We start from the raw sequence: 70,724 nt of genomic DNA, 5'->3' as shown, positions 1-70,724 counted from the left end.
CTTTATCTAGAATTACTGCAACATAAGCAATTAGATGTGTAATCATAAACGATAATGTAGATCATCTTGATTATGTAATATTGTTGCATGTTTTATGTTCTAGATTACACTAGTTTGATGGTATCTTTTCAACTAGTAATTAGTAAATGGTGTGAGTTTTGAAGCTTACAAAGATAGATAACTATTACATAGTGTACATCTAATTTAGACTAGTATTAAATATGTAGTACTATTTACTATAATTTTTGACTTCTAAATGTATGTGTATTTTATTGATATCCTATTTACTTATATAAATACTCCATTTATATATGATATTATCAGATTTAAGCTTTCGCTTGTTTGATGTTTAATGACATAAATGTTAACATTATTAATGCCAAACTCATATGTTATTTTTTATTAAAGGCAAGCTTACATATTATTCAGTTTAAAGATAAATTGTTCATTTGCATGTTATATTACAAGATAATAAGCTTCTACTCAATGTTAACAAAGGTAAAAGTCATGAACACTACACAATTCATTTAAGATTTAAAATTTATTTACGATCTATTCATTTGGGAGTTTACATAGATTCTTATAGAGTTATTTTATAACTAAAAGTCCATTCTAAATTCTAGTTGCACAATTTTATAGAGTTATATAGCTACTACAAATCTATAGCATATATGAAAATCTTCAAAATGTTCATGTTCTATCTACTATAGATAAAATTTGTACAAAACTAGACTTGAAGAAAATCTTGAACCTAATTTTTCAGAAGTTCAACTGCTCCATTTGTTTGTATAAACTGATCTTCAATATTACATTGCGAGAATATGTACGATGCTATGATATTATAAGTTTTTACTTGCTTGCTATTTAATGATATCAATGTTGGTAGTGCCGATATTAAATTAATATGTTACTTTGTATTCTAATAGTTGTATTAAATATACTTCATTTAAAATTACCATGGCATGAGTAGCTTTTATGATTTATTACTGGTGCTACTTGGTAGAATACTTACATAATGATTGTTGATTGGTTTAGATCATCATGCAACAGTGGAGCACAACTAGAATTTTCTAAAGTTATACGACTACTATGAATCTATAGCATACCTAAAAAACTTTAAAATGCTTATTTTCTGCCTGATAGATAATTTTTTTACAAAATTGAACTTGAAGATCTTCGCTATTTATGGTATTGTTGTTAATATACTGATATTAAATTAACATATTACTATGTACTCTAATGATTGCATCAAATATACTTTATCTAGAATTACTATAGCATGAGTAATCATAAAGGATAATCTAGATTATCTTGATTATGTAATGTTGTTGCATGTTTTATGTTCTAGATTACACTAGCTTGATGATCTCTCTTTAACTAGTAATTAGTAAATGATTTGAGTTTTGAAGCTTCAAAGATAGATAACTATTACATATAGTGTACATTTAATTTAGACCAGTATTAAATATGTAGCACTATTTACTATAATTTTTAGCTTCTAAATGTATGTGTATTTTATCGATATTCTATTTACTTATATAAATACTCCATTTATAAATGATATTATCATATTGTAAGCTTTGGGTTGTTTGATCTTTAATGACGTAAACGTTAACAATATTAATGCTAAACTCATATGTTATTTTTTATTAAAGGCGAGCTTACATATTATCCAGTTTAAAGATAAATTATTAATCTGCATATTATATTACAAGATAATAAGTTTCTACTCATTTGTTATTTAATGATATCAATGTTAACAAAGGTAAAAGTCATGAACACTACACAATTCGTTTAAGATTTAAAATTTATTTATGATCTATTCATTTCGGAGTTTACATAGATTCTTGTAGCATTATTTTATAACTAAAAGTCCATTCTAAATTCTAGTCACACAATTTTATAGAGTTATATAGCTACTACAAATCTATAGCATATCTGAAAACCTTCAAAATGTTCATGTCCTATCTATTAGATAAATTTTGTACAAAACTAGACTTGAAGAATATCTTGAACCTAATCTTTCAGAACTTCAACTGCTCTATTTGTTTGTATAAACTGATCTTCAATATTACATTGCCAGAATATATATGATGCTACGATATTATAAGTTTTTACTTGCTTGCTATTTAATGATATCGACGTTTGTAGTGCTGATATTAAATTAATATGTTACTTTGTATTCTAATAGTTGTATGAAATATACTTCATTTAAAATTACTATGGCATGAGTAGCTTTTATGATTTATTACTAGTGCTACTTGGTAGAATACTTACATAATGAATGTTGATTGGTCTAGATCATCACGCAACAATGGAGCACAAAAACTCAACAGAGGGAGAGAGTACAAAGCTGAAGTTTGAGATTCAAATGCTTATTCGTGAGTTTTCAATCAGGCATGTCATGGCATTGACCAATGAGGAAATTAGATCTACTATAGCTAGTAAACATTTACTAGATGAAATGCAAAAGTAAATAATTGAAAGGTTTCACATTGCTTGGCAAAAGCGTGGACGAAAAATAGGACCTGAGATCCATGAGACAGTAAATGGATTCTTTCCTAGAATACTTGGGGATATCACAAAACAATTGCAAATACTGCTTAAGGCAAAATGCTTTATCTTGCCTATTGATGGACATGATAAATTAAACCTGTGGACAATTGAGGGACAATTCTTTGGAAAGAATCACATGTTGCTACCCACAGGAAAAATATCCGAGAGAGAGGATCAATAGGAAAAGCAACTACCAATGCTCTTGTTCATTATACTAAGATGGCTAGTGGATCTGAGGTAAACACTAATGTTGTAGACATACAAGGAAGGGCACAAATTGAACTATGCACTCAATTTGCTGAATTGTGGTCTTCTACTATGCATTTTCCACTAGTAGCATTAACAGTTCATGAATATTTAGGTGGTGGAATAGAAGGAAGGGTATATCGAGTGCAAGTTCAAGATGTTCCAACTTTTAGACCAACGTTATCCTATGCTGGCAAAAGACTTCTAAAGGATAATGCAAGAGCACATTCGTCACTAAATACAAAGTTAGTAATGAGTGTGACACATAGAGCTATGTGTCGAGCAATAGGCTATGTGCATGACAAGGAGCTTTGGCTAATTAGTCCATTTTTCAATGGTGGCACTATCCATGACATGCTCATGTATCTTCCTCTATCTTCTGGATCATACATCAATTGGATAAAGAAGCAAAATCCTTTAGAACAACCACGTTTCTCATGGCATTCTACAATCACTAAGATACAAGTAAGATTGTTATGCCAGAATGCTTTACAAATTGCAGATGTGATCACAAGTGCAATGGGTTCAGTGCACGAGCAAAATTTCACACATACTGACCTGAATCCTTGCAACTATGTTTTAGATTTTACCAGTGATGATAATTCAATAAGAGTAGGAGTCATTGATTGGGAAAAGAGTTAGCACTGAACTAAGAGTAAACCTGAGCTAGATCCAATATTTGTTTCCTCAAACAAGTATCCTTGGCTCGCACCAGAATTATATGCAAGTGTTGAAGCAGGGCCAAAATATAAGGGTGACTGGTCACAGAAGTTAGATTCCTTTGCTGTGGGGATGGCTGCTTGGACAAATAGCTATGTTTATCATAGATTCTGCAGATGCATTACATGATAACTTATATACGAGAGGAATTGTTATCAAGCTCCTCATGGATTGTCACAATAGTCTATGTAACAAAGATCATGAGAAAAGAGCTACAATGAAAGAGATTCTGACAAAACTACATAAGCATCATGTTGATAAGAACATTGTAATGCAACCTATAGAAGAGATGAAATCATGTTTGTAAAAGTTTTTATTTTAGCATCATGTATATATACAGTTTCAACTACTTTTACAAAATGTTTCGAAAGTAGACATTTCAAACTCTCTAAACAAACTTATATTCACATTTAAGCATTCTATGTATAGAGTTTCAACTACTTTTACAAAAAGTTTCATAGGTAGGGGATTCAAATTCTCTAAGTTACATACATGTGTTCCAATCTTTTATAGCATGTTTTACAAAATTCCCTAAACATATTGCGTTCATTTAACCAATCCTAACAACGATAAGAATGTAACACCATGCCAGAATACAAATACAAGTATATCCATACTAGACAAAATATTACATGAAAGACGATTAGTAAGGGTACCAAACTATAGCTACAATGTAGGAGATTGTCTTTTTGATAGTATCTCTTATACGTTAATTTTTTTTTACACAAGCCAAGAAATACGAAACAAAACTGCTTCAAAATTTAAAGAAGAGCTTATCCAACAAACTGAACATGCACTGCAAATTGTGCAGGTACACTTGACACATGATTACTTGAACACCGTGCACAATATTGATACTATTGACCAATATTTAATAGGTATGGCTACAAACGACACTAATGGCGGGTTGTGGGGTGACTCAGTAATATTGTATTGGATCGCAAAAGTGCTTAATATAAACATTACTATTTGGTCTAGCTCAACAACCCGCCCATTTTTGAAGTACACGTTCGAAAATTCTTATACATGTAATCTTGTATACTATGATACATTTCAAAATAATGGTCACTATGAACCTATTGTGGGCATAGATGCTATACAAGAATACAATTACCTCGAAAGTATCCATAAAAATTCCAAGCTACCAAGTATTTATGACGATGGGACAAATCATGCACAAGATAAAAGAATCCGTACATCATGGAACAATGATGTCAATAATGATTTAATCTCTTTATTTTGACAAAACCAACAATTGTCCAAGTTACAAGTATGCTCAATATTTTTAAAAGAACACCCAAAATTAAGCATAACACCCTACTCTGCAATTAAACACTTGCAATATATACTTCAAAAAGAGAAAAAACTTGCAAACACAGAATCTTTAAAGCAAAAATATATCCAAGAAACATGTATTGAAAAACTTGAACCTTGGCTTGATATCATTTATGACTGTGACCAACATGCTATTATGAATTACCTAAATAAGATTTTAGACAGTCGGAATACATGGTTGCTTTTGCTGCAAACAGTTGTCGTTTGCTTTTCGATTAAAAAACCATTCATCAAAAGGAATAGCTTTCCTTGAACGTGAATTGCAAATGCAACTGACATGCAATGAAAAAGAAGATGCAAAAATTTGCACTGAATGCTAAAAGCAAACCCCAAAAGACAAAATACCAAAATACACATCACCATACTGTATCCAGATGCAAAAAGAGTTGCTAGAAATCTCACTCCTTGAAACACATTTGGCCAAATACACCAATTTTTGAACTACGGGCAATACTAAAAGGTAGTATTATTAATGTGCCTGCAAATACCAATATCATTCAAACTATACTTCCCCAACCAATAGAACATACAACGACAATAGGTGTGGCAATAAAGCATAAACTTGAATACAAATCAATTTATACAAGTGGGTACATTCAACCATATAATGTCATGAAAGCTTTACACATTCTTACACAAACACCACTTTATAGAAAGTACAAAGTTAAGATCTCAAATTTATGGATATCACAATTTCATCTAAGTTATGAAATGAACAAGCCAAATCAAACACATGACAACCATCAAGATAGTGATGATAATATTGAAATCTCTAATGAAGTACTCGATTTCATGGACTCAGGTGAATTTTTTGATACCACATCTAATATTATAACAATAGCACCTTCACAAGAATACCATCCACTTGGATTTTTCAAAGATGAGGATTGTGAAGAACTAAATTTTCCAAAATTATTCTATGGCAACGAGAGAAGGAAAACAATAAAAGAAAGACTCAGCTACCAAAAAATAGGACAATGGGAATTAACAAACCAAGACCGGCGATTCGCTATGCATATTACTAATATATTTTTCAAGGTGATCAAAGTTATGATCCAACAAATTGCATCATCATCATGGATCCGGCTTCGAAAAGGAAAACTCAAAAATAGAATCATTTATGCAAAAGAGGTTAAAACAAAAGCAAACCTCAATCAAATATTACGTTCAGACATAGGCTACCATGACTTGCAATGATTGCGTACATCACCAGACTACCTTGAACAATGGTGAAAGAACCTATTTGCTATGATACGTCAACTTGGTCCACCTACATTTTTTGTGTCGTTTACTAGCGGAGAACGCCTTTGGGAACCTCTTCAACAAGCTTTGCAAATACTAGCAAAAGACAATGATAACTAAGATACTAGTAAAGATAACATATATAAACTAATTAGACAAGATCCCATTACATGTGCACGTTACTCCTCACACATAACTTCTTCACTTAGAGAACTTCTAGAACATACAAAACATATATACGGTGAGGTTGAAGATTTTTTCTTTCACATGAGAAGGTATACTACCTACAAACATCTGGACAAAGAATTTCAAGTACTATGAACTCTCACAAGTTATGCGGCAAACTGACACCGAGTTTGTGAATATCCTAAACAAATTTCGAAAAAACAAACAAACACAAGAAGAAATCAATACAATAAACGAAACATGTTTCTGCAAACCTCCAAATGACTTGACAATACCACACTTATTCTACACACAAAAGGCTACAAACCAACACAATAACATTGTTTTCCAAAAACCCAAGGTGAAAAGAGAACAAATAAGAGTGTGAGGGCGTCTACTGTGACTAGGCTTAGTCTCTACCAAGGGCTTGATGAGGTAGGTCAACGTGTGATTGGACATCGGAGAGTGTCATCCTACCGTAAGTAGATAAGAGTAACTCTTTGAAGATTGCAGTTGCTCAGTTGATTATCTATTATGAGAGTGGAATTTTGAGAAGCTATCATAAGGTGCTAATAGAAGCTTTATTCTAAGAAGGTTGACAGAATTGTGAGATCTGAGAATGTGAGAGTTGATTCTTGGGTTTGGCGGTATTTCTTCTTTAGTTGTTCTAGGTATTGCTAGTGATTTGTGGATTTTTTTGGTTGTATCGGATGTTGGTGTTTATGATGGGCAAATTGTGGTGACTGATGTTGGTGACGGAGTTAATTTGGGTTCTAGTGGAGCTTTTTGGTGGTGGTTCTAGGAGTTCTGGTGACACTATTATTTGCAAGGTTGCTGAATTGGTTCGTGGTGATATTTATGGTGGTTGTGTGTTGGTGAAGGTGGGAAAGGTGTTGCTGATACAGATTCTAGATCTTTGAACGATGTTGGTCGTGGAGTTGATGCTGGAGTTTCTGTTGGAGAGATTTCATTGGGAAAGAAAGTTTATTGTGGAGAGGTATCGCCTGGCATTGGGGTTGAGAACGTTTCTTCTGAGGTTGATTATGGTTCTTTATACAGTGGTGATGACGATTCTGAGATTTTGGAGGAGACAATGTGGTGCATGCCTGGGAGGTCCTGTTGAAGTTTTCAATTGGATGATGGAAGCTTGGTGGTTAATCGTTTACGGGCTCTGGATTTTCGTATTCGGTAGTTGTTACCAGTGTATCCAATTTCTTGTATAAAGATGATGAAGGAAATAAAGAAAATGTTATTTTGGCTTCAGTTGTGTTTTATTTCTATTAATTGCGTCTTGGTCATATAGTGTTTAATGTTGTTTTATATTTTCTAATGTAATTCTTTGTGTAATATGTAATGTTAGTTCGTTGTAATTTAGCTGGTCAGCTTTTAAATGGGGTTTTATGATTACAGATCTGTCGTGATTGGACGGTCATGATTTAACCTCTGCTTATGTGGATGTAAGCCAGTTTTGCTACTGTAATTCTAGCAACCAAATGGGATTCAGATTTTTTGCAAGGTGGGGTGATTCTAAGCGTGGTTTCTCTGGAACAAGCTTTTGTGGTTGAGAGCTTACAAAGATAGCGATAATTCTAGCCGTACTCTTAGGAGGATGATGTAACTAGCCTTTCTTGTATGAGAGTAGTATTTGCAGGAGATAAATCTCTTTTTTTTAGTTCTTCCATTTCAAAAGTTGTTAGAGCAAAGAAGAAGATCTATTCCCTTTGTCACACGAATTTGCAACCTTAAAGCTGGATAGCTATATATGGTATTGTCATTTCCAAGCTTTTAGTATCTCTTTTGCCACATCTTTTCGCATTGGATTAAGCAACTCTTTGTTTCCTTCATTTGCCGAATTTCTCTGGTCTCTTACAATTAGAAATTAGGTATGCAAAATTTGAAAAAATCTAGTAGATGAGTGCTTTATTCTATATGTGGCACGTTTTGTAGCACTTTGTATTTTGAAGAAGATATGTTGTTGCTAAAGCTCAGACAACAAAATGAAATTACTGTGAACCATACAATTTATAACTTATACCCATTCTTTGACAGTATGGCATAATCTTTGTTGCAATATTTTGTGAGTTTTCTTTGATGATGGAACAAGTAATCAATTACACTTCTAGAAAAGTAAGCAGGTTTTTGGTGTGAAGCACTTCGATTGTGTCCCACACAGAGAATGCCCATAAGGTATTTCTGCCATTATAGTTGAGTGCATTGCTCACTATGAAGCAATTAGCTATTGTTCCTTAGGACTACTCTTTAAAAATGCCACATTTCTAGAATGTCAAGCTTGAAAGCAACATCCCATATATAGCATCCAATCTTAGACATTTTGCTAATGACATTAGAATCATAATTGGACCACTTGTCTACACTCCCAATGTAAAGGCCCAAGACTAATGTAGAAAAATACTTCTCTTAAAATTACAAATGACACACTAGATACTAGAAGTATTAGGAAGAATATAAGGCTTCCTCACTTCTCTCATTCTCCTAGTTGAATTAATCATCTCACATTGCAATACTCATGGCTCTACCATAGTAAAAAGATTTACATGACATTTATATATTAAAATACCTAATCCTCCATGAGTTTAAATGTTTGGATAGTTAATAGTTTTGGCTCTCCTAAACATATAATAATATAGATAAACATCATACAATGATTCAATTTCTCTTCACTAATAATTAGGAATACTAGCAAGTTTTACATACCTTATGCATGATGACAACTCTCAAAGAACAACTCTATCAAAAACCAAAGCTCAATTCAAATGTGTGATGATGATTTGTGTATTCATTACTATGCCTTTGTACAATATTTAGTGCATTTCTGATAAAGCATTTTTAAAGTACCACATAGGTATCTACATGTTTGAATCCAAACACAAGCTAGCCAGTACCTATAAGGGAAGCGCACAAGCAACACAAAAAAAGTAATCTTTTCGTAGATTGAGTCGAGTTGACTAAACATCCAAGCAAAAAACAAAGGTGATTGAGAAGCAAAAAGAACTAGAATGCAAAAAGAAGATTTATAAATGATCGGAGAGAAAGTGTGCTACCTCTCCGCATACATTACCTATGCATTTTCTTTATTGGTTTTGCAATATTCTTATTTGATGATTTTTTAATTTCCTCTTTTTCAAATTTTGCAAATATTCTTTTAGCATCTCGAGAGATTAATTTAACTTGACTATACTATCTAATTTGAGAGATGAATTTACCTTGAGTATACTATCTAATTTATTAGAGATGTTTAAATAATACTCTTTTTGATATACTTCCATATTATTTTGTAGCTATCCTATCAATTTCGATGACTATTTAACATTAGAAAGAATGAGTAGACATACACAAATTAAGCAAAAGGGAATTGCCATGTAAGTATAAAAAGACATTAAATAGATCACTCTTTTCCTTGCATAGAAATACGGAATAATTTGTTTAGCTTAAATATATCTAGTTTAAAGTGCACCAATGATTAACTTAATCACTATGGTTCTAAACCCTAATTTCATTTTGTTAAATAAAAATAATTATGTGATTAAAGTATATTACAAAATGAAGTATAATTATTGTACTTATAAGAGAATGCATGAGAATGAGTGCATTAATTCATAATGCTTGTTTTACAAAGTATGTACCTAATCCATGATGTAAACCTTCAAAGAACAAATCTATCACCAAATTGATGCTTCTTTCCATCAAAGCTCAATTTGAATTTGTGATTAGGAATTTTCTATCTATTATTATGGCTTTTTACAATATTTGGCTCATTATATATTGAATATTTTATATTTGTTTATTACCATGTAGATATTTATGTGTGCATTTTTGATAGAGCATTTATATTTTTTAATTGCCATGTAGGTATCTACTTGCAATTGTTCTATTGCGGAGCATGTCACAATAAGGCATGATAGAAATACATCCCTGAGTGTAAGCCAGAGGACATATGATAAGTCTTACAAGAAAATCCATTCCACATGCAATGGTTAAGGATCATTGATCTTTCCTTTAACATGGCCAATAGAAATGCAACATAACAAGATGTGTACTGGAACATTCTCAAATACACGCTATCGGCAACTCCATCAAGACTGCCATCATGACACTTCCACAACTTGAAGGACATGATCGCAAGGCTTAATGTGTGGGTTTTACCAAACTTGTTTTTGATGTTAAAAACTAATGAAGTCACTTGAACAAATTGGTTAGAAATCTATGAGATAGAGGTGATCATCTCCCCATCAACCCAAACTTTACCTGGAAGAATTGCCTAGTTGAGTGTGCAATTTTACTGCTACAGATTGCAAATTTCATGCTAGCATTACATCTTAACTCCATCGGGTATACTCAGTTGGGTTGAACATCATCTCATCTACTAATAAAAAATCCTTGGATCCCTACACATACACATCATGCTTTGGATTCATAAAGCTAACATAAATAGAATATTCAAGGAGATAATGGCTCACATACCAAGAATGGCTCTTCAGATGCACATGGCATGAATCAGTTATTACAATTCCACCTACATGACTTGGTCGAGATGAAACAGATCCATGTCTATAGAAAGTCATGCACTAGGCAAATCGGCAAGCACAAACAATAATATGGATTTTTGTTTGATACACAACTGAATCCCTCTGCCATGATCAACAAGAAGACTCAATGTTGCCTATACTACCAACTAGGGAATGAGCACATAAACATTGTCCCATATCACTCAAGCATGCTGCTACTGTGTGGTGCCCATGAGTGCATCATAAACTTTGGAAACTCACACTATCTTCTAAAGTACGCTAAGAAGAATGAGCTTAGTGTAGATGATGTCAAACAATTGGCCCTATTATAACCTGGATCTAGTCAAGCTATAAATAATTTCCAACTTTGGTTTGACAAAGCCTACATCACCAATAGAGGAAGCCCTAAATTTCTTGTAGATCTCCATCATTGAGTACAATGAGGCGGTGCACTATGCGGACTCCTTGCCACCTACACTCCAACAAAAGATTTGGACACCACATGGGTACACAATGATGCATCGATAGATTTATATTGTGCAAGCCTATCAAGCTTGAACCCTGTGGGGGTTAAAGGTCACTGTGCCTTCACCCTAGTTATGTACAATACTCAAACACATACATAAATGAATGAAAAAGAAGATTAGGGTGGTTTTGCACCCACCAAACTTGTGTGGCTCTCTCTCTCTCTCTTTCCCTCTTCCGTTCTTGCTTCTGTTGAGAGCACTCTCAACTGGTATCAGAGCCAGGTTGATCTAGCTGAGCGTGCGTGAATGTTGGAAGCTCAGCAGCTCTGTGGGAGGAAGGAGAAGCTTTGTGGGAAGCTTTGTGGGTGACTTTACTTGCATTCGAGTGTGCAGAGACCTTGGAGAAACCTTTGGAAAAGTCACTTTGGCTTTGCGAAGTGGTTTTGAGAGCCTATTAAGAGCTTTCAAAGAAAAAGTCGTTTTTTGAGCTTTTCCCTGTTCCGTTCGATGACAGAGACTCCGTATTGACTGTATTGACTTGTAGAGGCAACTATTGCTTGCTTTTGGTGTCCACATTACTTCAGGAGCTTGGAAACACCTTCATTCTTGAATCTGGGATCACTTTATTGGATTTTTGGCTCTCTATGTCAGTTTCTGCGTTTTTTTTGCCCGGGTGTTGGAACTCAAGTTTGGAGCAACCATTTGCAGATCTGTCAGTTCCGGTGGACTCAGGAGGTCCTAAAACTTCTATGTTGCTCATCATTCGCACTCCGGTGGAGTTTACAGATAGCTCTGTTTCCAAAAACGTTTTTCAGTCCGTGTGTTGGACCCACTGATTGAGACCACGGTTTCCAAAACCGTTTGTCCCATTGCGTTTCGAACGCCCAAAAACCCCTACCTGTCAGTTCTTGCACGATTCGGTGGAGGATTTTCAGAGTTATAGATCTCTGTGTATTCGATTTCGTCTCTCTATTATGCATTTTTCATTCTAAGGTTTTGAAACCTTAGATTTATGCCACATGGCAGTGGATAAGTGTTGACTCCCATTTCTCACTCATCGGTTGGGATTTTGGAGTTCTGGTAGAAGAGAGATATTTGCAGATTTTCTTGCTGAGTCCGATTATGCAATGGCGCCCATGTTTTGAAGCATCTCAGGTTCTATTCTCAGTAGCGCTCATTACCGTGGGACTATGATTTCTTGAGCATACCTTGTGCAGATCACTCTGGTTGCAGTTTGAGCAGTGTGCGCTCATTCGTGGTATGCATTGGGTTGCAATGGATGATTTATAGGCCATTTGGATGCATTGCGGTCCTTGTTGGATGCGCTGATAGGCCCAAATTGCCTTGTGGGATGCTATTTTTTATGGACGCTTTGCACATGGATGCTATTTTATGTTGAGGGACAGCTTTGACACATTGTTGGTGATGCACTGATAGTGCTATGCTCTCTTGGATGAGATATTATTGATGCATATGCCAGTGGACGGTGTTTATGCTTGAGTCATTTGGCACTTATTGGCATTTTCTTTTGGGCCAGATTTGCTCATATGGATGCATAGTATATGCACATGAGTCAGATGCATCTTTTGGTGCTTTGAGCTTTGAGTTTTTTGTGATATTTCAGTCTATTGTGGCATACACATTTGGGTGCACCTGGTATTTGGTGTGATTCTCTCTTGAGGCACTAGCATTTGGGATTTTGCTTTATTTTCATCATGGCATCCTCTTCCATGTCTGAAAATGAGTTTTTCAACATTAAAAAGTTTGATGGGACAAACTTTTCTTTGTGGAAAGAACAAATAAGGGATGTGCTTATTCAAAAGAAGCAGATTAAACCCTTGGCAGGGATTGAAGCTAAGCTTGCAAATATGTCTGAGGATGATTGGAATGAGTTGGATGCATTAGCAAAGTCTACTATTAGACTTCATCTTGCAGAGTCAGTTTATTTCACAGTAGTAAATGAGCAGACTACAGAAGATTTGTGGAAGAAACTGTGTGCCACTTATGAGAAGGAAACTGCCTCTAATAAAGTTTACCTCATGAAGAGGTTGTCTGAGCTGCAGATGAAGGAAGGGGTCTCCATTGCTTCTCATTTGAATGAATTCAATATTATTTTCAGCCAACTTCAGGCTCAGAAAATGAATTTTGATGCGGAGACTAAGGCAATATTTCTCTTATGTTCATTGCCATCCTCATGGGATACCTTCCGTACAGCTGTTAGTAACTCTGCACCTGGTGGAGTACTGAAATTTGATGATGTTGTGGGTAGCTTGTTGGCCGAGGAGATTAGACGGAAGTCTATGGATGGCAACAAGCAGGATGCAGCCTTAAATGTGCAAAGGGGCAGATCACAGTTCAAGGGGAAGTCCCAAGAAAGAGGAAAGTCACGTAGCAAATCTAGGGCATGGAACATTGAGTGTTACCATTGTGGCAAGAAGGGCCATATGAAAAAGGATTGCTACAAGCTGAAAAGAGAGCAAAAAGATAAGAAAAAGAATGCAAATTGGGGTGCAAATCAAAAGGAAGAGATTCCAAGGGAGGACAAAGGAAAAGTGAAGATCGAGGAGATCAATGCAGTCACACATGATAGTGACAATGATGTTCTCTTCATGTCTAGTTTATCTGCAGAGTTGCTTACCACTTCAGATGATGCATATTCCCAGTATTGGATTTTGGATTCTGGTGCTTCATTCCATGTTATTCCCCATAGGGAATGGTTCTCCACTTATGATAGTGGAAAGACAGGTTGTGTGCATCTTGGAAATGACTATGCATGTGACATAGTGGGAGCAGGTGACATAAAGTTTTCTTTTGCAAATGGGTCTGCATTTGTTTTGAAACATGTGAGACATGTGCCTAAGCTGACCAAGAGTCTTATTTTAGTGGGTCAGTTAGATGATGCTGGTTTTCACACCACTTTTGGCTTTTAGAGTTGGAAAATTCAGAAGGGCTCTATGCTTTTGGCTAGGGGTGCCAAGTGTGGGACTTTGTATCCCTTACATGTATCAGGGGTATTTGATCATGTTGCAATAACCGAGCAGCCAAGCACTTCTTTGTGGCATTGCAGGTTGGGGCACATGAGCCAGAATGGAATGAAACTCTTATGCCGTTTAGGTTATGTACCGCATTTGAGTTTCTCTGATTTTGAATTTTGTGAGCATTGTCTCTATGGGAAGCAGACTAAATCAGCCCATAAAAGAAAGGGAAAGAAAGAGTTTGAAATGCTTGATTTGGTGCATTCAGACGTATGTGGTCCCATGCGTACACGGTCATTAGGCGGGGCTGAATACTATGTGACATTCATTGATGATGCAACTAGGAAAGTGTGGGCTTATGCTATAGCTTGGAAGAGTGATGTGTTCCAGGTATTTCAGAAATGGCTGGCCTTGGTTGAGAATCAGTCAAGTAGAATGCTTAAATGCCTACGGACTGACAATGGTGGAGAGTATCTCTCTCATGACTTTCAGCATTTCTGTGATACACGTGGGATTAAGAGGGAGCTCACATCCCCTCGTACTCCAGAGCAAAATCCAGTTGCAGAAAAGATGAACTGTACCATTCAAGAAAGGTTGCAATGCATGCTTTCCAATGCAAGTCTTTCTGGTGGTTTTTGGGCTGAGGCAATGAAGACTGCAGTGCATGTGATCAATAGATCACCTAGTAAGAGTTTGGATGGTGGTATTCCTGAAGAGGCATGGAGTGGCAAGAAACCCTCTTACTCTCATTTGCGTATATTTGGGTGTGAGGCATATGCACATGTGCCAAAAGAGCTTCGAAAGAAGCTAGATCCTAAGTCTAGGAAATGCATCTTTCTAGGTTATGGTGAAAGTGGAGAGATGGGCTATCGTCTCTGGGATCCAGAAGCAAAGAAGATCATACGCAGCCATGATGTGGTCTTCAATGAGAAGAAGATGCATAAGGCACCCATGAGGGATGTGGAAATGAGGAGAATCACTTTCCAGGATGTGAATCCACCTGCATATGTTGATAGACAGCAAGCTGTCCATGCACCAAATGTGCAAGAAATGGTACCACCAAGTACTCCCACAGGTATACAATCAAGGGTAGATGATGGATCATCTGTTGGTGGAAATGATGAGCCAAATGTGGCTGATATGCAAATGGGACAGCAAGCTGAAATGCCCTTGAGAAGATCATCTAGAGTATCTAGACCACCTGATAGGTTTGTTCTAGGGGTAGACTATGTGATGCTTACTGATTGCAGGGAGCCTTCTTGCTACAGAGAGGCTATGATGCGTGAGGATCAACGCAAGTGGGAGTATGCTATGCAATCAGAGATGAGTTCACTTATGAAGAATAAGACTTGGGACTTGGTTTCTTTGCCACATGGAAAGAAACCATTGCCATGCAAATGGGTCTACAAAATGAAGGTCACAGGTGATGATGTGCCTAGGTACAAGGCCCGTTTGGTTGCTAAAGGGTTCAAGCAAGAGAAGGGTGTGGACTTTGATGAGATATTCTCTCCGGTTGTGAAGATGACCACACTTAGATGCATGCTTGGACTAGTGGCATCAGAACAGGGCAAAGAGCATTTAGTTTGCAAGCTGAAGAAGAGTCTCTATGGTCTTAAGGAAGCGCCTAGAGAATGGTATCAGAAGTTTGATGCTTTCATTCGGTCCCAGGGTTTTAGAAGGAGTGAAATTGATCACTACCTCTATACTAAAAGAGCTAAGGATAATAGCTTGATAATCTTGGCACTATATGTGGATGATATGCTATTGGCTAGCAAGAATACTTATGAGCTAGATGCATTAAAGGCCAAGTTGCATGAGGCCTTTGATATGAAGGATTTGGGACTTGCAGGTCATATTCTTGGTATGCGCATCACGTGTGATCGGAGTAGGAAACTCCTTTGGCTTTCACAAAAAGAGTATGTTACAAAAGTATTGCAGCGTTTCAATATGGAGGGGGGGAAGGCAGTGAGTACTCCATTGCCTCCATATGTGAAACTGAGTCATACAGATAGTCCCAAATCAGATGAGGAGAGGGCCATGATGGCCAAGGTTTCTTATGCATCAGTGGTTGGGAGTCTTATGTATGCTATGATAGCTACTAGACCAGACATTGCATTTGCAGTGGGCGTTGTTAGCCGGTATATGGCTAATCCAAGAAAGAGGCATTGGGAGGCAGTCAAGTGCATCATGAGGTACATGAAGGGTACCAAGGAGATGTGCATCTGCTTTGGTAAAGGAGACATGCGTGTACTTGGGTACACAGATTCAGACTATGCAAGGCATGTGGATAGTAGGAGATCCACTTCTGGTTATGTGTTCACCTTTGCAGGTGGTGCAGTGTCGTGGATGTCTCGCGCACAGAAGTGCATTGCTTTGTCTACCACAGAGGCTGAGTATGTTGCAGCCACAGAGGGTTGTGTTGAGAGTTCACGCTCAACATCATGTGATCATGTGTGCATAGCACCATCACCTGATCATATGTGCATAGCACTAACCTTATAGAGTGCTATAAAGGAAAGGGTTAGATCCCCTAACCCTAACCCTAAAAGGGTTTGTATATATTCTATTTTTTCAACTAATTCTAGTGTATAGTTAGTCATTTGTGGTGTGCTCTCTAGCTATGCCCTCTCTCCTCATCTCCACTCTTCTCCTCTCCCCTCTTCATATTTTATCATGGTATCAGAGCTTCCTTGTCTTCCGCTGAGACATTGAGTTTCTTGAGAGTGTGAGAGAGATTGTGAGATTGAGAGTTCTCTTGAGTGATTGTGAATCATTCCATTCACTTCCGTTGAGAGAAAATTTCTATTCATTTTGGAAGAAATTCCGTCCACTTCCGTTCATTGAGTGTCCATTCCTTTGAAAGATTTCATTTCTTGAGAAAGAGAGTATTCCTTGTTTGTGAGAGGGAGAGCTTCCAAAAGCTGAGAAAGACTATTTTGATTTTGAGGGAGAGACAAAAAGATTTATGAGAATCTCTCTATCCTACTTCGAGAAAGAGAGCTTTGGAGGGAGATTTACCCTCAAGCAGCTCGAAGGTATCTCCATTGAGCAGGCGAGGCTCCACATGCACCTACAGGTATGATTAAGGCCATCGAGCCTTCTACATACGGGCCTTACCTACAACGAGCTCAACACAGCTCTCGCGGGCGCCTCCAACGAGTTGCATCTAACAGCCCATAGTGCTCCTCCAGCAAGCGACTCAGCTCTTGGCAACTCCACTGGCCACGATGACTCATAGCTCCCACGGCTGCCTCCAGCGACACTCCACACAGAGCACGCCAGCCTCCACAACCACCAGCCGCTCCTATGCCAACGCCATCGTAGCTCCTTACGAGCCTATCCTCCGAGCCTCCTCGACGTGCTGGGCATCTCCAAGCATGCACACCTTCATCTTGGGACGAGGGATGTGCGCAAGCTTGACAGACCCACTAAAACGCTTATCCTTTTGAGGATCATAATTCTTGAGGCCGATTTGAAGTTCCACAGTTTCAGTAAACTTCCGCTTTTTCTCCTTGCCTTCCGTCGCAATCTGAGAAATGGCCTCCCTTAGCACATCGCTCTGAAGCTTACTCATGGCTGGCGTGTGGAGGATGAAGCCGAGCTGCGGAGCTTGGAAGCTATGGCGATGGCCGCTGCTGTGACGAACAAGAGCCTAAGCTCTCTGGCTGCACGCAGCTCCACGACGACGACGAAGAGTGCCAAGCCGTGGCAAATAGCGACGCCCACAAGTCCGGAGGGGGTGAGATCTGCGCCATTTGTAAGGCTTGCGGAACTTGTGGGTCGCAGCAATCTCGAGCTGATTGATCACCATCTCCATCCTCTTCAACAGAGCTCCAACGAAGGAGACGGAATCTTCATAGATTCCATCAGAATCTTCATAAGATTTCGATCTCCCTCCTTGAGACACGTGGCCTTATCACAAACCTTATCCACCCAGGGTCACCACACACACAGGTGTGGTCAAGGATCAGCCACGTGGCACCCTTATCCACAGTGCCACGTCATCACTGCCACGTCAGCATTACCACATCATCACTGCCACATCAGCACTGCCATATCATCAGGCCATGTCATCAGGCCACATCATCAGTGCCACGTCATCAGTGCCACATCACCCTACTGACATCATCTGTGCTACCTCAGCACTACCACCTCAGCAGTCCAGTCAGCACTGACCCTTGCAGGCACAGTCTCTTGCCAGGCACATTGTACACACACTGCATGTGCACACTCCTGCCACCTCAGCACAGAGCTTCACTGGCACACCTCTTGCTAAGCACAGTGCCACATCATCACTGCATGTGACTCACAGTGACACATCATCATTGAGCACCATTTGCACTCCTTTTGCCCCTCCACCTAGATCAAGTCATATCTCTTGATCCAGGAAGAACTTGAGGGTGCTCCAAAAAGGAAAGTCGCTCGATTTTTCGTGCTCTACGCGCTCGTTACATCACGCGCACATTTCGGCACAAGTTACACTCACATTTGAGCCTCGCCGACAAAACCACTTCCTTCACGCACATTTGCCTCTACATCGACGCATCTAACCCAGCACTTAAAAAGAACAAAGGAAAAGGAATTATTTGCTGCTCTTTCATCGATCGACAGTTGGTTTAGATCTAGATCAGAGTAGACTAGATCGCCATAGAGGGGACGCTTTGAATTCCCCAAGTTGCCAATCTAAGCCATGCCCGAAATTCCCGACTAGTACCTACTCGGAGTCCAGTCCATACACTCACATCCGATTTCACATCATTACATTACCTGAAACCTTACGTTCATCAGTTCAGTGAGCAGACTTTAGAGTTCAGAGGCATTGCAAATTGATTCAGTGGGCAGATAGCACTTGATTTCACACACACATGCCACCATTGTAAAGCCTATTTGGCTATCTCACGGCATCGTGCACATCATTTTTTCAGCCTTGTAAAGCCTCTTGGCTATTCCCGGCATCATTGCCACAAGCCTTGTAACACAGGTCAGATCTTATTTACTGCAGTTCTATCTTCACCGACGGTACAGAGATTTCACTTGGCATCTTCAGTGTATTTGCAGTTGATTCATACAGAGTTTTTTCAGGACACTTTTGAGTACATTGTTTGCACCATGTCGACTAGCAACCTCAATCTGGAGGCATCTGCTAAGTTAGACAACTCCAATTACGGTACATGGAAATACCGAATGGAGACCATTCTTGTGCTTTAAGACAAATGGGAGTATGTCGATGGATCCATACCTAGACCATTGGCCGATCCAGCCACCAGTAGCTCTACTCCATCTGTTATCATAGCACCAGCAACGGGATCTACATCGGGATCTACATCTACACAAACAGTTTCCACACCAGTAGCAGATCCTGCCATTGCCCGAGCTCAAGCAGAATGGGATAAGAAAGACAAGTATGCCTATCACCTGATCAAGCAGAATGTGCAAGATGTCATGCTAGGACAGCTCAACACAGTCAAGACATCAAAAGAAGCATGGGATATGTTCGCAGCTCTCTACGAGTCCAAGAACACATCCAGGATTCTCACCCTGAGAAACCAGATCAACCAGAGTTTCCGCAACAGCAGTGAAATTGGTCATGCTTATGTACTCCGCATCAAAGACTACAACAATCAACTTGCAGCAGCAGGAGAGACTATGAATCCCGCAGAAATGGTTCAAGTAATCCTGAATGGACTAGGAGAAGGATATGAGAATCTAGTCCAGAGTATTGCCATCCAATGGCAAATTCCAACACTGGAAGAACTTCAATCAGTTCTACTTGGTGAAGAACTCAGGACTCAGGCCATTCAAGCACGTAAAGGTCATTCTAATGATCAGGCATTCATAGCTTCAGACAGAAGCAGAGGCAAAGGTAGAAACAGAGGTAGATCATATCAAAAAAGTGGTCATCATCAACAAAATCAAAGTCAGAATCAGCATCAGCATCAGCAGCATCCTCAGCAACATCAAAATCAGTAAAGAGGAAATCATTCCAACCGAGGAAGATTCCAAGGACGAGGGAATGCATCCACCAATGTGTCAAACATTCAATGCAACTATTGTCACAAGTTTGGACACTATGAAAGAGATTGCCGCAAGAAGCAGTATGACCAAGGCGGTCAATCCAGCAATAATCGAGGGAATTCCCAAGGAAGAGGAAATCATCGTGGTGGACATTCTAGTCACAGTCATTTTGCAAATGAACATGGAAATATGTTTCTTGCAAGTGAGGAATTGCATCAGACTGATACAATGCACCTAGACACTGATTTCAATCCCAAAGAGGATTTCAGCTATCAAGTCGACCAAGTGGAATAGGATCCTTGGTACATCGACAGCGGTGCATCATCTCATATGACAAATCATCAGGAATGGTTCACAGAAATGAAGCCATTAGAAGGTCAAAAGAATGTCATCTACACAGCAGACAATACACCGAATCCGGTTCAAGGGACAGGTGTTATCCCTATGAACAATTTCACTGGTACAAAAGGATTAGTCAAAGATGTGCTCTATGTTCCGAAGCTCAGCAAGAACCTTTTGTTAGTAGGTCAAATGACGGAACACAACTACAAAGTCATCTTCGACGGTGATGAATGCACTATCAGAGACAAATCCAAAAGAGGTCAGCTAGTAGCAAAAGGTGTCAAGGAAGGACGCTTATACAGGATGCTAGCTACAGTACCAGATAAGCATGCCATGTCAGCTCAAATGCAACAAATGCCACTATCTGCAAAATGACACAAGAGATATGGTCATGTCAACTTCAAGTACTTGTTAGATCTAAGGAATCAGAATATGGCAATTGGGATTCCGAAGCTACAGTTTCTTGGAAAAGTTTGTGAAGCATGCTGCTTCGGCAAACAAAAGCGAACCAACTTTGTCAGAAGTACCTCTCGTGCACAAGGTATTCTTGATTTGATTCATACAAATGTATGGGGTTATGCTCAGACCCGCAGCATCAATGGTTCACTTTATTACTTGACCTTCATCGACGACTATAGCAGATATTGTTGGGTCTACTTTCTGAAAGAGAAATCTGAAGTGTTTGCCAGATTTCAAGAATTCAAAGCCATGGTAGAAAACCAAACAGGCAGAAAGATCAAGGTCATGAGATCAGACAGAGGAGGTGAATACATGTCTTCAGCATTCATGAACTTTTGCAAAAATCATGGCATTCGAAGACAATTCACATGTGCAGATACTCCTCAGCAAAATGCAAGAGCTGAAAGGAAGAATGGGACTTTAGCAGACAGTGCTAGAGCAATGCTTAGTGAAAAGCATCTTTCGAATCAGTATTGGGCAGAAGCAATAGCTACAGCTAACTACTTGCTTAATCGGCTTCCTACCGAACCGATACAAGGTATGACTCCTTATGAAGCATTCACTGGACACAAGCCACGCATTGGGCATCTCCGCATATTTGGTTGCATAGCATATGCCCACATACATGATGATCATCGCAGGAAATTGGATGCGAAGTCATGTAAATGCATCATGGTTGTCTACAGTGAAGAAAGCAAAGCATACAAATTGTATGATCCTATTAACCGCAAAGTCATTATCTCCAGAGATGTAATCTTCGATGAGGAATCAGAATGGAAAACCTCACCTACACAGGAGATAGAAGCATCGACTTCACAGTCATCTATAGAACAGGTTGATGAAGAAGAGCAAGAATTGCCAGCAACACCCCAAGCAGTGCCACAGCAGCTCAGACGGTCTACTAGGGAAAGCAGACCACCAGCCAGATTGACATATGCTCAGAAAGGCAAAGCAATTCAGGTGGAAACCATCAACTATGCTCTTATGACTACCATCATGGCTACAGAAGAGCCAGTGTACTTCGAAGATGCAGTAGATAAGCCAGAATGGCAAACTGCAATGAATGAAGAAATGGATGCTTTGTATAAAAATAACACTTGGGAATTATGCGACCTTCCACCAGGAAAGAAGGCCATAGCCAACAAATGGGTATACAATCTGCAGAGTTCGACATGAAAGATCTTGGACTTATGCACTATTGTCTTGGAATTGAGTTCTGGAGAGATTCAGATAGCACATTCATGAGTCAGCTCAAATATGTTGATAGTCTTCTGAAGAAGTTTCATATGGCAGATTGCAAGATTGCAGCCACTCCCATGGAACAGAGTTTGAAACTTACTAAAGATTCAGAAAAGCCTACAGTCAATGACAGATACTACAGGCAACTCATTGGATCTCTTATATATCTGACAATCACACGGCCAGATATTTGTTATGCAGTAAGCTCACTAGCACAGTTTATGGCAAATCCAAAACAGTCTCACTGGAATGCAGCCAAAAGAGTATTGAGATACATCAGAGGTACAAGACAATTTGGGATAGAATACAGAGGAAGTCATCCACGGTTGCATGGATACTGTGACAGTGACTATGCTGGAGATCATGAGACCAGGAGATCGACATAGGCATATGCATTTTTCCTTGGTCAAGGTGCTATATCATGGTTGTCAAACAAGCAGCCAACTGTTTCTTTGTCTTCGACTGAAGCAGAATATAGAGCACTCACTACAGGTGCATGTGAGGCTATATGGCTCAGAAGACTATTGTCAGAAACAGATTACTTTGATGAGTCAAAGCGAACAACAATATACTGTGATAATCAATCGGCTCAAGCATTAGCCAAAAATCCAGTATATCACTCCAGAACAAAGCACATTGATGTCAGAGAGCACTTCATCAGAGAAAGAGTGTTACTTGGTGACATCACACTACAGCATTGTGATAGCAAAGAAAATGTTGCAGACATCTTTACCAAACCACTCGGTAAAGAGCTATTCGAGAAACACCGACTAGCTCTTGGTTTGATGCAGAGGAAGGACATTCCCATTAAAGGGGTGTGATGGAATGTAATGCTCAGTCCTTCTTCGATTCCCCAGAATCATCATCTTGAGGGAAGGCCTACTTCATGATGTTGATCTTGAGGGAAGGTGTTGAGAGTTCACGCTCAACATCATGTGATCATATGTGCATAGCACCATCACGTGATCATATGTGCATAGCACTAACCTTATAGAGTGCTATAAAGGAAAGGGTTAGATCCCCTAACCCTAACCCTAAAAGGGTTTGTATATATTCTATTTTTTCAACTAATTCTAGTGTACAGGTAGTCATTTGTGGTGTGCTCTCTAGCTGTGCCCTCTCTCCTCATCTTCACTCTTCTCCTCTCCCCTCTTCATATTTTGTCAGGTTGCAAGGAGGCTATATGGCTTGATCGGCTAGTGGGAGATTTGGGGATTCATACAGGTGTACCGACATTGCATAGTGATTCCATGAGTGCTATTCAGCTAGCACAGAATCCGGTCTTTCATGCAAAGACCAAACACATTGAGGTTAGGTACCATTTCATTAGGGAGGTACTTGAGGACAAGCGCATAGAGCTTGTCAAGGTCCATACAGATGATAACCCTACAGATATGCTGACGAAGAGTCTACCTAGTCAGCGGTTTGAGTATTGTCATGTATTGATGGGCATTGGATAGTATGCTCACTGGTTGTTCTCCCTTAAAGGCACATTGTCCTTTAAGTGGGAGGTTGTGGGGGTTAAAGGTCACTGTGCCTTCACCCCAGTTATGTACAATACTCAAACACATATATAAATGAATGAAAAAGAAGATTAGGGTGGTTTTGCACCCACCAAACTTGTGTGGCTCTCTCTCTCTCTCTCTCTCTCCCTCTTCCGTTCTTGCTTCCGTTGAGAGCACTCTCAAACCCATCAATTTTAATACCTACCATATAAATTGTGATGCATCCGATAGATTTATATTATTAAAACCTATCAAGCTTGAATCTATCAGTTTTAATACGTACCATATGAATTACACCATAGAGAAGCAAGAGAAAGCAAGGTACTAGAATGTAGGCACATACGCTCTCCATAATTTTATTTATCAAACCACTATTGTAGTCTACTTCATAGAATATCATCAAGGATATCATACTTCAATTTTCTCCTTTGTCAATTACCCTTCAAGACTAATACTTCCCTCTTATCAAAATAAAACATGATACAATCCTACTTTGATTAATGCCAAATCTGTGGCATCACAAGATAGAGGATGACTTAGAGATGTATATCATTGAGTAGACAATAGTGCTAGTTACTAGTAAAACATATATACAACAAATCATGAACATGCTATTGCTAAAAATCCCTTTGCTTTATGAAGATATTATGACATCACCAAAAGTTAATCAGCTAGATGACACAGAACTATTGCATGACTATGCATGGCTATTAGGACTACTTTGTGAGTTCAAGGAGTTGGAAAATACCACCCTTGGGAGCGAAGGGAAACATATAATGATATCATTTCAAAAGGGAAAGGGATCCACATCATTTTGGGCACTCTAGGTATAGAGAAATCTTTCTTGATTAGATACATCACATATCATCTCGTAAAGTGTGATAATTTGGAATACTAACAGTGACCACAGGTGCAGCGGCAATGCACCTTAGCCGTATTGCTGCAATTGTTCACTAATTCAAGCTTGGCTACTTGCAATTGTAACCCTACTTCATTCCCAAGATAGATGAACGACATATTGCACTCACAAAAGTTGATGTTATCATCATCAATGAAATATCCATGATGGCAAGTAGTTATCATACAGCTATGTACAGTCACGTCGCAATCCATCCTCAACCTCTTTAAGAATAAAATTGTGCCATTGTTCAGAGACCTTTCATAACTTCTAGTAATATGCAAACACTATGTCAACTTTTGCAAGACATGCCACATCAAAATATCATCACATTGGCAGCACTGCATAATTTACATAATGAAACACTTTGTGTACATCATATGAGAATGCAAAACAATAGTGGAAGAGATATAGCAATACCTTGGAAGAATCATGATCAACGAAGGGCAAACAAAACAATATGTTAACAGCACAACAATATATGCTCCCACCACCTTGATGCCAAATAATACAACCTAAAAAATAATGCACAAGTTATTTCCTCCTATCAAAATATAGTTGGCCATGTTAACCACTAATGCAACTGATGGACCCTTGCTACAAGAGTGGCTGGAAGATGAGAAATTCCATGAAATCAATGAAATAAAAAATGGAGCTAGGATAATGAATTACAGAGAACATTGGCCTGACAAAAGGAGCATCCAAAGGTGCAACCGATGACTATTAATAACATGAAGCATTCTATAATTAATGGAATCATTACAACTATCCACACAATTATCAACATGACTTTGCAACCGATCATGTTGCGCAAGACAAGACATTGAAGGAAACCCATAAATGGTAAATGGTACAACAAGGCAAATTCCCCCATCACACTTGCTTACATTTTCACATGATAGAAGGCACAAGAATTCACTTTCTCAACCAAAGCCATGGTGTCATTAGTGAAGCATTCACACCTAGGCTAGCATATGTCTATAACTCAAATGAAAATGGCAAACAATGTTGGGGAGGAGCCAACCTCATACATCTTCGGATTTCCTACATATTCAATACTACATGAGTTCATGAATGATTGCAAGCAATAACTCACAAACAAGAAGCAGTGGCTCAATAATCTGATAGATTTGCAAATGGTATTAAAGCTACAAAATTTACAACCATAGCTATAAATATTTTTACCTAATTAGTGCCTGACTTGTTAAAAATATACTAAGATATCTAGATATAGAAATTGGTGATCACAATGTGTAAATGATCCAAAATGAAGCACAAGAATTACCAAACAATAAAGAAAATGGAATTTCTTGATTCTACATAGAACATCTACACTTTGGTTTCAACATTTCACAAGATCACCTTACAACTCCAAATTGTAAGATAGGAGAACATATCTTGAATAAATTTATGGACGACTATGGATATGAACATACATGCCAAAACACTCCATTAACAATAGAGAAAGCAACAAAAAAATTAGCACCAGATGTAGTAGATGAGCGATTCAGAGCACGCATGAACTTTTTTGCAAAACCAATTGAAGGTACACATCCCAAACCCATGTCAGTCCATTCCATAGACATCTTATAATTATACCAAAATTTAATATTTACTTTTTAAAACACAAAAAGAATCAACATATTGACATATTAGTTATTTGCTTGCTAGTCCAAAAAGAAGACCCTCTGAGACTCGTAAACAACTATGGATGCCCAACACCACTCCTTGCAACAACAAACAAAATCATGTGATCTATTGTATAACATGCATGCCAATGGAAAGAAATGCATTAGACTTAGCAATGATCTACCAATTTTAGATCAAAAGTCACAAAAGAGAACCTCCATTGATATTGAAATTAGAAGTTAACAAATATTCACCTTTTGAGGAGAATTTCACACTAGATGTATTAGTGAAAACAAACACTATAGATAAGGCAATTACAATGGAACAAAAATACGTATAAGAGTTTCATAGAACAAGCACAAAAGGATATAACAACCTCGAATGGCACCCTCCATATCCAAAAAAATACTACTATTTGAAATGCAACAACTTTATATAAACTATTGTCTATTAAAAAAATAATAATAATATGGTTTTGCCACTACTTAACATTTCTTTCATGTCTCTTTTATGTTGTCACATCCTTCTCTCTGATGGTTAGAATCCAAGATGCTCTTGCACTCCATTGAATTTTTTTAAAATGATCATTATTTGCAATCCATCCCTTATGTTCCGGCTTTGGATTGGATCTCACAAAACTAACTCAAGTTATATTGAAGTGTGCTACTAGTTTCCTTGGATCTAAGCACAGCACATTTCAAACTACAAAAATCAAGGAGCATCATGAGGCAATTTGTGTATTACATATAGTAAAAAAAACTATATATTGAGGCAACGTTCCAAATACTGCTTAAACAAATACCACAGGCACCCTGTGGGCACTTGTTTATTCATTTTGAGTACACAAAATTTACTAGTGTTGTCAAAGTTGTAGTAGAAGTGGCTGAAAGAGAACTTACATCTTTCACAAGGCCATAGGAAATACTAATAGATGACCTCATTTCATAAATCATGGTTGTATTTTATTCCACTTAAACCTCTTGCAAACACATTTTAGTCAATTCTGGCTTCACATGCCTAGGTTGCATTGAAGTGATTGACATGCTCCAACCAACTGAAATAGCTATGCTGATGCCAAAAAATTATATCCCCCTCTTTTATTAGTTGGCATGACTCTTTAAGCCCTAATTTAGCCCTCAAAAATTCCTCATGCACACTCTTGGCCTCAAAGCCTACATTGCAAAAATATTGTTGAAGCTCATAGACATAGGTCAAGGAGAACTCTGAACCTCACCAATGCTATGCATAACATTTACAATACTCCCACACTTAGCAAGTCCACATGGAACACACTCTTTCACTATATGCATCCTCTCATCCATCCAAATATAATAATAATGGTTATCAAGGCTTGCATTTCCAAATGGTGGTCAAAGAGTGTATGCATCTCAATCAAAAAGACTTGCTTCCCAATGGTGCCAAATAATGTTGCGGTCCTCTTAAACACACACACACACACACACACACACACACACACACTTTTTATTCACTTTTACACATTTACACACACACATACTCCCCATTATTCTTTATTAATTTTTAATTTTTAGTTTTTACTTCTGAATTTTACATTTTTCCTGATCCCCCCCCCCCAACATGCACGAATTCATAAAGTAGTAAATATTTATTATGCAGAGCTTTGTTCTCCCCCACCATTGGCTTACACTTTTCCCCTCTCCACTCCTTTAAACATTATATCTTAAAATTAAAAAATTATTGGCAATTGTTTAGAACCGCTTAATATTTCTCTACTTTGAGACTCCTTTAAGTGTGTTTTTGTAATTTTCTTTTATGCTAAAATGGTCTATGCACATCACTTTTTAATTCAAAACATCCATTATTAATGGCCAAAATTAAGGTATCTACCTTTGGTGCAAAAGATAAGTTTCTTTAATGCCTTCCCTTTAAATACCTTGCCGTACAACTCCCACAACTACCCATTTGTAGTAGATTTTTGTATAGCACATAATACATTCTTTTCTTAGTTAATGATTCACAGACTATGTAAAAAAGATTTTTGATTAAAAACTCCCCTGTATTGGTCTAAGTGTGGTGCTTAATAAAACTTCCCCTCCCCCCTCTAGGCATAGGGCATGTTTTATTATTGCACTAGAGGATTTAATAAGGTTTATTTGGACTATGGGACATTATGGAATTTATTATCCCCCTTAACTAAACCTCAACCTTGCCAAACCCCTATCCCCATTCCTAAACTATCACCTAACACAACCTGCTCCTTAACATACCCCTAATCAATTGGCCATCGTCCCATGATCTTGTTTCCCATGCTCATCATTCTTAACAGCTATAAGAGCCTATGCCACCTTATGTATAGAGCAATGCTAGAGCAAGAAACACACAATGGAACTACACCCTCAGCCGACTATTGTAACAATGGCCTCATTCTCCCTGTCATCTTTCTTCCTTATGGCTCATTATTCCGCTGCCTCTCCTCTACGTGATGCCGACTCCTCATCTTTTCCCTCACAAGTAGGTGACTCCCTAGCTCATCTATGTGATTTTTTGCCTTTAGCCATGTCGTTCTTGCCTTCAAGTTTCCTCTTCATCACTGTGTCTCCTTGGTTGACCCCTGTCAGGTCCCTTGCTTGTCTTCCCTTTCCTTCTGTGTGTTGTGACATTGGCCTTCTCTGTGGCTCTGGCTGAGTGTTGGACTGCTCCTACCATGGTGGAATTTTTCTCAGGTGGCTGTCTACTTGCTTGGTTAAGACCACACACTACCCGTGACTACTTGCATGCTCAAGATGAGCGACCTCTTCTTTCCCTCATTAACAATAGTGGCAACCTCTTCTTCCTCGAGTTGTGTGTCTCCAACTCCATTTAGGAAACTTGCATTAGCTGAAGGCCTTTGCATGGCATGGTCTTTCTCATTTCAAACCAGTATTATTTTATCTTTGTTTTTAGTTACATAGTTGTATGAGGGTGTGTCTCCTTGACTTCACCCGATTGATTGAGAAACTCATTGATTCTCACAAACACAAACTTTCTGATGGAACTGTCATGACTCACTACTCGTGAGTATGCGCCTTCCTTGCTTACTTATTCATTTATGAATTATTCCATTTAGATGGAGCTTTCTTGTTGAGGCCCATGAGCCTGAGCACTTGGCTTACTCGCGCTCTCCCTTTCTTTATTAACCTCCCTCTTTACTTTAATTGTGTGCTCAGGGTTCTTTATTTGTCCCTTTGTCCATGTATATGTGCATATATTAACTTAATGACTTCTTTTTAGTTTCATAGCATTAGATTTTTTTGGTAAAATTTTCTTTTCATTTTCATTTATATGTTTATTTGCTTATATCGTTATTTCTATCCTTAATTCCTTATTTCAATTCCTTTATTAATAGGTTATATGTATATATATACATATATATTCTTTTTGGGAAGAGGTAGCTCTCAAGTGACTTTAGGAGATAGAAGGCTTACTCCGATTGGGTGAAACAATGAGAGGCTCTATATATAACTAATTACAAGACTACGGCATAAATGTGTATGACAAAACTATTCAATTGGTGGTAATATGTAATGAGGGAAACACCCAGATAATCTCGCACCTAGTAATTGATGTAATTAGCATTGCCACCTCGATCTGCTTGTTCGTAGTGGGTGAAGAAAGACTCGCAGTTTCAAATTCCTAGATTCGGGAGTTATTCTATAGCTTAAATCATACGATAAAAGTGTTCTCTACTCCACCATTGACAGATTTATGTATTGGATTTCACTCCCCCCACGGTTGGGAAATAGTTGTAGATTCTCTCCTGGAACATCTGGGATTCGCTCACAATGATCAAGATAGAATCGATACTAGATCCCATTCCAACGAGAGTAAATGCGAGCAAGGCAAAAGGGATTGCTATAATTACTGCTTCGTCCCATAATGAGAGTTAGGGTGTATGCGAGGTTCATGAAGTCTCAAAGAAAGCTTTGAGTCTTCGAGTGGTTAACGTCTTGCAAATCAAGGGGCGGCTCAAGGAACAAGAGAGTAGATCTTGTTCTCTCCCAGTTTAGAAAGCTGAATATGGAAAGTAGAAGGTGGACGTAGCCAAGTGGATCAAGGCAATGGATTATGGATCCATCACGTGGGGCTTCAATCCCCATCGTTCACCCATCCTCATATATATATATATCTCCTTATACATTGTTATAGGTACTCCTTTTCTAATTGGTTCTTTATTATGATGTGCTCTCCCTAACTTTATATAAACCTTTTAGCTCTAGCTCTTAGATCATAGGAGTAGTTTATTGATTATCTTCAATATTTTTCTTTACTTGTGCAATATTTAATTTTTTCTTGAATTTCCTCGCTTAAAGAAAATTAATTATTTGTCTTCCTTGCCTTAACCAACAAGTTCCCCCCCCCCCCCCTTAACTAACATTTTGTTCTGTTTTTTATAAAATTATAAGGGGTCCTTATATATATAACCTCTTGTCCCTTGCTAATTTTTTTTTTGTCCTTCATCCCTTCTTAATTTTTTGCAAAATTTGTCATTTATTTATTCATTTAAAGTTTAGTCATTTATATATTCATTTGAAGTTTAGTAATTTAAAGTTGACTAGTTGAAGAGACTCCATGCAATTATGCCTTAGCCTTGGCTTACATTGTATTTATACTAAACATGATTTCTTTATAAACTGCTATCATCGTTTAAGGATTTATGATTAATAGTCTCACTTGGGTGTGGACTACCCCCCACAATTGCATTCTAATGGTGGTGATTCATCCCTCAATGATTTTCGTATTGAATTTTTAGCAATTGATATAGACTTGGTCGTTTTAATGTGCTATTATTCCTTCTTTGGTTTACAAAATAAAAAGTTAACATTGACTAACCTAAGGGAGTGGATTATTCCCCACTTCAATGTTTTCTTTTAAGGGTGTGGATTACCCCCCTGATTGTCTCACACACTTTGGTGGTAGACTCATGATGGATTTGTGATTGTACATATAACATGGTATTTGCAAAAAATTGATATTTGTGAATCTAGACGGATGTCTTTGTTCCTAGGTAAAGCAAGAACATGCTAGGGAATATAGGAATCACCTATTTACCCAATTGAAACTATGATGTTCTAACACCTAGTTTCTCTTGGATGGTGGTAGCAATTTTACACAGTAGTGGATTTTACTCTAAGGCACTTATAATTTCTTACACATTTCACTTTATTACTTCGAAATCGAGATGGTGGTTTGGTTTTTTGGTAAAAGCAATATCAAATTGGGGTAAACAGGCATTACTTGTCTACCAATTGAAACTATGTTGTTCTAATACTTAATTTCTCTTGGATGGTAGTAGGTAAGTAGACCCTGACCTTGGAGCTTGGACTACTTGATGGATTGGACACATTTGTACTATTTCTTTGCTTAAATTTGCAACCTCAATATAATGAAAAATTGTATTGCCGATCCTATTACTAAGGTCAAAGTTATGTGAATTTTGTTTTCTTAGAAATTTCAATCCATTTATTATATGTAACTTTTTATTATTATCCAAATGATTGAATTAATTGTATGGATCATTTATTGATGGGATTATTAAATCTACACACACACACACACACACACACACACACACACACACTTTTTTTTTCAAAAGAACTCGTATTTTTTCAAAAGAATAGCTTTTGGTTTTAGTCATGGTTTCTCTATCTATTGATTTCTGACAACACACACACACACACACACACACACCCCTCCCGTTGGGGACCCCTGTGATTGGATCTATATATCCAATTGGGTTTTGATAGGTGCATTGGGATGTAACCATTTTTCTTGTCAGTTCACCATATCCATTGAGATCCACCTTAGTAATGGAGGATAATATATAGGGGGATGCACACAACATTGGGCCACCATAACCACACCCCCTTGAACTTTGATGAGAAATTGCTAAGAAGGACAAAGTGGGTTTTTTAAAGAAAAGGAGAGTAAATTCCTCACATATTTTTATTTAGCTTTACCTTGCTTGAACCACAAAGAAATGGGACCATGTACCTTGGATTCCTTTTACCCTCTATACTTAGTGGGGAGTAGGGTTAAATGAGGGACCCCCATGAAATACATTAAAGAGTAGATCTGAGAAGATCCACGTTCCACATGGATACTCCGTTAGTGGGATATCCTTACATCACTAGATATATGTTCATAAAGAGGAGTAATAGAGGGATAATGGAAGGATGCACTTAACCATAAGGACCACTTTGTCCACATCCTTCACATGTTAATGGTTGATAGTAAAGAATATGGGAAGCACATACCATGAGGATCACATCTTGAAATATGGACAGAGCAAGGAGCTGCAACCCATTTATACTAGCGGGGGAGCTCCAACACAGAGGTCGAGGGAGGCATGAAGACCCAAAGGCTCCACACAACTCAAGGAATAGCCCAGTGCATGTCTCAAGAAGCTCACAAGAAACAATGGGAAGCATTGTTATCGAGGTTGGAGGGCTAAAGCAATGGATACTCTCACTTGGGAGTAGGCATGGCATGAGATACAGAGCCCTCAGCCAGGTGAGTCCTGAAAATACTCATCGTTTAAGTCAATCTCAAGATCTTGTAGCTTCCATACTAGATTTCTTTCCCAAGGGGAAGCATTTGGTGGACACCCGATAGCAATAGAGCATACCATGATCTACTATAGTGTGCTAGGGGGTCAAGACCCCCCTAAAACTCCATAGGTTTGACCTTTGCTAGGCCCATAGCTTCATGGACCTTCACACATCACACTATCATGCATTTAATCATGCTGACAAGGCATGTCCTTTGTGTATTTTGGATGATTTTTATCAAAAGAACACATGATTTCCATAGTGCAGATATTACCTTTTACATCTCCTTTCTATTGATCATTTTTAGGTTCTCCCACAAGGTGAGAGCTAGGACCTTTAATCCCATCTAGTCTATCACTTCCTCTATCCAAGCTTAGAGGCCTTTGATCTAGTCGGTATATGTTCCATGATCTAGACTTAAACAAATTCTTGAGACGTTCATCAGTGTAGTGGCTGTGGATCAAAGCACCTTGTAGGTGGAGTCATGGCAGCCACAGAGTGTCTAGATGGCTCTAGTGTGTCATAATACACTGATATTTTTTAAAATCACTATCTACTTGCTTACTTTGTGTGTCTCATCTCTGATACGCTCTAATATGTTGTGGGAACTTGATGAACTACAACTTCAAAGTGTTCCAAATATAGAGCGAATATGGTACTTCCAATTGCAACAATAGACTATGAGTTATATTGATTGATTGCTCTAAATGTCATGGAATAACCCACCTTTTTTGTCTCTCTCATTTGCAGTAGTCATCGCTAGTATTTTCACTGGAACTAACTTGAGAATAAGGAGATAGATTGAGCTAGTTGTATGGATTAATGCAGGGACCATGAATTAGCTTGGCAGTATGCTTGCTTATCCTTACCCTACACAAATCAAAGCACTACTCGCATATAGTATCCCCTGCCAACATATAGTATCATGTGGAGGTAAGAAACATTAGAGCGTAGATACTGACCCTCCGACTAACTATGAATCCTCTTTTGCTTTCCTACATAGTGAATCAATCCTCTAATTCAGCAACACATCAAAATGCTCCTTTGTATTATGTAATTTTGCATATGATTTCAAACTGTGGAGTTACATTGCCTTGTTTTACGTGAATGCATAGTCTGATTGAGCCACAAAGCTGATAGCACTTCAAGGGCCATGGGCGGAGATGGTAATCACAATGGTAGATCTGCCCATTACATGCCAAACCTTCATAAAAATCTCCTTTCGCTTTGTCTAAGATAGCGGGTACTCAGATTACCGATGATATGATGGTGTAAAGCTAACAATTATTCTAGTTTTTCTATGTCGTAGCAAGTTCATGGTGACTGAGTCAACCTTTCTTGTAGTCATGGTTGCTGAGTTAGATCATAAGCTATGTATTGAGTGGCCATTGCATTTCGCAGAGGGCCTCGTTGGAACCACTTTATGTTTCTACATATGGATTGTCATTGGACCCATGATCAGCTGCTATGAGGCCTATCTGGCAATGTGAGTCACCTTGTCACACTACATATAGGAAACAACCAATGTTATATACAAAGCATTGCAAGTAGTCCAACTCATTATGCTCATTACAAGTTGGTTATCACTGAGGTCAATGGATAGTAGTCGTGAGCACATTAACTGAAGCGACAATGCATTTCTCTTTATGTGTCCTTCCCTACTACCTTGTGGAACTTGTTTACTGTCTTTCAAATGACCTCATGCACTTACCAATAGCTTCCTTTTGAATTTTGAAGCCGCTATGTTGGTAACGGGCAAATAGTACTTTTATGCATTTAGTACTTTTATGCTAATAGTTTTTGTTTTATATCCTATGGTTTCTCATGATCTATTAAAGTTAATGGGATTATGCTTCATGGCTATATATAGTTTACAAGCATCGTATGGAAAAGAAAAAGCTCCGTGGTTATATATAGTTTACTAGCATAGGGATTTACTTGTAAGTTTTTTCATATGGAGGATTCTTTTGTGGATTCTTTAAGTATATGGGAAGCACCTTCTCAAAGATTTAATATTCTTTTAAGTTTATGGTCTTTGGGACATCTCAAAGATTTAATATGATTAAAATATTTTCCTAACCAGAGAGTTGGACCTAGAGCTTTAGGCACTCATGATTCTTAAGGGCACTCCTCTTGAGGGACATTTTTAATGGGTCCCTATATGTTTTATAATTTTTTAGTCCCTTTAATTCTTAAGCAAGGGAACGTTTTATTTCCATTCTTAATACTTAATTGCATTATGGGTATAATTCTCCTAAAGATTGTGGAGAAGTCATAAGTTGATCTTCATTAATGACATTGGTTGATTTGTGCAGGGGTTGATAAGGTTTTTAATCAGTTTCCTTATTTTCTCATTCCCTTGCTGCTTTTTGATAGGAGAAAGTGACCTGGTGCTTCCCAATGAGAAGCAGCCTTTCTTGGTATTTGATAGCAAAGTGCTATGGCTCGATGCTTGTGACTAGTGCAGGAAGCAACACGGCATGGGGCCAAAAGGTGGCAGCCATCAGGGACAGCAATGCTTGTGTGAAACTAAGACAAAGAAACTATGAAAACCAAGGTGCAAGCTTACATGAAACTATTACCCTCTCCTTGAAAGATTTGGATTAGCAAGAGATCGAGTCTCTAAATTGTCTTCAATTTTGTCTAAGTAGGCTTACAAGGGAATCACAAAGTAGCGTGGAAGCAAATTCGAGCAGTAAGTAAATCAAAAAACAAACTAAGGATGAATGGACATAAATTGAAATCCAAAAGCAAACCACCTGCTTATTTCAACGAAATATAGAGCGACAAGTGGCTCAAGGAGAGCTAGAACTAGAATGGCACATGGCTCAAGGAGTGCTAGAATTTCATATTGATGGCCCTATGCTGCTTCCTAAAGAGCTTTCACAAGAAAATGTTCCAATACCAAAGTCCCAAGGTCATCTAGGGCAAGGGACTAGATTTTGAGCTCCAAACTAACTCACATACAAGCCTATGGGGACATGATAGGATACTTTTGGGCTTTGATTTCTAAATAGCAAAGGAAATCCATGGCTTGCAAGTGCAAAAGCTACAAAAGCTCATAAGTCTAACTCTCAAAGTGGGCATGCAACAATGTACCTTTGTTATAATGAGTATAGGCACCACATTGAATTATTAGAGTCACTTCCTAATGAATCTTGGTTAGATTTGCAAACACTTGGCCATCGTGGTTCTTGAAGGTATCAATATAATTTGAGAATATAATGGCAAAAGTTTTTATAGAATTTTCTTTTTTTTTTCATACGATTGGCAAATAATATACATATTAAAAAATTTCCTTCAATTTTGGTGAAAATCTTCTCAATAATTTAAATAAAGCACAATAATAATAATAATAATATCAAGTGGTACCATTTTCCACATTTTTAGGAGTACAATCTATAAGTACATTAAACAATCAATCTTTAGGATGATGTCAAAGTGTAAAACCCATAAAAGAGCACACTTAGACAGGTAGACAAATCATTAAAAGACATATAAGTTTGATCAACTATAAACCATGTTAAGAGACTATATTTTTCCCAAGGTTATCATGAATGGCAAAAGTGCAAATACGCAAATTATCTCATGAGCATTCTACTAGGAAATCACAAACCATGTCAAAAGGCTAGAGCCTGTAGCTAAAGCTAGAATGACTTAAGAGAGCCCCATTAGACAATTTGGTTCTCATGCACATTTTGACAGGGGAATTGTAGACCATGTCAAAAGACATGAATGCTCTTGATGTTAGAATGAATGGAGAAAGTATAATTATACAATTTATTTCTCTTAATAATTCTACTAAGGATATTGCAAACCATGTCAAGAGACTAGAGTGCTCTTGAGGCTTAATAGAGTATGATTCACAATTTGGTTTCCATATGCATTCAGTAAGGTAACTATTTGTTGGCTTGTGTGTGTTTATGATGACACATTGCTACATTGACCATGTGCATTAAACGTGCGTTAAAGGGAGAACAATTATATGATTTGGCTTGCACGAGCATTATGCCAAGGGAATCACATATCATGTCAAAATGGCTAGGGTCCTTCTTGGGCTAGAATGACTTAAGAGAGTGCTCCTAAGGCTAGAATGATTGCTCCTAAGGGCAAAAACAATGGAGGGAGCATTATGCCAAGGGAATCACATACCATGTCAATACTGGTGTTCTTTTGAGGCCAGAATAACTTAAGAGCGTGCTTTTTAGCTTAGAATGTCTTAAGAGAGTGCTCTTAAGGCTATAATGATTGGAATCCTCTTGAGGTTAGAATGAGTTGAGGAAGCATGCTCCATCATTAAACAATTTAGTTCTCATGGGCATTCTACCAAGGGCATTACAGACCATGTCAAAAGACTTTAGTGCTCTTTGGGGGATTAGAATGAATGAAGAAAGTGCAATTTCACAATTTGGTTCACATGAGGATTTTACAAAGGAAATTATTGACCATGTCAAATGATTGAATGCATACAATTATTGATTAAGATTTACCTAAAGTTGAGATATGAATCCAAATAAAAAATACAACATTGATACATTCTCTCTGCTTTGTGTCACATATGCACAAACTCTTTTTAAAGTACTGATGATATATATGGAATACAATGTCTACCAACATGTATGGTCATTATGAGAAACCACATTTGGTAGAGCACATCAACAATATGATTCTTTTATAGTTGATTGATCCAAGTTTTTCAAGCTTCTCAAGTTGTGAGTCTCAAGTGTGCGAGGAGTGAGTTTTTTTTGGCAACCCACTATTTCTTATTCCACCTATTCCAATTAGTCCTCTCTCTCTCTCTCTCTCTCTCTCTCTCTCTCTCTCTTTGTGACATCTCTCTCTCAACTATTCAAGGTCGAGTCCACATGTATCCAACACTTGGATCATGGGATATGCCTTTGAGGCATCTTGGGATTGTTCCTACCATATTAAAACTGCTCTCTCTCTCTCTCCCTCCCAACCCTCTGTGTGTGTGTGTGTGTGTGTGTGAAACTTTCTCTCTCTCTCTCTCTCTCTCTCTCTCTCTCTCTCTCTCTCTATGACATCTCTCTCAACTATTGAAGGTTGAGACCACTTGGGTTCAACACTTGGATCATGGGATATGCCTTTGAGGCATCTTGGGATTGTTCCTACCACATTAAAACTACACACACACACACACACACTCTCTCTCTCTCTCTCTCTCTCTCTCTCTCTTTGTGTGTGTGTGTACGTGTGTGTGCGCACATGCACGAGTGCATATAACTCTCTCACCCCCCCCCTCTCTCTCTCTCTCTCTCTCTCTTTGTTCTTTAGCAATTGTACATGGCATGTGCTTTGTAAACTCAAAAGCCTTGCATTCTACTTTTGCATGATGGGTTTTGCAATCATTGGCCAATTAACAATGATGGTTTAGGGCTTGTGCTCCAATTTTGTGTGAGAAAAAGAAACCATTAAGAACAACAATACTTCTAAGAAAGAAGAACAAGCAACGCGTTCAAGTCCATGCTAATCACACATTTTTTTAGTGAATGGAACCCAACATTACAAAGGACACAATACTCTGAATTTTTCCACAATATTAGTGTATGATACATAATTGCACCAGGAACTATGTTCCAAGGAAAAAAACAAATAAATAGTTTTGCTACATATTTAGGGTTCTGGGAAATGTTCTCCTGTTGCCGAAAATGACTTGCAAATTGTCATCTAAAGCATGGGTTGGTGTATGAACATGTTTGCATTGGCATCCATCCCAAACATGTAGAGGTACACAAAATACAATTGCTTGCATGCAAGGAATGCCTTCCCCTCCATCACTCAATCAATGAAATCCCGACAATGACATGCTGGGTTCTTGGCAACATCAACATTATAACTTTCCCCCATCACTCTAGAGTTTTTAGTCTCTCTCTTGAAAACTTTATGTTTCAAGGCTTTCAATATTGTGTGGTCCTTTATTGAAGCAGCCTCTAGAGCAAGGGCAGAATTCATCCTTGTATAGCTATAGCTTTCGAGACTCTCGATCGATGTCTTGGTGCATATGCATTCGAATGATACTCTATCGATGCTTTGTGTAGAATAAATCCTCCTGTCTCTAGGGATTTTATCTCATTCTTAGTGAGATTTGTTCCCCGAGCTACTGGCCATACTTGTGGAACTCTGGCTAAGGAGTTTTTGATAGAGGAGCATATATTCCAAGTATGGTCCATGTGGTCATTGCAGAACCACATGCATTGCCTTATTGAAGGTTCATACTACCCTCTAGTTTGTGCCAGTAACATCTGCCATGAAGCCTTTAAAGTCCACAGTGGGGTGCCCACACTTCTCCATGACATCATTTAGCTTCAACTAGAAAATGATTTGAGCCTCAGTGTCCTCTTTCATCTTGCACATGGCAATAGTCATCAACCCTTGGATGCTGCATCATACAACTAAAGTTAGGCATAAGCCTCATCCTTCTAGTGTTGGAGGGAATGTAGTAATACTAGCATTTTCCTTACCTCAGATCATATACGTGAGCAACCATCATTGTCCACCCGCATATGTGCCATATATGGTCAAAACATATCCAGCTATTTCGTAGATCGCCACCATCAGTGCGGCAAATGTGGTTCACCAGATCTACCCCTGAAGCAGGCCCAATTGTCGACATCTTGAAGATAAAGCATCTGCTTTCATCATCAACTGCTTGACCGAGGAAGAGGCTCCCATGGAAAAATCTATAAACACATCTTTGCTTCAACTTCACGAGTGTGGACTCCATGCCTTCATTACTTTCAGCGTGAGCACCGTGTACCATATGCCTGAGCTAGGTTGTCCATTTGACTATGAGTTATGTTGCCTCTAACAATGCAAAGAAAACACATTTGTGTGTAGTTGCCATTGGGTTCGCCTTGTATGGTTTACTTGTGCCTTTGGACAAGAGGTACCTCTTTGCACCTTGTGATTATGCATGCCCATGTGGAAAAAGAGTCTTGTCATTTTGGGCCCCACCATCATGTAGTATGCCACACATTCACATTGCTTCAAAAGAATGGGGGACCTTTTGCAAAAGAAATAGACCAAGGTTCGCAAGCCAATAGCAAACATTCCAATAGCCAAAATGTTGTTCATTTTTCCTACACCAGACGAGAGAAGATTATAACATGCAATAAAAGAGACCTAGTCAATGTTCTCTAACTCAATTTCTTGGCAATGTGTGTGCTATGGGCCGACCTATCCATGTAGTGCGGTTCGACAATCTGTTAATTGACCTATCGGAGCAAAGGGGGTTTGTACACTCTAGTTCCCCCACACACCTACTGCGAGATGAACTCTACCAAGAAATGTCATTGTTGTCGACATTGGTTTCATCCAGCAATGGCCATCATATTTTTGCTCCATGTCATCCATTGCACTCGCTCCATGTGATGGTGGCAGTTTGAACACCACATTCCCATTGTACATTGTCGAAACTTCCATCAACTTCTCCATTGTGGTTGAATTGTGCAACAATTGATGAAGCAGTCGATGACGTCCCCTAGAAGACCTGATGTATGACGACATGCTAATGACTACTTGAGGACCCTCCATTGCGCTACTATATCATTGTCATCATTGATCAGTACCATGCCATGGCCTCCTAATGGTTGTTCAACATGGCTTGAACTTGGCCTCAAGCTCGGCTTCTTAGGCTAGCCATGAGATCTATTGTGGGTGTAGCTGGTGCAATGGCTACCTTCCATCATGCTTGGAATGATGGGTCCAACTTGCATGGTCTCTGCTTCAAATTGGCTAGGCTTTGGGTGAGATCTATTGTGGGTGGAACATGGGCAAGTGCACTCTTTCCTCTCTCTGGCACATAGTCACACGACAACTCTATGTTCAACATGTACAACTACCCCAATCCACTCGCTTGAATGGCTTCCACTTGCATAGTCTGTATCACACGAATGCCCTTGGCTATCATGGGGTCATCCTCACTTAGCACAATGGTTCCGCCATTTGCATATCGTATCATTGGCTCCGATGAGAGGGAGTTCAAACAGATCTGCACTTCATTGAGGTTGCTAGACCTTGCACCAGTTGGGCTGGCCATTTCAAGAGGGATCACAGAGAGAGAGAGAGAGAGAGAGAGAGAGAGAGAGAGAGAGAGAGAGAGAGAGGTGTAAGATAGGGGGGAGAGAGAGACGAACAAAGAGCTAGGGTATGGAGGAGGAGTTGAGAGAGAACGAGAGCTTGAGACAGATGGGGGGGGTAGGGGGGGTCTTTATACAATTGATGTTTGACAAATAGCATTCAATGCGTATTTAATGCAAGAATAGGTGTAAGGGTGAAGATGCCATTTTTTGTAATTTATTTGTCGTCAAATATTTAAAACAACTATACCCCCCATTCCACCCCAAAAAACAAAAAAAGCTTTTAAAAACCCCCAAAAAATGAGCATCTTAGCTCTTGGCATAGCAATCGCAATTATGCAACAATTAGAAAGTGTAGGTTATTCATGTGAAAGGCAAACAAGCCTATAGAAAAACCTGAAAACTAGGAAAAATTATATAGAATTTTTGCCAAATAGTAAAATAGCCTTACTTTTTTGTAGTAACTCCGATGTCCAAACTTTTTAAAGGAAAATCGACGGCATAACTAGATCTATGCACAAATAGCAACGTTGACCGAATTTGGAGAGGAAGGCCTTCAAAAAGGGCTATCTTTGCTAGGGGGTAAAATATTTATTGCAATTTTTTTCATTTTTGGACTTTTTGATTTTTTTTTTGGGATGAAAATAAGAAAAAAAAAGGCAAAGTTGGCGCACACTTTCTTTGTTAGGGGGTAAAAAATTTAGTGCAAATTTTTTCATTTTTGGGCTTTTTTCTTTTTTTTTTTGGGATGAAAATAACAAAAAAAAAAAGGCAAAGTTGGCGCCCACAGGAGGGCGCCAACTTTGCCCTTTTTTTGTTATTTTTATCTTAAAAATTTTAAAAAAGTAGATTTAAAAAAATAAAAAAATCTCCAAAAAAAGGGTGTTGCTAACTTCACCCTTATTTGGAAGATTTTTTTTTTAATTTTAAAAATTTAAAGAAAAAAATTAAAAAAGGGGCCATATTTGGTGCCCAGAGGAGGGCGCTTGCACACATACACACACACACACACACACACACATACACTCTCTCTCTCTCTCTCTCTCTCACACACACACACACACACACACACACACACCCCCATCTCTCTCTCTCTCTCTCTCTCTCTCTCTCTCTCTCTCTCTCTCTCTCTCTCCCCCCCCCCTCTCTCTCTCTCTCTCTCTCTCTCTCTCTCTTTCTCTCTGCCTTAGAAAGGCCTCTATCTTTCTCTTTTTTGTCTTGTAATGAGGGTTTTTGTGCCATGAATGTAGGTCTTGCAAACCCAAATTTTGTATCGCATCCTCAATCTGCATCTTGGCAAGAAAGGCATCACCCGTATTCAAGCGAGATGACATCGTCTTGTGTGATGACAAATACGATCCCATGACTCAGGCACGCATCCATCAGACACATGATTCCAAAGGCATTCGGTCCGATGACGTTGGTGTCATCATTTTGTGCAGCTTAGAGTGGGCGTTGTTGGATTTTCTTGAACCCATTTTACCAATTTCTATGAATAGAGACTTGATGATATAGCCCAGCCGGATGATGAGGACATGCCTCCAACGAGGGGTGCAACTTCTGCGAGAGGAAGATTGTGTGATGCTAGGGGTGCTACTTCAACGCAAGGGGGAGGTAGATGAAGGACAATTTAGCTCTATCCCTCGGACGTACAGACTCTAATCAGTGCATCATCGATGGGAGGTTTGTCCTCGGAACTCTACGGAGCCTTGACGACATTTGCTTGGGCTACCACCGGTGCTTCTAAGTGGGATTCCAAAGGAAAGAGGAAACTTGTGATGTGAGAGAGCTCAATCGAAGAAGAGGAGGAGGAGGAGGAAAATGAGGATAGTTCCTCTAGCGAGCGTAGCGAAAGTGTGAGCACACTCTCTTCCCAGGGGCGACGCGGCAAATGCAGAGGTCGATGTGCACCAAAGCAATTGGCCAGAGAGGAGTCTGAGGATGATGACAAGGAGGGTGTCCTTGGAGAGACGGGACTGAGCGCCTTCTGTGACAAGACAATCATGTGGGAGTGCATTGAGGACCAGCTAAAATCATTCACTGTGAGTAGTTCGGTCTTTTGAAGGTCTATAATCTCAAGGCACAGAGTGAGAATAAATGTTTGGGCTAAACTAAAAAATTTCCTTTGTAGGTGGAAAAAAAATATCCCTTTGCCCCCGATCCTTTTGTGTCGATTGCTCCCAATGCCCACTATTCGCCAGATCACATCTCGCACCCAAGAGATGCAAGAAACATTTTTCTCAATGGGTACTTGCCGGGTTTGGGTACTTCTCAAGTGGGTACTTGTCGGGTTTGGGTGTCTTCATCATGTCCACTGCCACACCAAAGATGCAAAAGAGAGATGTGGACAAGGATGTGAAAAGGGAGTGGAATGCGCACTGGCTCCAGAAGCACAAAGAATTTGAGAAAGAAATTAAGAACACAGAGTGGGTGTTCTTGTCTAATTCCTTATTTTACATTTAGGATGGGAACCATCGCCACACAGGGTGGATGACCGAGATAAGGACATGTAAGTATTGTAGTCCATAGATGTGGGTGATTCAACATTAGTAGCCACGTTTTATTTGTTTTCAACTCATGAATTCTTTTTTTTCTTTTGAGTACCAGCATTTCCTTATGATGAGTGTCGGCATATACATGTCCAATGCCATTTTGTGGAGGTCCCCTTGGAAGATGAAGGAGAGTTGTTGTCTGCGTTATCAAGGATGAACATGTGAGTTTGATGATTCTTTATGAACATACTATGTCTTTAGCTACCTTGCCCTCGCTGAAGGATCGTTTAATATGTTGCATTCGACTCTAGGCTAGCACAAAAGGGGTCGTCACCAAAACTTTTTCTGGACCTCATTTGCGAGGTGAGAGTGTTGGGTGCTGTATCAGATGTGGCAATCCACCAGAGATTGTCAACTGAGCAGAAACTATGGCTGAATGCCCACAAGAAGAAGGCAGCTACTATGAAAGTGCATTGGTATAAAAACCCTCTTCCAATCATTGCACAGGTGATGTGGAAGGTAAGGATCAATAATGGGACACTTTTCCCTTTCCTTCTCTAGTCTTTGTAATATGTTTGATGACAAGGCAATGAATGCATGTGCAGGACACGTATGACAAACACTTGCATCCAGTCATGCACAACCACAGCGAGTTGTCAGATGCTGACTTTCGAAAGAAATGGAGCGAAGTGTACTACAATGTGAACGACAAGTTCTTGAAGCATATGCATCGACTACTAAAGTTGGTTGACCCTACACTAGGGGCAAGATGGTACAAATAAGTGAATTGTGGGGATTACATGTGGAATGACAATGATTAGATGACAAGCTTGTGTACAAGGTGATTATTATTGAAACCACTTTCGGTTTGTAGGACTATCACCACTCTGGACTAGGGGATGAAGCCCCCAGGGGCGATCAATGAGGAGAGGCTGTATAGGCTCGCAACATCGAGGTTGACCAAGGACAATATAGTAAGGTCTATGGAAGCTCTGGCAAGCCATGGCGTACAACACAGAAGCCTGCAATGATAGTATGTACAAACTCAAGTGTCCTCCAAAATATTTCTCTTCCAGGTTATTTTATGTACTTACAAAGGACTCTATGCTACAAGAAAGTGAAGCAAGCAAGGTGGGGGTGCTTGCATCTACTAGATTGGGCAAGAAAGAGGCTAAAAGAACAAGGGGGTAGAAAAAAAGACTGAGAGGTGAGATAAACCCGATAGACTTGAATAGTCCCGCACCTAAAGGTACGAGACAAGATTGTGACAAAAATCGAGTTGCATTAAGAGTCACATGGACGTTGTTTTTTATTTTTTTAGAGGGCCTCAAATTATTGGCAATGTATTAGCTTCTGCAAAAATGGAGCCATTGGCTGCACAAGTTAGAAGCGCCCAAACAGGAGCTATATAGGGGGAAAAGCTCAATGTGGAGATCAAGGTGTGAGGAGGAGCTTTGTGTGGTAGAATTTCTAGATGCAACAACAAGGCAGGTGCTTGTTTGACAAATTACCAACACAAGTAGTCAAGTGGGACTGTTACCAATTAGCCCTCAATCCACTAGTGTAGGTGGGGGTACAACTACATCCACACATCTAACCCAAACATGTAAGTAGCATGCTCCTTTGTTTTTTAATCAATGTCCTAAACAAGATTCTAAAACATAATTTTCATTAGCTGCTACAGCCATAGTTAATATGACTACAACTACAAACATACAAGCATCAGGTCGATGCAAAGAGAACAAGGAGGACCTACCAAGAGAGCATAAACAATCCACTTGTAAGTAGGGTCTAGAAGCAACAAGATCCATGCAAATCAATAATCCGTTGTTGAGGCACTTGTGACTGTGAGTTTCTTGAATGCAACTAGGGGCGAGGAGGTTCGAGAGAGGCATATTATGTTGCATGTGAGATGTCTACATGCATGGAGACATCCACTAAGCACATTCCACCAAAATGGCAGGTTATTATATGCAATCCATTCCACGTAGGAAGTTCACTACAGAACAAGCAGAATTACAAGAACTTCAACTGGTTATTGGAGTCTCTGGAGGAGGTGAACCATGGGAACTATTCAGGGGTAGATGGTCAGAGCACAGATAGCTCATGCAAAATCATGGTGGTTCGCCTCCCTAATGCAACACCGATATTTGGACTAGGGGATGTCATTCAGTGGTGGAACAGTTTTGGACAGAAATCTTGCAATGCATTCGATCTTGTAGATTGAGTGCGTGCAGAAAATGTTGTCCTTGTATTCATAGGGACAATGAAAGGATTGGAGGCCCTTCTCATAAAGATCAGGCAGGATAGGCATGTGCATGAAGAAACAGGATGCCAGAAGTGGATGTTTTTTTGCTCATAGGTGGTGCACTCAGGATCTACAATATGTGTGCAGGGAAAGAGAGAGGTATGTGCTGTAATCATGAAAGGGTTTTTTAATGATGCATATGCTACACATATTTTGATTTGTTCATGTGTGTGTTATATGTAGGTCCACATGATGCATGTAATGGTCTACGTGCACCAAGGTAAGGAGCATAGGGCCACCCCCTTGGATGACTTCATGGAGGATGAGATAAGCACCGTGGAATGGGTGTGCGATGCAAATGATATCGTTGTGTGCGAGGTACTTCTTAGCAATTATGTAATAGCTTTGGCAAAGTTTAAAACACAAGCTGGGCTTGCATTGACTTTGTGTTATGGTAGGTGGCATGCAACACGGACAATTATTTTGGACGAGGTTGTTGCAGGCCTTCTCAGAACATGGAGACATGCCCCTCGATTGCAATGCAGGGTGTGAATATTTGATAGAACTCGCAGTGCAAGAGGGGCAGAGAGTTTTGCACCTCACCACAGAGGGAGGGGAAGCACAATTTCTAAGAGGTAGGGTATGGATTTGAGTTTGACATCTACATGAATGTTTGTTGAAATTAAACTACATACAATTTGTTTTTTCCTTTATGCAACATTGCACTTTTGTAATCTCATCGGCTTGTGGTGGCTATGAACAATTGCCCCCAGCTTCAAGGAATCTGGTGATTTTTTATTTGAATGAGGTGTTATTGCATAGGAGGCTAAAGACTTAGGGTGCCTTGTTGGCTAAGGCATTAGAGCTGTGGAGCCACAAGGTCCTGTTAAGACGGTCCTATTAAGACCTGGTCTGGCTGCATTCCTACATGAGGTGGGGAGGCAGTTTGATATGGCTATTTGGAGCTCGGTACGACAAGACAATTTGCAGAGATTATTGGTCCTGCTAAAGGGAGAATGTTGCCAAGCCACTGGCTACACACCCTTCTTTGTGTTTGAGTATAGCCAGGATAAATGTACCACACATGCCATAGATTAGGAAGAGGACAGGGGCATGCGAAGCCCAAGTTTGGGAAGCGCTTAGCCGACATCAATTGGCAACACTTTAACCCTTTGGCAACGTTGTCTGTGGATTACAATGCAGAGAAGATGGATCAAAATCCCACAAACACATACATTGTCCCACCCACTTTTATGGGGGATTGCATGGATACAATTCTCCGCTCAAGTCTCTTGCCCTATCTACACCGATTGGCAAACCATGCTAGGATAGTTGAGGATTTTGTGTCCCAAAACCCCTTCCATGTGCCGCCCATGGAAGAATAAATAGAATTGTAATGCTGCTTTGAAATGTCAGTAAAATTGTTATTGTTTGAGACTCGAAGTACTAAATTTTTAGTTTAAAAACAAGTAGAATGGACTTGTGTCTAATTCTTGCACATGATTTCTTCATCTGCATTCATGAAATAGAGAGAGGGAGGGAGAGAGAAAGAGAGAGAGAGACAGAGAGAGAGAGAGAGAGAGATTACATCGTGCAAATAGATAGAGCGAGACACATGTGCTCACGTTTAACAATCACGAACTCATGTCTATTGCATGCAGCTAAGATGGTTGTGTGTGTGTGTGTGTGTGAGAGAGAGAGAGAGAGAGGTTACATCATGCAAATAGACAAGAAGAGAAACATGTGCTTGGGTTTAACAATCATGTATTCATGTCTATTGCATCCAACTAAGGGGAGAGAGAGAGAGAGAGAGAGAGAGAGAGAGAGAGAGAGAGAGATTATATCATGCAAATAGATAGAGAGAAACATGTGCTCGGGTTTAATAATCACGAATACATGTTTGTGGCATGCAACTAAGGGGTGTGTGTTTGTGTGTGTGTGAGTGAGAGAGAGAGAGAGAGAGAGAGAGAGAGAGAGAGGTCACACATCATGCAAATAGACATGAAGAGAAACATGTGCTCGGGTTTAACAATGATGAATTCATGTCTGTTGCATCCAACTAAGGAGAGGGAGGGGGAGAGAGAGAGAGAGAGAGAGAGAGAGAGAGAGACTAAGAGAGAGGTCATAGAGAGAGAGAGGTTATGCATGTGTGCACATGCGCGCACACACACACACACACACACACACACACACACACACAGGGGGAGAGAGAGAGAGAGAGAGAGAGAGAGAAAGAGAGGTGTCACAAGTGGAATAGGTCGTTGCCAAAAAAACTTGCTCGAACTTCTTGCCCATCCCTGTGAGTCTCTCTTTGGGTCTATCTTTGCTATCACTCATTACATTCTTATTCTCCAACATAATTGCAATAGCTATAGATAATCTATTTTGCACATGGAGAACAAGTGTAGATCTAAGAGATTAATTGTAGCATATTACGTTGAGGCAGATAAGTTTTAGTATAGAACAACAAGAATTAGTAGTGTTCTCTGGATTTGATGGTGTTTATTCTGCTTCCTACATACAATAATTTTGATGGCAGCTTTGACAAGGTAAAAGGGCAAGTTGTCACTACTTTTGTAGCAAGAAATTTGTTACAAAATCTCTTGTTTGAGTGTTTGAGCACGGTGGTGGTTTGGGATATCCTAAAAATAAGTACTCTCAAATACAAATTCTATTTTGTAGGACAAGTGGACATATTGCTTCCTTGCAATGAGACTACATACATTTTCTTAGTACTATCTCAGTCGTCCTCATCCACTGCTCCAAGACACCCCAAGATGTGCTCATGCATGTCTAAATCCAATTTGAAGACACTCTTGCCCTTCTTTCATTGTGGCATAAGTTACATCTAGAACTTAATAGCTCTTACTAGATGAGAGTATACACATGTTTGTGGACTCTTATGTAGCAATTCGTAATTGTGGCCTCTCTTGGATGTTGTTTTGTACCATAAAGCTCCGACTACTACATCCCACTTCTTGTAGGTTGTTCCCCAATTATCCTTAAATGTTTCCTCAACCTTGTACTTACACTTTATGCATTGCAATAGAAAGTATGGGTCATCTTCCTCATTCTCCCCAGAATCTGCAACAAGTACAAAATTATCCCCCTCTTCCAGACAATCAATGAGGTCATCGAAACTCTCTCCAAACTGTGGTGAGTCATTTGTCTTTCCATTGTTTGTCACTCCATCTCAACGTAGAGGGAAAACATATCTAGGCTCGTCAGGGATTTGAACCTTGAGATGAAGTAGAATCCATGGGTTGATTTAAATTGAGAGGCAGCACCATCTGACCACACCCAATGTTGTTTTATATTTTTTGCATGGGGATTTTCCTTTTTCAACCATTCCCAATGTAGTAGAAAAGCATGTTGCACAAATAGGATGTCATGTTCCCTATCATCTGAAATGTAGAAATGGTTCGTGCATTGCACTGACATGGACTCTTGTGAGTCAGCAACAAGCAGATTGGCATTAGGCGTGGAAGGATCAAGCAAATGATTGTACGTGATATGCACAAGAATTGTTATCTGCTTGTTGTAACAGTGAGCATTTGTATCTCATCTTGTTCTTGAAAAGAATAATTCTCTAGGTGAAATTGTGAAGCACATATTTTGTGATGGATTGAACCACGTGACCTACAAGCTCCCTTGGCTCGGTGCTCTTATATGACAGTAGCCATCTCTTTTTATCAGATCCTTCAGCATTGACATTTTCAAATCTCCTCTATTTTAGAGCAACATGGTTGTCTTCCCTCATTTCATTTGGGCAGACATTGAATGTCTTCCTCTGCAGCTTCAAACTGCAATGCTTGCATGTGCTGCGAATGCATTCAATCGTGTGCCACTCACGGTCTCCCTTTGGACAAACCATTGGCTGTAGACCTTAGGCTACAAAATGTGCCCTCCCTTGCAACACACGATGAGGATCCAAGTGACCTTTAGAAGACTGCACATTCATCTGGGAGGCATGGGCATTGATCCCCATGGAGCAATGCTCCAACACGACCAGATCTCAAGTCATTTATAGCTTGTCGGGCTAGGTCAAAGTCTATGTGTGTTTTGCAACAACAAACATTCATGTCTTTGAGTTTCCTGACGCACCAGGGCTTATAATGCTCAAAGCTTCTCTGCCCAATTGAAATGTTCGGATTCTGATCCTTAAACTTGAGATACAACTTCGTCTACTAACCCAACATGCAAGAATAACAAAACAATGAGCCCCCTTTTTGCTACATCTAAAAGAATACAAAACACAGTCTAATTAAAGTATATAATGAGGCAAAACAATTTTCAACCATCACGTTGGTTTAGGACAGTCACAATTTCAATCACCGGGCTGGTTTAGGACATGTTTAGGGTAGTCAACCACCAGGTTGGTTTAGGACACGTTTAGGACAGTCACAATTTCAACCACCGGGATGGTTTAGGACACTGTTACAATTTCAACCGCCGGGATGGTTTAGGACACTGTTACAATTTCAACCACTGGGATGGTTTAGCCTGACGGTCTCGACTTCATATATTAGACAAGAACAAGTATATTGCTTTTCATCTCTAAATTTCACAATTTAACAGTGGTATATGACCTGAATAGTAGGAAATTAAATTTAATGAATTTAAGTACTAAGAAACACAATAATTTCAACCACCAGGCTGGTCAATAACTAATGTCTATTCAACCACGCTAGTTCAGGATAATCACATAACTGGTGATTGAGCTGAAGCAACCGTAGTTGCATGATGTTCCAACCACCCGGCTGGTTTAGTAAAAGAACAATATATTGTGAAATATATTGCTGTTAATTTCTGCTCAACCATGACAACAACTAATATCGGTTCAAACACGCTAGTTCAAGACAATCACATAATTGGCAATTGAGATGAACTAGCCTATGATGTTGCAACCACCGGGCTGGTTTAGGCACCATTGACTTGCATTGTATCTAGCATGTGTATGATGTGCTCCTCAAACACCTTGTATCATGTCCGCTTCTTACAGATGTCTTTTCTATTTGAAGAAACTCTCGTATTTTCATGACAAACGTCATCATTATAGCAATGATCTTTCGCCCTTAGGCTGTCTCTTCTTTTCTTACGTTTTGTTGAAGGCCACAGACTTCTCGGATCGGGATGATCGTGCATTGCTTCTACTCTACATTCAACCGCTGGAGCCACGTTGGTCCTGATTGACAACATGTTCAACCTTGTGCACCCCGTTTCTCCTTTGTTTCAGGGGACACCGACATAGCTAATGTCACCCTCTTTGCAGCTAGTTGATCGAAGCTGTGCACCCCTTTCACTTTCTATAGGCCACATTTCTTAGGGTTTAGCGAGCATCGCATCTTGGGCGTGCATCTCCCGAGGTGTTGGTAGGGTTGTTAATCTACGAACTTTAGGGTGCAGGCTAAAGCTTATGAAGACTCGAGACTAGTAATCACTTGAATGGCTTGATGTTGCTGCCTCGAATGCTCCCACCAATTGTGATACCACAATGATTGAATGCATGCATGTGCAACCGCTTCTTGTTGTTGCTATGCAAGGAGTCTTCTTTCTTCTCATTGTTTCTCCCTTCGCAGATGTTGCAAAAGTGTCTTCCGTTGCCGATTCGATGCCGTGCCAGCACTTTCCTTGACATGCACTCTGCCTTGACCTGGCTTTTCGACTTTCTTGTCTCGCAGCCTGTGTTTGCTTCTCTTGCAAGCCATGGCGAGCTGCATGTTGTCATTGACGCCATGGCCACCATCAATCCAAAATAGACCCAAAGAAGCTAGTTGGTGAGGCAAGCAAAGAATAAAAGACAACTTACCCGAAAGAAGACAATGGCAAACCAAAGTCTACACAAGGTTACGTCGAGGTGCGTGCGGGTTGCAAGGCGTTTGAAGGGCGAGGACATGTTGCACGTACTTAATCTTCCAAGATTTGATAGGCGGGAGGTGTTAACATTCGAAATTCGCGGGAGTAGCAAAGTTTCAGCCATCGGTTTTCCCCCCTCCAGCGATACATGTCAGTAGAATTGGATATCCCAAACAAGTGTAATGTGGCCTAAAATGCTTCAAAACACAAATAGGCCAAAGGGCACGCTATCGGGTTTGATGCTGTGTATTATTAAATGCAATGACCTTTGGCATGCTTATGAGCCATATAGCAACCAAATGCATGGAAAAAGAAACAATTCAAAATTGTAAATAGTGTTGGATTTGTTAAAATATCTTTGCACATGCACAAATTGACCACCATGCACTAGTCCTAATAGTTTTGATTCCAAAATTTCAATCCGTTTTGGTTTTCAACAAATAAAAAAAAAGTTATGGAGCGTGCCCTCAAATGGGTATGGATCACTTTAGCACAACATTGGAGGCCTGTTAACCCATGCATAATGATCTCATTTAGGTGTGTCCTTGGGTTGACGAGAAGCTCACGTAGTGTACTTTTGAATGATTACTTGGTTGCATGTATGTATAAAACAAAAATTTGATGTTTTTGAATAAATTGTTATATCATGTAGTCTTCAGGATGCATGCTTCACATGCAACATAGCACTTGTGATGCTTTAACGGTCTCATTCCAAATCCTTATTCCATAATTTTTTGCTTTCATGTTCAAGTTTGGAATGTGTACTACAACTTGAAGACAAAGTTTGCCGAATTCTATTGAGAAATGCATAAGTTATGGGTCATGCAAGATACCTATATATAGAAAAGTCCCTGAACCTCACAAAAAATGGCTACACCCAAGTAAACAATGATGCAGGCACATTAATCACAAATGTTAAGAGATGACTCGGCATTGCAAGAATGGCTAGAAGACAAGGAATTCCATGAGCTCAATGAGATCGCAAGAGGGGCTACGATAATGATCACAGAACATATCGATCTGACTATAGGAGCATCCAATGGTGCTATTGTCATAGTCACTAACATCTAGCGCTCATCAAAAAATGGTGATGAGATCACAGCTATCCATGCAGTCATGGAGATAACATCACAACTGATCATCCTGCACAAACGTAGACAGTGGAGAAAACTTATCAATAGCTAATGGTCCCACAAGACAACATTTTCGATCACACTCGCCTATGCTGTCACAGGTCACAATGCACAAGGGTGCACGATCTCAACAAAAGCCATGGTGCTCATTCGAGAAGCATTCACGCTCGGCCTGGCATACATTATGCTATCCAAATTCACAACACAATGCAACCTTTGTATTTTAAGACAATTAACACCGGACGACTTTGAGCCTATCCAATTCTAGAAGATATTGCATCTTATATTAGAAGAAGTAAACATTATTTTCATAAATTTATAACTTTGAAGAAGTAAATATTAGAAGAAGTAAATACTATTTTGATAATTTATATCTTTGATTCCATACGTGCAGATCGATTGTTTGGACATGAGCTACTGCCTGCATCATTAGCAATGGACCCAAACTAGGTAAGCAATGAGCAACATCCTTCTTTTAGCATCTGATTCAATAGAATAACCTTTTGGAGATTTTGACTGACAAATGCCTAGTACATATACTGTGTTATAGCTATTCGAGTTGTATAAGTCGCAAGTCGACATGAAGCCAGCAACACCAAGTAAACAAAAAATGTGCTACTTAATGATACCATAGATGAAGCTAGCTAACAATGCAGGTGAGGAACCAGATGCATATATACGAGGAATCCCTTTGTACGGGAAGCCGAATGAATTTGTGTAACAATGCAAGCAACGAATCACACAAAACAAGGACACCGATCAATTTAAGAATGGTGATATTCAAAACTATCGTGATAAATTAACAGGAACCACAATAATAGAAGGGTTCTACTACTGATTACATAATCAACTGGTTTGCAAGACTTGTGAAAAATATATTAAGGAAGCTAGACATAAATATTGGCGAGCGCGCAATCTGCACATGCTACAAGGTGAAGCACAAGAGTTACTCAATAGCCAAGCAAACTACATATCATGCTACTGCATCAAGTTGCTACCCTATGGGTTCAGTGTCTATATTGATCGCCACCTGATGGGCTTGATGGCATTGGATCGGAGGACAACACTGAATAAGGTCTTGGACGAGTTGGATATAGGAACTCCAATGATAAAAGCCTATTGGTAGTCGAAAAGGTAACCAGGTAATTGGTGTTTGATTTAGTGGACAAGCAAGGATGGATCCGTTCGCCAAAAAAAATAAAGGTATACACACCATTGCTACTTGATGCATGATTGTACAAAAAAAACTAACAGATCAATTTTAATTTTAGAATAACAACCAAAACATATGCACTTCTTTGTTGTTGCCTTGCTTGTCTAGGAAGCAGACCCACCCATGAACAAGAACTATAATTACGCTCGACAAAATGGCTTGTAATAGCAACATGTGATTCACTGGCTTGCAATAGCAACATGTGATTCACTGCATAACTTGCAAGCATAATGGAAAAAAATACATTGGCCACACCAATAATCTAGTGACACAAATTCAAACTCACAAACATCAACCAGAGCTAGGATGAAATTAGACGTAGAACAATATCTACCTTTTGATGATAATTTTGATGTAGATATTCTAGCAAAAACAAAGAGCATAGACAAGGCAATCACGTTAGAAAAAAAATACATAACAAATTTTGATACATTGGACAATAGAGTTATAACAATCTCAAAGGACACCCTCCTTGCAAAAAAATATTACTACTAAAAACATCGAATATATAAACCATCCATGGTATTTTTGAAAAAGAAATTTCCTTAGTGTTTCTTATGAATATAATTATTGTGCTATTTTTCTTGATGATGTTTTCAATTCAAGATCGTGTAATTCAAACTTGTAAGAATCTATAATTCTTAGAAAAGCATTAGATAGCAACAAAGCACAAACACAAAAGTGCCCCACTTCTACCATTAGACAAACCAAGTTCTATTTATGGCCGATCTGATCATGCATTACTAGTTTCTCATGTAGTTTTAAGAAGGGAAATAGCCTCTCGATAACGAGAAGCGATTTCTTCATACTATTTTAGGAAGTGACAACTTCTCTATAGTGTTAGCACACATGTAAAAAACCTAAAAACTATGACGACAATTGCAACATCACACAAGCTCTAAGTTGAGTTTTTGGCCTACCTTGAGGAGGGAAGGTTTTAGTAAAGGTGTTTCTGTTTAAAAAAGGGAAAATGATGTGAATTTTTTGCTATTTTGGTCCCCATTTTTTTCTCCCCCTTTCTCTCTCCCCATTTTTTTCTCCCCCTTTCTCTCTACCCCTCTCTCTCTCTCTCTCTTCTTCTTTTTCTTTTCTTCTTCTTCTTCTTCTCTCAGCTTCTAGGGCAGGCCTTTTGAATGTATTCAACTTGTTTCAGCAGAGAAGACCCCCTTCCATGATACGTGAAGAATTGTGCTCTAGGAAAACCAACGTGGAATAGTACCAACTCCAAAACATTATATGTAGCTTTCCCAAACTAATGTGTAGGTCACGTCGTGACTATTCACTTGAGCACAATGAAAGAAAAGGAAAAATATATAAGTATATTGTACATAGGGAGGATGAAGGTGTCTCACACAGCAAAAATTGGGGAGAGCCTCGAGTCAGGCTCTGAGTTGTGTGTTTCAAGAAGAAGAAGAAGAAGAAGAAGAAGAAGAGCAGCAATACAAAATGTTTCCAGTCCAACCAAAGCGAGAGGTCCTTCTCTGAAGGCTGGGATGGTTCCAGCAAACAGGAGCAAGCTATGGCACTGGAATTCCTTTGAGAAACCGTTTCAGACAGCTTCTAGCACAGTATGTAGAATATAAACCTTGCTCAAGCTCTCAGATCATCTCCTCCTCTGCTTTAATCACCTTTGCCTTAACGTTCAAGTTCATCTCTGTTTCAAGTTTTCCTCAGTCAGCATCGCCAAGAATGGATTTTGCTTCCCTGAAGCCCCGGTTTTTATAAATCCAGTTCCCCCGAGAGGCTACAGCCTAAGTGAGAGATCCAGCGTCTCCTCGTTAGGGAGCTTTTGTTGTGAGGGTGTAGCCAACCTTGCAGACTGGTTGTTGTTGTTGTTGTTGTTGTCTACTTCCTGCGACAGCGAGCTTGCACCAGAACGATTCCAGTTCTTGCAGCTACCCCGCCATGTCAAGCTTCCTTCATCTTCCATGAAGGATGGGCTTGACATCTTACCAGCAAACCCAAACGGCCCTTCAAATTTCCCCACTCCAAGCATCGATTTGTTTATGGCGAGTTCCGTCGACGTGCATTTAGCAACCGCCGGCTGTTGAGCAATCAATGCTGGTGACCATCCGTGGTGAGCTTGCGGTAGGCCAGGTCCTCTGTAAGGAGCATCCATTCGGAAAGTCACGGGTTTGTGAATGAGAGAATGCGCTTTGATTCCGAGAGAACGTGAAAGGCTGCCGGCTTCCGAAGCTATGCTGGGCGAGCCATGGAGAGACATACCCGAATAGCGCTGTGGAAGGAAATTCGTTGGCAATTTCGGCGTCTTCCTTGCGGCTGACCGCTCGCGTTTGTGAGCATTCTGATGACCTCCCAGCGCCTGAGAGCTGTAAAACTTTCGTGAACAAAAGAAGCACGAGAATACTCGCGGCTCTGCATTCTGAGTGTTTGGATCTTCGTCTTGTTGTTGGTCAGGCTCTTTCAACCTCATAGTTCCGTCTGGGATGAGCCCTTTGTTTGGAAGATACTCCCATTCTCTGCTGCAATTAGAGGGGAAACTGCTAGCAAACTCTGTAACCACGGCTTCGGGAGCCATTTCTTTTATTCTTTCCACAGCATCTTCCGACCCATGAGGCGCATCACGCTCCTTCCTTTCCCCGCTGTTACCATATCTAGTTTGAGCATTTACCGTTGCTAGACTCAAATCGAGATGAACCTCTTCCGGCGCACGATTGAAAAGGTCCTCGCTCCTAACGCGTGATGGATAAGGAAATGACGAAGAACTAGATGCTGTGTTGGGGCTTGAGATATGCTCATCTGCGGGGCTCTCTTCGGATGAATTTCCACAGACAATGAAGGGCATCATAACTTCGTTATCGATTACACAGGGAATGGCTCTACCATCCAGATGAAGGACAAACCCTGCGCGACGAATCTCGCTTGTACCGATACGTTAAGTTTCGTTCCAAGAGAAGTCGTTAGTACTTTGTGGCTGGCCACGACGCCCAACACGAGACTTTCAGGAGAAATTATCCAGGGCTGCGGGTGTGAGTGATCAGATCTCGTCGGAAGACCTGTCAAATGTAAGAGGATCATCGACTATTACAATTTCCAGGTGCTATCACGCAGTGCTTAGACAATAGGTGCACAAACGACTATAACGGTGAGCAAGATCCGGAAAAGGGAAATCTTGCGTAAATCCTGTAGGTAACGCACCTCAAGACTCGAAAGACCTCTGCTCCAAGCTTCACCACAATGGCGTCCCTTACCAAGAGTACAACGGTTTGCCATCGAAGCTTGCTTTTCTGCGAACGTACTCAGAACCCAAAAGGGGGCTTTGCGCCTTGAATATATAATTCTTCACACAAGTACCTGAAGAAGACACATAAGCAACACCAGTGTCAGCATAAAATCATTACTGGACAGCAATTCGTCGTCCAAATATGAGAATCCGACGAGATATCTGCAGGAAGGGATCCATTGATTCCTTTACAATTTCTGTGGAGGGACGAAAGTCGATAGGAAAGCAGTAGCCAATCTTTGAATTCAACACGCAATCGGCAGCCTTCTCTGACTAACTAGTGAGGGCCAAACCTTGCTAAGGAAGTTCGAAAAGCTTCCGCCACATCATAAGCCTTTCCGGGCTGCAATTCAACGATCCGGAGCAGAGAGATCAACAGATGGCTGGTTAGGGTCAAATTGAGGAGTGGAATAAGAGAGTTGGGAAGATGGCGACGTTTGTGTAGATGTGCGCAAGTTGGGTTGTCAGGTGGGAGAGGACGGGAGCGGTTAGAAGCGACGGCTAGGTCAGCCTTGAAGGCAGGGGCGACTAGCGGTAAGAAAGAGTGAAAGACGTACTGGGCTGCTGTATTATATAACAAGGCAGGGAGAAAAGGTCCGGTACTAAGGAGGGACGTAGCTGAGAAGGGTCAAAACGCAGAGTACCTGGAGAAAGGGAAGGAGAAACGGAAGAAAAGAAGGAATTGTACTAAATATTATATGGTAAGGTGTGGTCGGGACTCCGATGAGAAGGGTCAAACGCACTAGAGTAGTAGCAGTGGTGGTACCTAGTAGAGAAAGACGGGAAGGAGAAACGGAAGAAGCGATTGATGAAGGACGCTCTGTGATTAGAGGGAGGGGAAGGTCTGATGAGATGTTATTAATAAGTGTGAATTTGGCAAGGAAAGCCGTGGTACCAGTACGAGCTTGGGGTTTTGCGTGGTGCGAGTATGTGATTGGTGCAACCGTCTTGGCATTGTTTCGTATTCTTTCTGCTTGTTGTTCGGATGACTCTACAGTCTACTGCTCAGAAGTTAGAAAGCAGAGAGAGAGAGAGAGAGACTCGAGAGAGAGAGGGAAGAGCAAAGCACTTTGTGTTGTTGGCATCAGCAAGCTACTCAGAAAGAAAGATGCTAGCCAGTGTTGATGACACTCTCATGAGTGAGTGACGGTGGACCAGCCTCTCCTGCGAAAAGAAGGAAATAATGCGCTCCACCGAAAGTACCGACTCTCGAGTCTGGACTCTGGCGTGTGCTTGCTTGGTTGCTTGGTTGGTATTATTATCATTATCACTTTGGAATCCAGATGTATACCATCATCCATCAGCCCTTGCCAAGTTGCCATCATCATCCATGAGCCTCCCCCACCCCTTTGCTCTTTAAGTACCATCTTAGCACGTGAGCCTAGCTATGATAGGGTTTTGGCAGCATTTCGGCCTAGTTGTGAGGCAAGTTGGGCTTATGCATGCCTTCAATCCAGATTGTTAGTGCTCTGCAAGGCTTTTCCTCATCTATGACCGCTATTCGACCATATTTGAGATTATCAGTAGTCTTGGCTGTTGGCTAAGGGTATAGGAGGGACTTTCTGTGGAGTAGAGAAGAGGAGCCTAATTCTTGATATGAGCATGGCCATCCAAGGAAGGAACACATTGGAGAGTGTGTCGTTTGATCTCAAATGCCATTTTTGTATAAAATAGGAAGAAACACACTAGAGAGTATGTTGTTGTCTGATGACACACACCATCAAGTGCAATGAGTTCATGATGTTCACACACAAGCCTCGAGCATTGTGTCCCATTGCTAGTTTAGCCAAACTTTTGGTCTATTTTTCTAATCGTCAACCACCATTATTTGCTTCTTTACAAAACACTTTTACCAAGTGACATTTACTATTTTAACAAATAAATAATTAACCTCACTCCATCAAGATCTATTAGTGGGAAACTTGTGCTCCGCACGAGCCACTGCTACAGCTGGTGAATAACCTCTCCTCATAGCTTTGAGAGTATTTCAAACTCTCTCGACCCATCTCAGATGTGTCGAAGATCAATGTCAAGAGGGCAAGTAGCAAGATAGGTGGGAATCATGAAGAGGTTTTCGTAGATCCTCAATGTTGTTTTTCGTTGTACAAATCTGATCGGATTAGAGGAGGAGAGAGTAGAAAATAGGCTGTTCTGATTAGATGAAAGATCAAAACACAGCGGACGAACAAGCCGTCAGAATCGGATAAAAAAAGTTGCATGTGGTACTGTTTCCGACGGGAAATTGTCCATTCAAGTACGTCACTGGTCATTTCAAATTACATCATTGGTCATTTAGCAGCTGGGAATTTTCGAGTTCGCTTTCACAAGAGAGAAGAAATCTGCTAAGTAAATTCAGAATGTCAGAGATACACCACCATTCACTAGTTTTAAAAACGATAAAACAAACAGCTACCACCGAAAATCCTATGACGAAAGTACTTACTAGGAAAGAGACTTGTGGCCTATCTCGAGTGGATGCAGGTCGGCTTTCCTTGCATTGAACGTGTACATCATAATCTTAAATCTTCGCAACATCTGTGGTCAGTGAGCATCGCCATATTTTAGATTTGTTTGAAAACTTGCGGAGATTTGAACGAGAGTAAATATCCTAGCAACAGCACCGCTAGCCATTTGCAGAATTGCAGATGCACGTCTCAAACCTTGGTTGATCTCTATCACAACGCTCCTCAAACCCTTTAAGAAGAAGCGTGCACGCATTTGCAGAAGGTGATTTTGTTAAAATTTCTGAACGTTGCCTCTGAAGGCAAGATGGACAACGCCCGTAACTGATTTGCATCCGATGGTTGACATTGATCAAAGGGCCCACGTTCAAAAAATAATCTAACGGCTCAGAATTTGAGGATAAAATCGAACGATCAAGGACTCTCCAATCGTTCTCCGCCAAAGCTGTCCTTAAGAGAGAAAAAGATGGAGGTTTAACCACTAATGTTTAAACAGCCTCACTCCGGCATATTGAAAACCAGGGCCAATGATAGCCGATCGGGTGAGGGAGAAGGAGCTGCTTCGAGCCTTGAGCCTCGAGCCTTCCTGTGCATGTGCGACCCCTCCATGTTCTAATGTAGAAGGATGTTGGTCGAAGTGCAAACGGGCTCTTATTGATCTGTACTTGATGTCTGAGGCTTTAAGGGTAGTAGGTGAGTGCTGTAAGGGAGTGGGAGCCCCGAGGGGAGTTGCATCCAAGGCAATTCTGACTGGTAGTTCATCTTTGCCCCCAAGCTCTCCACAGATCGTTCAGCCCCAACCGACCTCTAGTGATAACGCGACAAAACCTCAGGTGGAGATGCCGCCAGAGGAGTCCTCCACCAAACTGAAAGGGGGGTTCCCCCCTTGTCCAAGGAAGAAGCCTGGAAGATCCTCTGCCAAGATGTTCAAGGTCGGGAGAGTGAATAAGCTCGGAAGGATCTGCGCGAGAATGGTAGGAAGCATGCATCTGTTTGTCATTTGGAATTCGATACTATCAAACCAGAGCTCGAAAAGCTTGTGCATATGGAGGACTTTATTTCTTCTTCACGGGCCGGGTGCCGTCTCCCATGATTTGCGAGAGTTCCTGGTGTATGAGTGTGATACCATGACTGATTGCTATGCAACAAGATATTTGGGAGAAGGGTTCTTTCTATTGCATTGTGTGTCCTGGAAAGTCATGGATTCGCTTCTGGGTCGGTCTTTCATGTTTCTAGGTGATGCTGTCCTTTCCATTCCTTGGAGCTCGTCTTTCAATATCGACCAGTTTGTCTCCACGAGTGCCCGGTGTGGGTGGCTTTCCCCCGGTTGCCGGTGTGGATGAGTAGCTCTCTAGACCGTCTCGCTGCTACCCTGGGGAGAACTGTTGTTATTCTTGCCTCAGCAGGCTCAGAGTTTGTCCCAAAAAGGGTGTGGATCCTTTGGGATAGAAGCTCCCCTACCCCCGACTACATCGAAGTCTCTCTGGCAAATGACATGGTCTTTACATAGAAAGTTTGCTTCGGCCTGTTCCCTGATGCCTGCTTCAACTTGCCTGCTTCAACTGTAAGAAAAATGGACATTTCGCGAGAGACTGCCCAAATCGGGTTGATAATGCTCAAGCGGCTAATGGCCCGAATCTGCCCCAAAAGGACGCATCTGATGAAGTTTTGGTGGAGATCGAGCTCCCGCTAGTGGGGAAGGGGAGAGAGACCCCTCCCGCTCACTCTCCCCCAAACGAGGGCCATGATCATGAGGAAGCGAACGACTGGCAAGTGGTTGGCAGAAAAGGGAAGGCGCAAGTGGCGGCATCTCAAGGCTCGGCACAGAAGATGCGGATGGTTTCTAAAGCCAATAATGGTTTGTTGCAAGACGCTTGCAGGGAAGGCGATCTCTCCTGGGCTGATGATCCCCCGATCGAGTCCTGGGACAAAGTACTTCTAGTGACAAACCACAAGAAGCGCATCCTAGATGAGCAGGTGCAAAATTTGTAGCAACAAGATGGCGGAACTACAACCAACCAGCAACCGAAGGGATTCCCGAAGTGACTAAAAAATTTGGCTAGAAATGCGAGTAAGGGCGGTAAAGAGAATAGATTCAACTTTTTGCGAGATGCCTAAAGGTCTTTGGTCAATAATGGTAGCAGGTTTGCCACACTTTGCAAACTGTATGTGGTTTCGTGGAATGTAAGAGGCCTGTGTAGCAAGACGAAGTAGAAAGCCTTTGCCTTGGTGGTGAAAAGGTGGAACGTAGAGGTCATTCTCCTGCAAGAGATCAAGACATGCTTGGATAACAGTTTGTGGATGGCTTTAAATTTGCAGGGTTACTCTTCTTTAGTCAACTGTCCTTGCAGAGGTAGGGGCGGGGTAGCCATTTATTTCATCCGTCGGTCATGTGTGCTAAGATTTATCGTGATGAGATGGGCTCCCTTTTAGCTGTGGAAGTCTCATATAAGGGGTTTGTATTCAAGTTAGCCAATGTGTATGCTCCGAATGTCTGTGCTGAGAGGGTGGAGCTATGGAATCTGATGGGAGAAAAACTATCAGGGGAGAAGTGGTTATCGGGGGGGACTAGAACATGGTGGATCGCCCAAAAGATAGATCGGTGTAGTTGGGTGGGATCCTAGGAGGTGAGGTTGAAGATTGGGACTCCTTTGTGTTAAATAAAGGCCTGGTGGATTGTTGGGACCTGGACCCAGATGCCCTCTCCGGGTTTACTTGGTATAACAAAGGGAAAGGAGAGGAGTTCCGTGCCAGTAGACTCGACAGGTTCTACATTTTCGAGGAGACCTGGTGGATGTGTGCCCCAATGGCTGGTAGATGGCACACCCATGTAGGTATGTCCGATCACATTCCTGTGGAATGGAGCTTTTCCTTGCCCGGTGCTATCGGATGGTCGTCTGACGTGCCTTTTAAGTTGGATAAACAGTTGTTAGCTTCTAATTGTTTCTGTGCGGAGGTGAGTTGAACTTGGAAGTCTGTTACAGAGGGGACCCTAGACCCTACCTGCAGCTGGGATCTAGCCATCAGAGTCGTGATGCAATTGGCCAAAGGGTGTGATAAGCAGAAAAGAGGGTGGGTACACAATGTGACTAGGCAGGTCAATGCTCGTTGGGAGAGCTTGAAGAGAGCAGTGGATGAGAAGCTTGCTTACCCATACTTGACTACCTTGATGTTTGAGGCATAAGAGGTTTTAAGAAAGGTCGAGCTGGAGAGGGCAGAGAAAGCCAAACTTTAGAGCAGGCTGACCTGGTTGCAACATGGTGACTACCCCTCCAAAGTTTTCTTCTAGGCAGTGAAGAAAAAGCAGACCAGGGAATGCATTAACAGAGTTGTGGATAAAGAGGGCAACATGGTCACTGAGTACTGGCACATCGCGCAAGTGTTTATTCGGGAGCTTTCCAGTATAGTGGGGGATTAGGCCATCTCGGACTAGTCCTACGATGCAAGTCTCAAGAGTTCCTAAGCCAAGTGGATTCTTAGTTATCGGGCAATGATGGGGCTATATTAAGCAGACCGTTCTCGGTGGAGGAACTAAAGGAAGCACTGGACTGCCTCAAAAATGAGAAGGCACCTGGCCCTGATGACTTGTTGGCTGATTTCTTTCAGGCATTCTGAGAAGTAATTAAACGGGATTATACCACCATGGTTCAACAAGCTGTGCAGTGTGGCTCTCTTTCCATTGACGTGAATGTGGGTTTAGTAAAGCTCTTCCCTAAAAAGCAAACCAAGCTCTAGGTGGGTGATTGGCGCCCCATCACCCTGCTGAATACTTCCTACAAGATCCTAGCTAAGGCCATAGCCCTCAGAATAAGGGACATTTGCTCGAGAGTGGTGGATAGGGAACATAATGGGTTCATCAAGGGAAGAGACATTTTCGAGAGCATTTTGAATGTCTGCACAACGTTAGACTACGCACAACAGACGAGGAACAAGACTTTGCTCCTTGGTTTCGATTTCAACAAGGCTTATGACCGTATGAGGTGGGATTTTATGCTTTGTGTCTTGCGAAAGCTTGGGTTCGGGGCAGTGTTCTGGGGCTTTGTTCAGGCCCTCTTTGGCAATGCCTCCATTGTGATGTGCCTAAATGGTGGAGCTGTAGGAAGATTTAACTTACACAGGTCCATCAGGCAAGGGTGCCCACTGGCCCCTCTGTTGTACGCATTATGCACAGTCCCCCTAATTAGGGCTATTAAGGCCAAACTGGAGTCTCGCCTCATCAAAGACCTACGTCTACCTTCGGGTGCTCAAATGTGCTCCCATTTCTTTGTCGATGACATGATTGCCCTCATTGCAGAGGAAGAATCATCTCTGTCTACCCTAGAAGGGGTGCTAGATCAATTTTTTGGAGTATCAAGATCTCAATGCAGTTGGCCAAAAACGTTCCTACTGAAATCTCATCCAGATGCACCTCCTAGTTGGCTGGAGGACTTTAAAGGTGAGTCTATTCCGCAAGGTGTAGTAACCAGATACTTGGGGGCCCCTCTAGGCCTGGGTCTCACACTCAAGCAAAGATTTCTGTGGTTCCTGCACAAGATCAAATTGAAACTCAAAGCCTGGGGCAGCTGAGCTGGAATTCAAGGTTTATAGTTCTGAAGCATATCCTGTCGGTGTCAACCACTTACCTTGCCTCTATCTGGTGCTTCAACAAAACACAATGGGCCATGCTCGAGAGGTTGTTTCGCGCCTTTCTCCAGGCGGAAAGCAATGACAGACGCCACTGGCACTATATTCCTTGGGATGCACTGAAGGCAACGAAACTGGCAGGTAGTCTAGGGCTGCCTAATGGTGAGAAGAACACCACTCTACTCTCCAAATGGCTCCCTCATGTGTTTGAATGCTCAGCCCCATGGGTGGAAATTGTCAAATGGTTCGCCGAGCATAGCTTGAGCAGTACTGAGGGCAATTGGACTGGGATGTCTTGGTACGACAAGGTCTTCTCATCTCTTCCCCTCAAAATTTGGGGGTTTGATCTAATTGCAGGGTCAATAGACGCCTGGAAAGTATGTGGGTCTCGGTTTAAATGGAAAGGGTGGGTAGGGCTTCGTGGTGATGCAAGCCGCCTCCATGAAAATCTTTGGTGGAGTCGTGTAGTGTCTTTTAGGAATGAGCCGCTGGCGCTCATGGATCTTCCAACTGCCAAGAGACTGAATAACCGGGGGCTGTCTGCCTAGAAGTGTCTGTGGTACTATAGGTGAGCTCGTTGGAAAACCCTTGCTGCGGTGTCTACTGAATTTAATCTTAATGATCGGGAGAGTGAGCTGATCTATGATGTATTGTCTAGCCTGCCAAAGGGTTGGCCCACGAATACCATCTCCTATGAGTCTTGGAAAGTGAATCAATGGGTGTCGGATTGGTGAATTTGAGGAAGGTGTCAGCTAAGTCGATGTACAGAGAACTCGTGATGGGTAAAACTATGTTTTTGCACCTTAACACCAAATGGGGACTGAGGAGGTCTCCTAAGTGGTGGCTGTTGAAATCCAAGCTGCTTTGGAAAGGGAATACATTCGGCAAGCTATCTTTACTCTTGTGGAAAATTTTGCACCAATGGCTCAGAACTCGTATGGCTAGATGGAAGGTGGTCACTATAGCTTGCCCCCTCTGTGGTCGGCATACGGAGGATGTGCATCATCTTTTTTGGTCCTGCCTCATGGTCAAAGGTATATGGTTGTGTGTTGCTTGCGCTATCCGTCACGTGGGACTATTTAGCAACTTCAGTGTCCACACGCGTTGGAGACTAGCCCTACTAGGCGGCACTGAGTCTCTCCCCTCTATGCTTGTGGCTTGCTGGCCATTCATCTGAGCTGCAGTCTTACTGAGCATCTGGTCTATTCGGAATGAGGTGATGCTTGGAAAAGGGATTAGCTGGTCGTACAGGGAGGTATATGGTTGCGTGTTGCTTGCGCTATCCGTCAGGTGGGACTATTTAGCAACTTCAGTGTCCACACGCATTGGAGACTAGCCCTACTAGGCGACACTGAGTCTCTCCCCTCTATGCTTACGGCTTGTTGGCCATTCATCCGGGCCGCAGTCTTACTGAGCATCCAGTCTATTCGGAATGAGGTGGTGCTTGGAAAAGGGATTAGCTGGTCGTACAGGGAGTCAGCGTTGGTTGCTAGTGTTCAAACTACTCTTGCAGACCTTGGGTCGCTCCTTAGCCTCTCGGACTCGCTTTTGAGCCAAGCTTTTCTAGATATTCATAGGTTTCTGTAGTGCTTGTTGGCTACATGGTAGCGTACCCTTTTTGTATCCAGTTTTCTCTTAATATAAGCCGGCATTTTTTGGGGGGAAAAAAAAAAAGCCTCACTCCATCAAGATTTAAAGCTACTTCTCGCGTTGTCGGTTTTGATCTCACATAGTTTGTGGGAGCTGGGAGCTGTGGATGGCATGGAACTTTGGATCTTGAAAACCTAACGTGTTCCCAAGTGGACGTGATGTCGTTATCTCTTCTCTGCGTAGGTGTATGTTGAGCAGCCTATTCTTTTACCGCTTGTGTAATATGTGATGAAGAACCGGTTGAGGACACAAGATACTGTATAAAATGTTGGTCCTCATGTTACGCAAAAAGGCTTGACAGCCATAAAGTGTGCTCCCTTAGCAGTATCCTCGAGGTCCTAAACTAGGAGTCGGCCTCAGGAAGAAAGGCATCGCCTGGCGCAGCGCTATGCGAAACTGTAATTTCAAAATCCATACGAATGCGACCTATCAACCTTGGTTGGGATTATAATGATTGTAGCTTCTATCCAGAAAATTATGGGGATTCATCATCATTTTCAATAACAAAATCCAGCCCGTAAGACGATTGTGCTCTATTTCAGATGTATCAATCATTCACGTCTCAGAAATCGAGGCGCGGTTTGCGGTTACAGTTGGACTCTCGAGTCTGTCGTCATAATGGAAGTACGAATTGAAGATGAAGTATTGGTCGACGTTTTCGGATTTACTCTTTTACTTCAACAAGGGTTCAACATTGTCGACCACAACTTACAACGCTATCGAAAGGGGTTGTTGATCTCTTGAAAGGCACGGCCGTGTAACTGTAGGGTTGTAGAATTGTATCCACAGATTTTAGCTAGGACAGGAAATTTTGTAAACGATCTATGAGCAAACTGGGTTGTGGTTCCGATCTATAAGGAACCATACATACGCCATCTCACCACCTTACCAGAGCGTTTGAGCTTTGTTCCGCAGGTAAAGGTGGAATGCTGATACCTAGAGGCTGTTACCAACTTGGCAATTTGGTCTAATCGTGATGACAGCCTTGCATAATCAGGCAGTCATAAATTGAGGGCAAGCTGCGTTCTTCTGACGACTGACCATGTCTAAAACAGAAAGAACGATCCCATTCCTTTCACCACTGCATGATATGCGCTTGATTCCTCATAGAAATCCTTCCCTAAAAAGTCGACAGCAACAGATCGCAAATCTTCGCTCTCTATGAAAGTCCATCAATCCTTGCATTGAGACCCTGCTTCGCTCCAAAAATGCTGAGTGGTCCACACAAATCAGTGCTTGTGTCCAAAAAAAAGGCTCCAATTCCAAGTTCTCACTGTTTGTAGGTAGAAAGAGAGTATCGGGAGGGACCTGATTAAGCATATGTTGTTTGTACTGACATGGGAGCTTAGAAAATTGATGAAGAATTCCACAGGATTGGATAGCAGTCATCAACTCATCATCCCAAGTTCCAACCAGTCCAAAGTTGCGATTCCCATTACGTCTCGGACAGTGGAATTCTGGTTTGCAACTTGTGCCCATTGCACCATGACAGCATCTCAGTTTGTTGTTTATCCTTTATAGCTTCAAGCCCCGGACGTCTTGCAGTATTAGCCGAGTCGTCATCTGTATTCTGGAGACTGGCAAATTGGCAATGACTAGCAACATAGCTCCTGTTGCAATTCCAACCGCAGCGGCAGTGGGCACTGGGCACCTTGCGGCAGCGCTTCTGGGTTGAATGCGAGTGAGGTCATACCCTCTTCCTAACGTCGATCTGATACGAGTTCCAAGTATTTGACTGCAACGTGTCTCGACAAGTGGACAGCGCGTTGTTGAAGGCTGAAGCCCGACTCCCGAGAATCTGTAGACGCATCCAAAGTATGAGAGAGCTTTGTTTGATCGATTTTAACCCAGGACCCAGCCACCCAGGTCCCAGAACATCGTTGCCTGTAGGCTGTAGGTACTAGGAATGCTCTCTGCAGATATTCAGCCGTTGCACCACCTTCTACACGCTGGTGAATTGAGTGCTTCTGGTTTGCCCTGACCTCAAGGAACAGATTCTCTCCCGGAGAACAAGAGTTCTGCGACAACGATACTTTGATGCAAAGGTTGACATCGAAGTCTGCAGTGCGCAACGTACGTCGGCGGGCATGCGAGCCTCTAAATAGCCCCTGGGCTGGTCTGTCGTGTCGCGAACGCTTCGAAATTTTCATAAAAGCATGTTTCATTTTCGTTCACAAGCTCCAGCGAGTCGGAGTCAAGCCTCCAGGCCCAGGGCTTCTCTCTCATCAGAAGTCGAAAGGCGAGACCTTGAATTTCTAAATGCTTGAAGTGTCAGCTACGGAAACAGGAATTGAAACAGCTGTGTGACCAAGGGGTTGCATTGACAGGTCGAACAGAGCTGACAAAATGCGGCGACTTCGACGACGACGAACGGGATTTACTTGCCAAATGGCAGACCACTACTGACAATACTACCTAGCCCGGGGCCCGGGCCAGCCCTTTTAAAAATCTTTCCCAAGGTTCCTGCGGTATAGCGAATCATTGGAGCTGCGTCCAGTTTTTGCTGCACTATCGAGACGAGAAAAACAACAGAGGATGTATCATCGCTTGTGTCGACATACAAGAGATCCCGTCAGGAAAAATTCCGTCAGGAAAACGCTTCTCGGACGGAAAGGCCGTATTAATGTGCTGGGTGACATACATGTACGAAGCTACCGTCCAGGGCAGTGGGCTCCCGAGTCCCTTCCCTTACATCTCACGAGGCTATAGCAAACAAGCAAGCATCTGTGAACAGACTGAAAAACCGTCTATGACTCAGATCGGCTCATACACGTCTTCTTCACCGTCTTTGTCACCCTGCCTCCAAAGATTCCGCACTGCAGGGCGCTACACCACAAACAATAGCTTTCTGGTGCGCGTGAAAGACAGTAGGACAAGCTACAACAGTTGCAACAACCATCTTTAATCTCATCTCAATCAAATTACACTTAGCAGTACAGATTGACGTGCAACTCACTCAGAGGTCACAACTATCATCAATCTGGGATTCTTTAGCTCAATGACAGTGAAATCCTTGTCGATTTTAGGCGCTAGAGGCGGCTAGATTAAGACTAAAGAGACAATGACTATGGTGAAGCTAGATCTGCGTAGATCTCATCACTTCCCCTCCTGTCTTCCACTTGTGTCTAGATTCACTTGGGCTCCGGACTCCGGACCATTACTCATGATATCTGCATCAGAGACTCTTGAGTGCTCTCTCCTGACCAACTCATCTCGCTTTCCTTGGTATGATGATGATTCTATTGAGCGAAGCGCACCCTTGTACTTGTCGCCGTCCAAACGTTGGAGTAGCTTGCAATCAAACAAAAATCTAGAGCCCATACTTTAAATTGAAGTTTAAAACCATGTAGCTCCGGAGTCCAGACTTCGTCACCGCTGTACAGATCATGATACCACCGCTCTCTTGGCCCTTGAAAATTTCAAGATCGAAGGGTCCATCCATCTTAGAAATAGCAGGAAGGCCCAGGAGATGGGGCGCTCGCGTGACGAGACTCACGAGAGAGCGCTTGCACTCTCTGATGGTCCCTTGGTGACGTGAAATTATGTGAACCGAAGTCCCCATCAAAGCCCTTCTCTTGTATCGATACGGAAATGTTGCCCAACGATATCAATGCATATGAGACCCGAATTCTTGGAATTCCAGTTGTAATCAAACGCCCGAATTACTTTCGCGTTCATACTTAGATCATATTTGCCATCAACGATCGAAAGATTCGTCAAGAATTCGGCTGTGCAGTGGTCTGGATTTCTAGTGTTCTCCACACCTCAGAAGCGGAATAAAGTAGCTCATGTCAAAAAGTTGACTAAAAGCGTCGCACTCATTGCGAGGAGGTGAATCAACGTTCCTTCAATTGATCAAATACACTTTCCGCCAATAATTTTTCCGCGAACTCAAAAAAGAAAAGATCCCATCGTTGAAGTTCCTTACTAAATGTTGGCAAAATTGTGGATTTTCTAGATTCATATCATTGTAACTCGTTACATTAGACCTTCTCGGATTGGGTACCATGTAAAACCTCACAAGAACATGCAATTTTAATGCCTAAAATATAAGTTGGCTTTTGCCTCTTGAAGTACATCCAAAGTTTATGGTTAAATTCACCATCTTATGTTTTGTACAAAAGAAGCTATTTTCTAAGAAATGGTAACCTATGATATCCCTATGCTAGTAGAAAGCCATGAAAGCCATTTTTTGCAAAATGGCTAATCTCGGCCCTTTAAAGCCCGCACATCATGGGCTAGGGAAGCCTTGTGACTGAATGATTGATGCACTTTTTGGTGATGGGTGCAAGTTCTCATGCCACTTTACTAGGTCACAATGACCCTAAGACCATGATGTGTGAGGAGTGTTCTCATTTTAGAATTAATAACTACTTTATCAATAGGTGTATCACTCTATGCATAGTTTAAATACCAATTTTAACATAAGAGTAACTTTAAATTTAAAGTGAAAAATTGCATGAACATACATTTATGAAAGTCCACTAGAGCACAATTCACATGATACAAAGATGATTGTTTCAAGTAGATGTTCATTCCATGAAAGTCCACTAGAGCACAATTCACATGATACAAAGATGATTGTTTCAAGTAGTGAGAATCCTTAAAAATGGCATTAATATTTTGGTTGATTCACTAGAAAAGGGAAGCATCAACCTTAGAGGGAGCTATTTTGTTTACTTTCAAAGAAATCGATCTAAAGTGTATAGTCATTGTGTACCAACTAATAAGGTTGATGGAATATCTAGAAATTCTAATGGTCATGAGATTCATGGCATTTGAAACAAGAGCGAGAATCTCTTGTAATGGTGATTTATGC

At 40.7% G+C, this 70,724-nt stretch overlaps 1 protein-coding gene and 3 pseudogenes across 3 annotated transcripts; 1 reads left to right on the top strand and 3 right to left on the bottom strand.

Moving 5' to 3' along the window:
* Positions 1-17,560: 17,560 nt before the first annotated feature.
* LOC147892404 (large ribosomal subunit protein uL1 pseudogene) lies at positions 17,561-17,865 on the bottom strand (annotated as a pseudogene).
* A 19-nt stretch (positions 17,866-17,884) lies between these two features.
* On the bottom strand, positions 17,885-40,944 carry LOC147892403 (uncharacterized; annotated as a pseudogene).
* Positions 40,945-42,660: 1,716 nt separating this feature from the next.
* On the top strand, positions 42,661-44,888 carry LOC147892402 (uncharacterized; annotated as a pseudogene).
* Positions 44,889-55,221: 10,333 nt separating this feature from the next.
* LOC147892401 (uncharacterized) lies at positions 55,222-58,201 on the bottom strand. 3 transcript variants are annotated; one of them, XM_087387163.1, is made up of 4 exons: positions 57,464-58,201; positions 57,086-57,241; positions 56,153-56,943; positions 55,840-56,028 (listed from the first exon to the last, which is right to left on the bottom strand). In XM_087387163.1, exons 3-4 carry the CDS (start codon positions 56,733-56,735, stop codon positions 55,982-55,984), a joined length of 630 nt encoding a protein of 209 aa, XP_087243289.1. In that variant the 5' UTR covers positions 56,736-56,943; positions 57,086-57,241; positions 57,464-58,201; the 3' UTR covers positions 55,840-55,981. The 3 variants fall into 3 exon arrangements, with proteins under 3 accessions (XP_087243287.1, XP_087243288.1, XP_087243289.1); XM_087387161.1 differs by having other exon boundaries at positions 55,222-56,943; positions 57,464-58,195; XM_087387162.1 differs by lacking the exon at positions 57,464-58,201 and adding an exon at positions 57,363-57,457 and having other exon boundaries at positions 55,222-56,943.
* Between the last annotated feature and the right edge of the window lie 12,523 nt (positions 58,202-70,724).

The sequence above is a fragment of the Dipteris shenzhenensis genome, chromosome 16, assembly GCF_047967505.1.
Source record: "Dipteris shenzhenensis isolate YYH24624 ecotype China chromosome 16, Dip_SZ_1.0, whole genome shotgun sequence".
Taxonomy (NCBI): domain Eukaryota; kingdom Viridiplantae; phylum Streptophyta; class Polypodiopsida; order Gleicheniales; family Dipteridaceae; genus Dipteris; species Dipteris shenzhenensis.
The sequence above is the reverse complement of the archived record's forward strand: the minus strand, read 5'-3'. Positions and strand labels throughout refer to the sequence as shown.

Coding starts and splice junctions, on each gene's coding strand:
- LOC147892401 (XM_087387161.1), bottom strand. CDS start 56,735: ATGATGCCCTTCATTGTCTGTGGAAATTCATCCGAAGAGAGCCCCGCA.